This window comes from Prionailurus bengalensis, chromosome A3 (assembly GCF_016509475.1).
Source record: "Prionailurus bengalensis isolate Pbe53 chromosome A3, Fcat_Pben_1.1_paternal_pri, whole genome shotgun sequence".
Lineage (NCBI taxonomy): Eukaryota > Metazoa > Chordata > Mammalia > Carnivora > Felidae > Prionailurus > Prionailurus bengalensis.
The window spans coordinates 109,327,473-109,388,420 of record NC_057354.1 but is presented as its reverse complement, the minus strand read 5'-3'; the positions used below and the strand labels follow the sequence as shown (position 1 = coordinate 109,388,420).

The 60,948-nt window shown below is 47.0% G+C and overlaps 2 long non-coding RNA genes across 2 annotated transcripts; both read left to right on the top strand.

Moving 5' to 3' along the window:
• Positions 1 to 7,311: 7,311 nt before the first annotated feature.
• On the top strand, positions 7,312 to 11,747 carry LOC122467013. Its single transcript, XR_006292816.1, has 2 exons — positions 7,312 to 8,102; positions 11,464 to 11,747. It is a non-coding gene; the product is annotated as an uncharacterized LOC122467013 (long non-coding RNA).
• A 470-nt stretch (positions 11,748 to 12,217) lies between these two features.
• On the top strand, positions 12,218 to 14,699 carry LOC122467012. The gene is made up of 2 exons (XR_006292815.1): positions 12,218 to 14,420; positions 14,520 to 14,699. It is a non-coding gene; the product is annotated as an uncharacterized LOC122467012 (long non-coding RNA).
• Positions 14,700 to 60,948: the final 46,249 nt, after the last annotated feature.

Here is a 60,948-nt window from a genome sequence, read left to right as displayed (position 1 = left end):
TGAGGAAAGCAACCCTAATGGGGGTGCGGGTCATGGATGGGAAGGGAAAGAAGCCAGAGGCGGGGACAGCAGTTGAGAGGGAAGACAGAGCAATGATGAGGGTCTGGGGAGGGGCAACAAGGACTGAGAGCAGAGGACAGACAAGACCTGAGTGCTCATCTCTGCCCCGACTCACTGCATTTAGAGATGGAATGGATAGGACGAGGTAGTTGATTGGCCGAGGGGTGAGAAGTTCCAATTCCAACCCCACTCCTCCCTATGCCTTTTCTTATACTCAGAACCGAATGGCCCACTCCCCACGGCCCTTGATGCTGCTGGCACCTCAGCCTAGGACGCCCATCCCTCCCCCATGTCCAAATGTCCAAAGATCCATCTAAGGATAGATCTCAGACTGGGTCTCAACCCGATGCTGCTCCCTTAAAAAATCTGGCTTCTGAACGAAGGAGTAAAAAGTTCGGCAACTTTCTCTGACGTGTTCCCAGAAATAGGTCTTGGCATGGTGCCTCCTGGGAAGTCTTCCTTCTCGTCTGCGTGGTAAACTACCGTTGCTTCACAAGTCTGCTGAAAGCCGCCTGCTCCGGGAAGATCTTTGGTAAGCTCTGCAGACATGGGTTGGGTCCCACAGCACTTTTGCGCTCCTCTGTCAGAATGCAGAGAACTGTAAAGAGGCTCTTTTGAAAGGCAAGGGCACTGTCTTCTTATTCTGTCTCCTGCCCTAACCCAGCACACGAAGAAACGATACCTGGTGAAAGTTGGCCGAATGAATGCGTGTCAAGGCCGAATTCATGAATCATGGGAATGTTCTGTGATGATGATGATGACGATGCTTACAGGATGCCGGGACCCCTCTCCCCGCTTACCCTAGGGCACCTCAGATTTGACGCCACGGCAACGGGTGACCCCCGAGGGTGGACTGTTGTACTCGGGAAGTACACACGTGCATTTTGAACCAGTCTGCAGACCGCACAGAAGACTTCCCGAACAAAGCTGGGAACCGCACTTTGAGAATGGCTTCTAGGGCGTTCCGTCAGAGGGGCCTGGAGCCATGGCGGGGAGTGAAAGGTAGAGACAAGACTTGCCCTGCCCAGGAAAAGTGAGGCTTATCCTTGTCATCTGGGCAACTCCCCCTGAGGTGAGGCCCTCTCCCCACCTCCTCAGGCAACCAGTATCTTTCAGAAGCACCTCTCCCTCCAGGAATCTCTTAGCTGGGTGTTAGGAAAAAACTTCTGATGAATGGATATGCTTGTGCACCAGTGGGGGGTGGGGGGTTGCTATCCTAATCCTCCTGCAGGGTTACCTTGGAAAGTGCTGGAAGATTCATAGCAGTTTCGGGGGCTGTGGCAACTTGAAGGGAAAACACGTAGGCCTCAGCGGTGTCCTCTGGCCCCCCTACTGTGAGAGAGCTGGTATATCTGAGAGTCACCCCGGCTCCCCTTAAGCCACACGGCCAGGCAAGAAGTCTGGATTTTGAGCCTGAGCTGGCAGCTGAAGGAAGAGAGCTTGACTCAGCACAGCAGTCAGATCTCTGCTTGAGGGCAGCCTTGCTGAAACTAGAAGGAATAATTGTGTCCGGAACAGTCTGTCTGCACGCTTGTTCCCCTGTGGCAGGTATGGTGTTCAAGTTAAGGCTATGTATCCAGGGGCTGAGGGGGACAGAGGAGGGGGTAAGGAGAATCATGGGAAAGAGGGGGAAGGGAAAAGCCCCTCTTGGATGCACATACGTCAGTGGGTCAGTGGGAGATTTACCGAGGTCTCTGCTGATGCCTGGACAGCAAACACCTTCCAAACAAGCTACATTCCTCCCTGGGAACCTGAGAGCGTGTAACCGCATGGCAAAATTCCCCCTGAGGCTTTGGCTCTGCAGGAAGCTCCTGGCTGTTCTCTAGAAGATGCAATTACTGTAGGAGAAGATATACAGGTTGGACAAGGGCAAGCAGGTGGGGCTGGCCCAGCCCGTCATCACTCTCAGGCAGGTTCAGATTTGGAGGGCCTACATTCAGGACTGTCACCCGCTTGAAAATGAGGTCTGGTGGAAAGCCCCAGATAGGAAAGCCTTTCTTCCTCGGAGACCGTCAACTTGAAGTCACCCAGAGGAATTGTGGAGTGGCAGCCCGGCTTGAAACCCTGAAAGCCACGGCAGATATAAGGTGCCGTGAAATCATACTAAGGGCAGGTTAAAAAGAAGTTAGCCAAAATCAAGAACATGATGCCGGCATCCAGAGTGTTTCTATAGCACCCATTGCTCAGATGGGTGGATGTGTTCTTCAGGATGATGCTTGGAAGCCTCCAGAATTCGTTCTCCATCCGGCTGCCTGGCCTGATGCTATTCTTTAAGGCCAGCTTCTTTCTGCCCTAGCCCTTAAGTTCAACCTCCAGCATTGCTGGATTGGGTCCTCAATATATACCATTTTAGTTTTCAGTGAAAAATATCAGCCATCTCTTCAGATTGTACTCCTTCCACTCTGATCTTAGAAGGAGGTTCTTACCTCTGTCCCTCCGGATCTAGCTGTAGAATTTCTCTACCTCAGCCTGAAGTCCTTGCAGACTCCAGCTCCAAAACATTCTGAGCCCACATTGGGCCTCCCCTGAGGCCTGACACCATGGTAGGATTTGGGGTGCATCTAAGGTCCCGTCCAGCAGTTCCTCCCTTCTCTAGGACATGCTCCATCCCACACAAAGCCTCCCCCAATGCCTCCTTCTGGATGGATTTGCCATTAACTAAATTCCTATTATGTGGCAGGCACTTTACCAGGAACTGGGAAAATACAGAGTAAGACCAGAGAGAGGAAATGGCAAGCCAGAAGGTCCTTTTCCCTGCTGAGAGCAGACGACTGACCATAAAGTATGACATTAGCCCTATGAGACAGGATTTACTGGAAGCTCTCAAATTAATTTATATCATCAGATTTTTCTAGGCCTCACTTGCTGCCTTTACTGCAGTTTGTCTTTTATGTGTTGCCACAGTGACAACTAAGCCAAACTATATTGCAATTTTCCTCTTAGCACAGGACACATCTTTGAGCCTGGGAAAGAGGGTGCACAACAGGAGGGCCCAGGAGGCAGGAGGGCAGGGTCACTCCATGCCTTCTGCCCATGACTGGCAGTGCCGCCATCTTGGTTGGTTCATCTGTCCAAAGCCTGCAACCGAGGTCTTCATGACCTGCCCTCTCCCTGCAGAAGGGGGTTAGGAATAACACCCATTCCAAAACCAGACTGAAGGTCTTGGCCCACGTTTGAGGGTTTCCAAACCAATGCAGCTCAAGCTATCCTGCAGCTGTGCCTTTAAGAGAATGATGCAGGTAGCTGAGCTCATAGTTTATGAGTTCATCATGCAGAAGGTGTGGTCTCTTCTCCTTGCTATTTTTCTTGGGCTGCCAGAGTCTGAAGACTTAGAGGAATTACTACAAAACGGTTCACCTTTGCTTTCCCCCAAGAAACACAAAAACACGGCAGTAAATATCAAAGTCTAAAGAGTCATTATATTTCAAGTGAGAGTACTGAATAGACACATTGCTCCCGTCCCTTACAGTTGTTTCTAGTCCTCAGGTCCTCAGCCCCTGGCTTAAGACACCTATTCTGGGCAGTTCCAGAGACCAACAACATTCATCAGTAGTGTTTGAACTACAGATTGTTATCCACTGCTCTTTACTGTGACTATGTTTGCAATGATGAATTAGACCACCAACGGCTAATCCTCAGAACTTGGTCTTGGACCCAGTTGTAAATATCGCTTCTGCCATACACAGTCATGTGATCCTGGGCAAATTACTTAATTTCTCTGAGTCTCGGTTTCCTCATCTGTAAAATGAAGTTAACAATAGTACTCGCTTCCTACAATCGATGTGACAATCGAATGAGAGAGCGTATATAAAGACTGTAGCACATGTGTGGCACATAGCTGGTACCCAACACATGGCCCACTAACGTGCTGTGACTCTGGGATGGGACGGGCATAATATCCCTTTGAGAGCCATTATCTACTGACAAGGAAGATCAAGAAAGGAACATCTTTGCTTATTAAAATTCCTCCGGGATACCTTGGTGGCTCAGTCGGTTGAGCACCTGACTCTTGGTTTTTAGCTCAGATCATGATCTCAGTTTCATGAGTTCAAGTCCCACATCTGGTTCTGTGCTGGCAGCACAGAGCCTGCTTGGGATTCTCTCTCTGCCCTCTCTCTTTGCCCCTTCCCTGCTCATACTGTCTGTCTCTCTCAAAATAAAATAAATTTTAAAAAGAAAAAAGAAAAAAATAATGAAAAGGTTCCCACACTTCTTCCTCCTCTATTTTGCCCTTACTTCATTCTGTTGGTTGTCTGCCTGCTGCTCCCACCAAAATGTCAAGCTCCTTGAGGACACCAATTACGAGCCAGTGGTCAGCACAGTCTTTCTACATTCTTAGATAGTCAGTAAATATTTGTGCGTGGATGCATGGATATTTTTTTCAACTTACTAGCTGAATATGACTTCTACTGCTTATGGGTATCAGTACCCAAGAAATATATGTAGTCTAAGATTGGAGAGACATGGGTTTAATACTTACTCATTTCCCATACCTGCCACCTATTGTTTTTGAGGCATTAAATCCAAATTCTTTAGATCTTGCTGCTTTGCAGGACTGGGTTAGATTGCATATAGGAATTTTGCAAAGCAAAAAAGATGCATCACACCTATTTGCATCTCAATTTTTATTCCTTTCAAAAGGCTCTCAAAAGCCACATAGTCCCCCCAGCAATAACCATGTGCAAGGCAAAGAAATTAAGAACTTTGGCAGGGAAGACATTAAATTAGTCTCTGGAATGTAGTAAAAGACATATCCAGGGGTGTATTCTTTCTTTGCAATCTTTCTGACCCCCATCACAGACTCCGAGGAGAGCGAGCACTCATGGGGAAGGTTCCTCTTGGATAATGAGAGAAAATACATTAAAATCTTGTTACAAATCGCTGCTTGGTACTTTGGATTTGTTATACCATAGGTCAGACCGTGTTTCCATGCACAGTGGTGTGTAAAAAGCATCACTCCTGACAGCAACAAAAGCCTACGATATAGAGTTTCTAAGGCACAGAATCCCTTAGTAATAAAAAGCTGCAAGGCCCCAATAACCCCGCAATTCTCTTTATTCCCTTCCATCGGCGTCCCGGGGAAATCTACTGTGCTTCTCCCTTGTAGTTTCGTGGTCTCTTAGGAATCATAGTGATAATGAGAGCTTGGGGAAGAGGTTGGGGGGCGGGGGGAGCGGTGGATGAATATGAGTGGGCTATTATAGCCCAGGGTTGTTGTATTAAAAAGAGGAGTCTGGTTGGAAAGGAAGTAAAAGGCCCAGCCTGGCTTGTAAAGACTCTGAGGGAATCAGAATTCCAGATAGAGAATCCAGAGTGGGGCTTTGTTTGTTTGTATTTGTATTTAATTTGTTTTGTTTGTTTGTTTGTTTGTTTGTTTGTTGTTTTAAGACTGGGTACATTTTCTCAGGGCCACGTGTAGATTTACTGCTTGGGGCCGAAAGGCTGATGCAAAGATGGGTCTTCCTCTCTCACCAGGAAAGGTATCTGCCTTCAGTAAAGCCCCAGAGCCTATCAACAGGGTTTTGCCTGCCAACTGGACGGGACTGGGTGATTGTCATTCCTATTTTCGGAAGTCATTTCCTTGGGGAAGCCCTGTCCAGCTGACCCCTCTCAGCTTGGTGGCCCAGGGCACCCAAGGAAGCTCTTAACCTCTACCCACCAGAGCATGAGGCACTCACAATGGCCTGGAATTTCCTTCCCGTGTTTCGCCTAAAGTCCCCACAATTAGGTTGTGTCTGACAGGTATTTTCAGTGGGGAGAAGGGGAGGGTTGGAATGCACAGCATCATAAACACCCCCTTAGTAATAACTGATCTCTTACCAAGTCCCTCACTACCTTCATGCCCCCGTCTTAGGGAAGCCTTCTTGGACATGGTAACCAAATGTATGCTTTCCCCAATTGCAGCCCCCCACAGTATTCCCTAGCTCTTGTCCCTGCTTTATTTTTCCCCACAGAACACTCTACCTTTGGACATAACTTACTTTTTATTTATGGGTTTATCGTCTTCTCCCACTAGGTCGTAACCTCCAGGAAGGCAGGATTTTCGTCCACCTTGTTCACTGTATGCCCAGTACCTAGAGCAGTGGGCGGCACATGGCAGGCACTCAATATGTATTTTTTTGAATCAGGACCTACAGATGGCCAAGTGCATTGCATCGATTACAGCCCCAAGCCAACCCTGCAGGTGAATGTTGGTCTCTGAGGGAACATGAGTGTCCTTTTCACGGAGAGGTAGGGTCACTCTCTGCCTTCAGAGGAGTGCTGCTCTCCCAGAGGGTGTTTTATCGGCCACTGTGTTAGTCTGTTAGTGGGAAGAGCCACTCTGCCTGGTTACAAGTCTCAGAATATCAGAATAAGTGGCATTTTCTTCTGTTTCTTAAGTCCAAATTGGGAAAGAAAAAATTTAAAAAAGCCAGATCCAGCTCTCCTCCTTTTCTTACTTTCTCCCAGTTCGACTTGCTTTGGTCAAGAAGTCATTCCTGGGGGCGCCTGGGAGACTCAGTCAGTCGTTTAAACATTCAACTTCAGCTCAGGTCATGATCTTGCAGTCCGTGAGTTCAAGCCGGGCATTGGGCTCTGTGCTGACAGTTCAGAGCCTGGATCCTGCTTCTGATTCTCTCTCCCTCTCTCTCTGTCACTCCCCTGTTCACACACACACACACACACACACTCTCTCTCTCAAAAGTAAATAAACATTAAAAAAAAGAAGAAGAAGTCAGTCTTGGCCTGAAGCTCGATCTCCTTGGAAAATGGCTGGTACCCCACTTTCTTGTTTTCACTGGGAAAGGTGACTGAAGAAGTCATGGTTCTCAGTTGCGTAACAGAAATCCAAACTGGCTAATTTAAGTAGAAAAGATATTTATTGAAGAATGTTAGGTAGTTCACAGACTCTCTGAGAGGGCTAAAGAAACAAGCCTAGAAACAGCTAGAATAACACCCTAAATCACACCACAAAAGTGGTCCCAGGGAGACACCATTTTTGCCACTCCTGTGTTCAGACACTCCAGCTCACCCCCCCCTCCCCCAACATCCCCAGCTAGAGCCACGGACACTGCCCTGGGAATCTCATCCACACCATCTAGGAAATGGACCAATCAGCTGGCACTCTCACTTAAATGGGTTCACACAGCACCTGCTCCTTACATAATCAACTTTAGAGTCTTTGGGGAGTGTGTCCCACTAAATAAACCAGGCTCATATGCTGGCCCCCTGGCAGCAAGGGAGGCTGGGAAAGCAAGTATCTGATCTTCTCCTGTGGCAAGAAGATGGGGTGTGCACTCCACAAAGGATTAAATGATCAAAAAGGTATGACATATGTCTACCTCATTGATATACTTGGTTCTCTTGGCCAAATGCCCTCTCACTGCACCTCACTGCAACATTAATATCTAAGAGTGAAATCTTATAGTCAGTCCCCTTTTCACATGAGAAGATGAACTTAGGTTAACAGACTTGTCCAAGGTCACACAACTCAATAAATATTATTAAACATTTTAATAAATAAAGATTATTCAAACTCCCATGCCACACTGACTCCACTGGACTTCACTGTCTTTGTCCATTGGTTGCCTCTGCTTTCCTAGTCTTTGTTATCTATATCCTCGTGTGTATTTCCTTTTGGTCTCATCTCCCCTGTTACATGGTAAATTCCCGTTCTTCTCCCCTCAACCCACTGAATTAAGCTAGGAGGGACCCCAGAGATCTGCCTCAGATGCAGCTGGTTACCCTTGCAACAGCCATTCACCTGTCTTCCCTCGCTAACAGATGATGGGCTTTGTCCAAGAGACAATGGGCTGGGCTTTGGGAATGAATGGCGATTGGTCTAAGGATAAGCATGTGACCCAGTTCTGGCCAATGGGATGTAAGGAGTAATCGGTCATGGAGCTTCTGGGGCCCCCCGCGACATAGAGAGGTGTGGGAAAGAATAGTGCCTTTCTGCTCCCTTTCTTCTAGCTTGAAACTGAGTCCTGGGAGGACAGGACGGCTGCCACACTAACCACCGCATTGGGAATGCTGGAGTAAGACCATTTAACCTCCGCAAGGTGTGTATGCACATGTTCCTTAATGCTGCAGTGGGCTGCCTGTGCCTTTGGCTCTCAGTTAACCTGGTCCTTCTCCCCACCTATCCACGAGTTCCAGCAGCAATTCGTCCCGGCCCCCACCTCACCAGCCTGCCATGTGCATCTCCTTTGGGCTTCCATCACCCCAGATTCCCTGACTGCCTTATCACCTCCCTGCCTCAAGGTACCATCCCTGCGCTCATCTGCTTCATTCCACTCCTCTGGTGCCCCGCCTCATACTCCACCTTTGGCTGTCCCGAATACTCTCCTCTCAAGGAAACTTGACTTCAAAGTGGACAAAGTTCCCCTCACACCTAGAGGGAGGCGGTGGGATGCATCACACCGTAGCTGCAATAAATGCCACTGAGTTGTATGCTTTAGAATATAGCTCATTGAATATATGTAAATTTCACTTAAAAAAAAAAGTGCCTTTACTCTAAACCTGTTTTGCTCACTCCATTCTTTACTGTTAAACCTGACCCTCCCTTGAAAGAATGCACCATTTCTCCGAATACACCTTATCTCTTGCTTCACTTGCACCTCTCCCTACTCAATAGAAGTCCTCAATATTGGGGCGCCTGGGTGGCTCAGCCAGTTAAGCCGCTGACTTCGGCCCAAGTCATGATCTCTCACTCGGTGAGTTCGAGCCCCACATGGGGCTCTGTGCTGACAGCTCAGAGCCTGGAGCTGCTTCAGATTCTGTGTGTCCTTCTCTCTCTGCCCCCTCTGCCTCTAATGCTCTGTCTCTCTCAAAAATAAATAAACATTTAAAAAAAAAAAAAAGTCCTCAATATCAAGTCCATGAAAGGACTGTGAACTCCCTAAAAGTATTTGCAAAACTTTCAACACTGTATGTGCCATTACAAATATTTTAAAGGGGACTGTGATCTCCAAAAATATTAATGTAAAACACATGTAAAAGGGGGGGGGGGAATTGATGTATATTTGTATATATATGCATAGAGTATATCTAGAGTAGTAGTTCACAAGCTTCAGCGTGACCAGAATCACCAAGAGGGCTTATTAAAAACACAGATTTCTGGACCTCCCCTCACAACTTTCTGAAAGTTTGGAGTGGGGTCTGAGAATTTGCATGTCTAACAAGTTCCCCAGTGATTATTTTGCTACTGGTCCAGGGACTAAGGCTGTTGTGAGCTCCATAAAAACTGTTAATATAATTGCCTCCAGGGAGGGGGAACGTTGTTGGCTGAGGGCGCAGATGGAAGGAATTTTCACTGTGTGTCCGTCTGTATCTTTTGAATTACTATGTGAGTATATTACCTGCTCAGAAACAAACTTGAGATTAAAAACAAAAAGGAAAGAAAAAAAAGAAATGAGAACATCACTAACCTCTTTAAATAACAAGAGACTCTTCTAGAAGGTCATCACCCTCTCCCTCTTTCTCCCTTTGCTTCTCATTCATATGCTGTGCGTCCACTCAATGTTACTTTATTCAAATAACCCCTGCTGCTGGGTAGCAGAGCACATTTCCACCTTCCAAGAGGAGTCCTACTTGCGTTCAAACAGCTGAAAAGCACACTGACAAATTCAGTTGTCTATCTAAGAAAATAAAACAATAATGAAATACTGTTTTCCACCAATGAAATGAAAAGTTATTAAATATCCGAAATACGTTGGCAAGCATTGGGGAACACAGACTTTTTGCACTACTGGTAGGAGCAAAAATTGGATCATCTCTAGAAGGCAATCTGGCCTTTAAAAATGTGCACAGCCTTTGACCTAATTAATTCCACTTATAGAAATAAATCCTAAGGAAGCAGCGAGAGATGCATAAAAGCATTTATAATTAAGGATGTTCATCTCGGCATGAAAGACCAGAAAAAACCTCAATGTTGAACAGTCAGTGTTTATGAAATATACTGTGCCACATTTATCATGGAATCCAATATAACAATAAAAAATCATATTATAAAAAGATGCCTAATGACATGGAAATGTGTTCATGTTGTATTATCAGGTGACAGAATATAAATCCAGTGACAAAACAGCACTGCAGTATGTTTGGAAAATTACGAATACACAAAGTATTTAATAGCGGTTATCTCTGAGTACAATGATTATAGGTGGATTTTTATTTTCATTGTGCTCATCAATATTTTCAAACTTTCCACATGGACTGTATCTTGCTTTTATTTAAAAAAAAAATGGGGGAGGGGTCTTAAGTTGACATTAATTATACTTCCTAGTATGAGAACCATCATAACCGGTCAGATACGAGGCCTCTGAAGGAGAGTCCTCGGGAAATGCGGTCAACTGCCCGTCCTGAGACACCGCTCCCTTGGGCTGCGCAACAGCTTTTCACTCCAGTTTCCATTTCTGCTGCTGCTGGTTATCAGGGCAGCACCCACGGGAGGCACCACAGTGGTGCCCAGCCCATGGCCAAGGCCTCAGCAGAGCCTGCAGTATATGAGTCCACCCAAACCAGCGGCTGAGGGCAAAACATGGGTGCGGGTTCTAAGAGTGTGTCCCAACCTGCATCCTGGAATGCTGGGTGGTTTGTGGTTAACCACACGCCCTGAAGAGCCGGCAGGCTTGAGGCCAAGTGAGAATGGAGTGTGGGAGTGAGTCATGGGAGTGAGAAAAAAAGAAGTGTAGTAATTAAGACGGAGACTTAAGTCGAAACAGTGTAGGAGTCGATACAGGTGGGGATACAGACTGACTTAGGCTAACTTTGAAGAACCAGTTTTTCCACCAGGGAACTGGATTTTTATAGGTTTTGTAGCCTCCCCCCACCATGCTTACACAGAGCCATTGTTTAAAACAACACCAAAAAGGAGCCCCTGGGTGGCTCAGTTGGTTAAGCGACTGACTTCGGCTCAGGTCATGATCTCGAGGTCCATGAGTTCAAGCCCCGCGTCGGGCTCTGTGCTGACTGCTCAGAGCCTGGAGCCTGTTTCAGATTCTGTGTCTGCCTCTGTCTGCCCCTCCCCTGCTCATGCTCTGTCTCTCTCTGTCTCAAAAATAAACATTAAAAAAATTTTAAAACAACACCCACAAAATTGTGGTTCTGAGAAAATGCCCAATCTGAAGAACTTACATATGATTCAGGCCTCAAGGGGACTTCTTAATATTTGCAGAGCCCCTAACGTTTTTCTTCACAGCCATTGTCCAAGGTAGACTGGCCATGGCACGGGCCCTAGACTTTAAAAAAAGAAAACAGCTGAGGAATTAAAGTCAAGTTTCTACAACTGGGCCATGTTGAAAAGTGACACTACAAGATCTCTCGTGTTGGTTAGTTTACGCCTCAGGTAGTTTCCAGTTCCAACCTCTGTGAACTTCCATGTGCTGATTTTTTTTTTTTTTTTTTTTTTTTTTTGCAAAGATTAAAGCTGTGATTCAGTAGAAGGAGCACAGGATTTGGAAGAACTACTAGCCACCCAACTCTGCAACCGTCCAAACACCGTGCAAGTTTGAGTACTAGCCCCGCACTTGAGAGAGTCGATTAACCTGTTTGAGCGGTAGTTTCCTTGTACGTAAAGTATGTACATTTCCTCCAACAGAAATTTATTGAGCACCTACTCTACCTCAGACGCTGTGCTAGACACTGGGGACCCGGCCGTGAGCCAGTTCCCACCGCCGTAGGGATTAAATCGTTTTATGGCCACAGTCTGTCTCTCCACTCGGCAAGCTAAAAATGCTTTTTACATTTTTGGATTAGTGACATAATTAAAAGAAGGCTATTTTGTGACTTGTAAAAAATTATATAAAATTGCAGTTTCAGTGCCCACCGACCAAATTTCATTAGAACAGGATCCCATTCATGAGCTGATGTAGTGTCTGCCGCTGCCTCCATGCCCCAGGGGCAGCGTTGAGCAGTAGTAACGGAGATTATATAACCCACAAATCTGCAAATATTTACTATCTGGCTCTTTACAGAAAAAAAAAAAAAATGTGCTCGGGGCGCCTGGGTGGCTCAGGCGGTTGAGTGTCCAACATCAGCTCGGGTCACGATCTCACAGTCCGCGAGTTCGAGCCCTGCGTTGGGCTCTGTGCTGACAGCCAGAGCCTGGAGCCTGCTTCAGATTCTGTGTCTCCCTCTCTCTCTCTGCCCCTCCCAAGCTCGCACTCTGTCTCCCTCTCTTTCTCCCTCAAAAATAAACATGAAACAAAATTTTAAAAAATTTTTAAAAATGTGCTTACCCTTGGACCAAGGTAACTAACTATAGACTCAGAAAACCTCTATGAAATTAAAAGAGGCGAGGAATTTGTTTAAAAGGTGGATATTGAAATGCTCCATTGCTTTACCTGGCATTTTGTAGCATCAGCTCCCAAAGCTTAGTGTTCCCAGGGCTCAATGGGCTGTGGGTCCCTACCCAGCGAAAGAAGCAGGTGGCTCGGGAACTTCAGTGGCTCCTGCCTCCTCCTACATGATGCAGGCCCTCTAGTCCCTCCCAAGTCCCCCTGGCATTCCAGTCTTGGAGGGAGACTCCTGGGTTCTCAGACTGCCCTCTGGGAATACGTGGGTATTCTTGCCCGGGGCGCTGTTTCCATGACACCAAAGGAGCAGGGACCATCATGGAGCTCCCCTTTCTGCTATCCTCACACCCAAGAGAGATGCTTTGCTGTCCCGGAGCATAAGGACAATGCCCCTCCTCCATTCAGTGTCCCTGCAAGTGAACTTGAAAACCAAATCACACAGCTACTGCTTCCATCTCCCTGAGATCCTGAGAAAATGGCCCCTTCAGCCCCTGCCTGCTGCCTGTCCCCCTGGCCTTGGAGAGGAGGCCAGAGTTCGGCACTGCCCTGCATCTGTGCAAATCTCTCCTCCTTCCCCTCCCCCAGCGCTGACTTTCCCCTCCCCTTCCCTCATGCAAACCACCTGGTGCCCGTATTGACTGCTGAAGGGGTGTGCTTTGGTTTTATAATCGGCTGAATAATCTCTATGGTATGCAGATGGCGTTTCCTAATCCACCTCCCAGTCAGCCACCCACCCCCTGGTCTTTCTCCTGCCACACCTCTGTCACACACGAGTCGGGGAAGTCAGCCCCCGCCTCCTCGGACAGGCCCCAGGCAGGTCTGTTAACGCATCAGCGCCATGCCAGTATCTAGGCCCGGTATGCCACTGGTGCCAACACGGCAGGAGCCTCTGGTTCCCTGTTGGGGCACGCTGGCCTCCCTAACCATCAGGTTGGGGCCCTGACCTCCTGCCTGGTTGTAGTCTGCCCCTGCGGCATGGGCTGACCCCTGTTCCTGAATTCCCGCCCACTTGGGCTCTGCCAGCGACATCCTGCTGTGAAGGCTCCGGTGTCCCAGGGTCTGTGAACCTCCTTTGGCAAAGGCCCTGCTCCACCCATCAGGACTCACGCACCATATCTCAACCTTGCCTGAGCTCCTCGGGCCCACTGCATCTTGCATGCATGACTGGGTCCGCACCCTTAACTGTCCCCTGCCCTCCCGTGCCTGGACTTCCCATCCCCAATTCTTAAGGAGCATCTTCAGCTCCCTTCTTTAGCCCAGAAATTCACCAGCTTGTGTAAGATAGGGGTTCTGGCATGGAACAACCCTTCTGTTCCATTAGTTAATTCCAGCCTTTTCCAGGCTGGCTTCCTTCCCTCACCCTGAAGGACCTGTGCCATCAATGTCCCAGCATGGCTCAGGGCCCAAACCCATTTAACTATGGTGGCAGCCGGGGTCATGGCTTGCTTCCAAGCTCTAGCAGAGCAGAACAAAAGGTGGGGAGACAGGTGGAAAAGGCAACTATCCACACACATCACACCGTCTCTGGGTGGGCTCAGAAACTGGGGTGGGCCCAGCTTAATGGGAAAAGGCAGCCAGCGACTCAGGAGATGAGGGGAGAGGAAGGGAGACAGAGCAGACCTGCGCCCCTCAGCAGGGGCTCTTGGAGGAAAGGCACCATCTACATTTGTTTCTGTACCTTTAAGGAGGCAAGAAAGCAGAGACAAAGGGACAGAGGAGAGTGTGCACACAGGACTCTCAAGCGATTCGCCAAATCCCCCTGGCTTCCCTGCCCTATTTCCAAGTGTGTGGATAGATCCAGTTTCTCTGTTGTTCCACAGTCCCTCCTAATCCAGGATATGATTATATGAAGCAGATTAAAGGTGTCTTTGACCAATGTAGGGCCCGCTGGACCTCTGGAACTGGTTTTGTGAGTCCGCGTTCATTTTAATTCCATTAGCAAACTTGGACTTGCTCGTGCTGACTACTGATTCTTGATGACAAAGTGAAAACGGATGCAAAGTTTTACAGCGAGTTTGTAACCTGTACGGGGACTCTTTGTCCCTCCAGCAAGGCCCTTAAAAAGCAAGCTCTCAGAGGCTGGTGAGCAGAGAATGTTTCAGGAAAATTCTTTCATCGGGTGGGAAGTTGGATGGGGGACTTCCAGGGTCCCTTCTAACTCAAAGTTTCTATGTCTCTAAGGTTACTGGATGCCAACGTGCGGGGCCAGAAAGACCATCTAACAAAAGCGGTTTAAAAGAGACTTGACAACGGTGTTTTACCCAGAGCAAAGTGTGCCCAAACATTTCAAACCAGAGCTGTCGACAAAGAATGTGTTTGCAAACCAGACAGAATTTAAAATAAACTTCAGCCAGCAAATGATAAACCTTCCCTAAAAAGGTAATCAGATAGTGAGTGAACAAACTTTGGAAGTGGTGTTAGAAAAGATTGCTACACCATCCAACATGCTCTCACACTTTCACCTCCCAATGGATCTGTGCCCTTGTTTGGGGGGCAGGGGGTCAAAAAATTGGAAAAGTTAGGATTGTTGAGTCCTACTCAGCGGGCAGCTGTGGGAAAGCAGCAAGCAATGGAATATGCCGTCACAGCTTGGAAAAGAAAAGCCAAACAGGCTAAATCCTGAGGATTGTGGTGCGGGAAGAAAGGCATAGAAGGTGGGCAAGGGGAGGTCCCAGGGCCATGCGAGCAGGCGTGGCAGGACACGTCAGTCCAGCGGCTGGTACCCAGGGCAGGTGGGCAGGGAGTCGCTTACCCTTCTCTTCTCTCACTGACGCCATGCTAGATCTTCAAGGCACCATATTTGGAAAAGTCCTCCTTCCTCTGAGGCTCATACCATTCGCCTGCACTAACTTCAACCTTTTTGGCCTGGAGAGGGGAGGAAAATTTGGCTTTGACTAAATATATTTTTTTAATATTTTCACTGTGAAATAGATGGTCCTTACAAAAAAAAGTGTGCCTGGCATATATGTACAGTTCAAAGAATAAAAATAAAGCCGGGCACCCACACAATACCACCCAAAGCAAGGAATTCGAATATGGCCGATACCTTGACACCCTTTGTGTACTCGCTCCTTCCCAATTGGCTCTCCACCCCCACCCCCTCCGGGCAAGCCACTGACCCCACACATGTGTTGTTCACTCCCTTGCTTTTCTTCCCAGTTTTAATCCATTTATAATGGATCCCTAACCACTATATTACTATATTACCACTATACTACTTAATGGTGCCTTAATGGTGCCTTAATGGTGCCTTTTGAAGTTCATATGATGAATCTATACTGATTTTTAAAAAATTAAAACAATTTTTTTTAATGTTTATATTTATGAGAGAGAGACAGAGAGACAGAGAGTGAGGAGGGGAGGGGCAGAGAGAGAAGGAGACACAGAATCTGAAGCAGGCTCCAGGCTCTAAGCTGTCAGCTCAGGGCCCACCGCAGGGCTCGAACTCACAAACCACGAGATCATGACCTGAGCCGAAGTTGGACACTTAAACTACTGAGCCACCCATGCGCCTCTGAATACTCAGTAATTATAGTCTTTCTGCTCTTTATGTTCCGCGGTATTTTTGAAATTCGTCCATGCTGATATATGTAGCAAGAGTTTATTCATTGTGTCTGCTACATAGGATTCCATTGTCTGATCACAGCACAGTTACTTCTCTATTCTATTGTTCATGGACATCTGGGTTGTTACCTTTTTTGGTTATTATAAACAAAGCTGTTAGGAGCATTCTTGTACATGGCTCCTATGGAACATGTGTAAGAATTCCCGAGGGCACAGCTACTCAGGGCATGATCCGCAGACCCGCTGCTGGTGCCCAGACTGCCATTGCCTTACAGTGAGTGAAGGGACTTGCACCAGAACATGAAGCAACTACATTTCTAAGTGCACTGTGTGGCTGGACTGGCACTTTTTCCGCAGCAGAACTCCGTTGCGAAGGAGCAGTTGAGTTACATTCTGGCACAAGCGCCTCATTTCTTTTTACCTCTGGTGCCTTGCTGAGCACGAGGTGCCCTTTCCCTTATTTCTTCACCTTCATCTACCGACTTCTGGGCCACCTCTCCCCAGCCAGTGAGGACTCTGGCTCCTCATTCAGTCTCCATGTTTTGCTCAACAAAAATCTGTTGAATGGATGGATGAATGGATAGATGGATGGATGAAAGAATGGTTTGCCCTTCCCTGCCCATACCTCTACCTCGGGAGCTTCCATGTTCTTCCACGAACCTCATCTCTCCAGTTGACTTGCCCGGGGTGGAGGAGGGGCAAGCCCTGACATGCAAGATGGGAGAATCAAAGACTTTTCTGGAATTTTTCATCCTGGAACCAGTAAAGGAAGTCGCTCTGTCTCCAGTGGGAAACCTACGATCCATCAGCAACCCTCTTCACCAGCTTGGGAGGAAGCAGGTCTGCCATGACAGAGGATTGAATCAAGGAGCAGAGAAACAGAGTAGAAACAAGAATAGGAGCTAGAACCTGGCAGCTCCTTGGTCCCTGATTTGACCATGCAGAGCCTGGCTGCGTGCCTCCTGACCTTTCCACAAGGTTACTCGGCCTCATTCTTGGCTTCTCCATTTTGCCCGAGCAGATTGGAACTGTGTTTCCATGTCTGGAAAGAAAATAAATACTGCACACTTCAGCCCTCATAAGCCGCAGACAGCTGGAATCAAGATGGACCTTTGGACTGCAAAGCTGGCTTTTATGGATATTTTTGAAGAATGGCTGTCCTCTGGATTTGTGTTGGTACAAACACCAGACCAGAACCGAAACCAAACCAAGCAAAAAATTACAGGCAAATGGGAGATCGGAAGTCACCGTATTGTAGGAAGGGGTCACTCCAGTCTTTCTCAACACCACTCAGTGGTTTGCGTGGGGTACGGTCATGACCTCACGTGTCTCAACATTGATCTCACACCAGGCCTGCCAGGCCCTCTTTACCAGGGGTTTTCCTCTGTGGTACAGCATTCGAATTACCACGTGACACCACCAGGAAGGCTATTTTCCCCCATCCAAATAGAACCCACACGCATGTGGAGGGGAACACAGCTAAATAGCAAACGCCCAGGAAGCAAGTTTGACAGCAGCACGGACAGTCGGGGATGCGTTGATAAAAGGAGACGAGAGGAAGCACTGAGCAAAGGGCTCTAAGAAATAGCAGGAGTCTCCTGAGGAACATTCGATCCAGCAATAATTGCTTTAAAAGCCAGAGGGGCTTCTAAATTATTTTACCGCAGAAATTGAAAGCTCTTTGCAGGCATTTCATCTTCGTTCAACCCGAAGGTGGACATGAAACACAATTAAGTCACGATCGTGGTGTCAGGAGTGGATGGAACAGATCGGGCGGCCCCACCCCTCACTCCTAGATGAGCACCTCGAGTGTTCTTGGGTCACCTGGTCATGGTCGGTTCTGGGATCTGCCCAACCTGGGCATGCCCCTGTGGTAGATGATCTTGGCGCTCCTCCAAGACTCTCTCAGGTCTCTTTTGATGGGTTCTGCACCCTCCCTTCAATGTTTTCTCTCTCTTTACAGGGCTGCTTCCAGGCTATGGAAATCCCTTTTCCCCATGACCGGAAGAGCTGAAAGTGGCTGGCCATTTAACCCCCCGATCCCATGGCCCTTAGCCAATAAATGAGGGTGGGGGAGTGTGAAAGTCCCTTTTCTTGACTCAGACTGGAACAGCTCTATCTCTCCCACTGCTTGTGGGGAGCAGGTATTTGAGAACTTGGAAAAGTAAACAGTAGCAGGTGGACAGGGTGGGGGAAGACAGGGATTCAAAATACCACTGTCCTGGTGGTGAGTTTGCCGTTATTTTTCCCTCTGATAGCTCCCTGCCTGCACTCAAAGCAGCTCAAAATCCAGAAAAGGACAGTGGGTCACAGATGGTGAGTGCTCCGGGGTGGGGACAGGGGGACACTCTAGTTCTGGCTCAAAGCAGAAAAGGGAATCCTAACGGTCAGAGAGTGGGGGCCAAGTGTACTATTTCACTGTTTTCTCTCTCTTCCTTTCTGCTTCTCTATGTCCCAGCCTCCAAGCAGTCCCATGAATAGGGCAAGGTATATAGTAACTGGTATACAGAACCAAGGCCTGGGATATAGTACCAAGGTCAAGGAGTACTAGCGATGAACACTGATGCACGGATGATATTTACTGAATGATATTTTTTGGCTCGGGATTGGCCGTCTCAGGTGTGGATGAATGATGTGGAAGCCAGACGATGGGGTTAGAAAAGAAGGCTGTACTTCTGTGAGTCTTAGTTACCTACTCCCACTTGAGAGCATCACACATCATTCTCATTCCTCCTCCTTCTCTCTCCCTTCTCCTCCTCCCTCAGTCCAAAGAAGAGATGAGTGTGTATCCGGGAGGATGTGTTTTGCAGGAGTTGAAAACGAGTAGGACTCATTACCTCCCTCTCGGCTTCAAGCCCAGACTGAGAACCCTACTAAATAAGTCAAAAAATCTGTAAGTTAACAAACGCTGTGGGTAGAAAGAGCACTGACCTTGGAATCAGAAGGCCTGGATTCAAACCACTGTTATGTCTCTTGTTAGTTCAATGGCAGCGAGCAAACATCTTCTACTCTGTGGCCTTCGGTCTGTTCTTAAATTGCGTCTTAATTAGGGGTAATAATACCTGCTGGAAGATTCATATGCTGACATCTGTGAAGACACCTGGTACATATTAGGTGTAAATATTGTGGGACTTGGTATTAATTTTTATCTCCTAGCGACTCAAGATTTCAGCTAGACGAAGTGAAGGAAACTCAAAACATGTCAAAAGTAGAATTTCAAAGCTGGAGTTGATGTGACCTCTCACCTGTGTGAGGATGAAACCGGGGTCCAGAGGGGTTAAGTAATTTATCTAAAGCCACCTAAGTTAGTTACAAAGCTGGGGCTAGAATCTGGTCTTCACCAGCTGGTTCTCCGTGTTTTCCTGCTACCGCATGTGCCATTATGTTTGGTGAGTGAGTTAGGCCTGGCAGCCTCCTTCATGCCAGTTCTCTGAGACTGGCAGTTCTCACAAAGGTGAATTAGGCTGAGAGCAACTGAGATGACAATATGTCATACAGCCCCAGCCGGCATGCCATACAAGTTAAAGGGATTTCAGGATCCAAGGGGAAAGAGAGGTCCTCTAATGAGCCCTACGGGATATTTGGCGAGGAAGGAAAGATAACAAATACCTGTGTAATGGATTTACTATGCGACCCAGGCTCCTTAGGGTACAAGGAGAAAACAACTTTATTCTTTCTCACCATTACCTTTTAACCCCAATCCGGGGATCCCTCCCCGCAGCCCCGAATGACAGCTCAAGTGGGCCTATGCGCTTCCCAGCCACTTTCACAGTTAAGTAATTGTATCATTTTCAGATCTGGAAAAGGCACCGTCAGATCGAAACCAAGACATCTATCTCACGTCCAGTTTAAAGTACATCCCATCTCCGGGCGCCTGGGTGGCTCAGTCGGTTGAGCGTCCGACTTCGGCTCAAGTCATGATCTCGCGGTTTGTGAGTTCGAGCCCCACGTCGGGCTCTGTGCTGACAGCTCGGAGCCTGGAGTCTGGTTCGGATTCTGTGTCTCCCTCTGGCTCTGCCCCTCCCCTGCTCATGCTCTGTGTGTCTCTCTGTCTTTCAATAATAAATAAACGTTAAAAAAATTTTTTTTAAGTACATCCCATCTCCAGCTCCATCCACCTCCAACTGCAGACAAGAGATAGAAGTAATTCAATGGTCGCTCTGCATTCTTTCTGCACTTGTCTCTCCCTCTGCTTCCCCCTGACCATATATCCAAGGTAAGGATGCCCAGGCTTATCCTGGGTAGTGGTGAGAGAGCTTATGGTGGGAGAAACAGTAAGTGGGCCAAAAGGTCTTATTCAGCTGGTGCCGTTGTAATCTGCCCTTGGTGAGCTCTGTGTGGTCAGTGCCCAAACACTGGGTCTTCCTCAAAGAAAGGGCTTTTGTGGGTTTGCTCTCTAGTTCCTCCTCATTCCTCCAAAGCCACACTGATAGAATCCTCTTCTGCTGGGGCCACCTTCTCCTTATAGGTCATCTTCTTGGGCCAAAACTTTCAGGGCAACTCAAGCCAGATCTCCCCTTCCACTGGTGTCTGCCATATGCAGGAATTGAAAGCTGCCCCCAAGAACTTTCTCAAGGTCTCTCCAGTAGCAGCACGTGGCCACATCTCAAGTGAGCTGCAGGAGAGGGACAATGGGAGATGTCAATTTCCCCTTACGGTTGCACCGTCTTCCATGTTAGTGTTTTTCAAACTCCCATCACTTGGCTTGAGTCACACGGGAGGGGAGGAGAAGCACATAGCACCCTGCCCACTGGGCCAACTGTTTTCATCCATTTCTCTGTCACTTTCTCCTTTTCTTGAATGTGGGCTGAAAAAGGATGATAGGCTAGGGTTTTTGAAGATATCTTTTAGTAAGCCTTAACATGTCTCTTTAGGATACATGATACTGCTCGTTCACCTGGGGACCTCTCTAAGACCTGGAGCATCTCTATGTTCTGTCACACCAGACTTTTACATCATGGAATACGTGTAACTTGTGGGGATATAAAATATATCTGAAATTCTGATTCATCTGCCTCCTCTTTTGTTACTCATTGGAAAGGTAGGAATGAATCACTGTGGACCATTTTAGTTGGTTCAGTTAGCAGAAGCTTTGATGTCCTTCATGAGCCGATCCTCTCTGATCATAAAAGTTCTGGTCATAACAGGACGAAGACCATAAGCAGCATCTATTGGAAATCTGTGCCCTTCTACCTGAGCACAGAAGTAAAGGAGGGCCGTGTGCCCACCAGTGACCCCACAGAAGGGAGGCCCGGAGGGCCCGTGTGCCACCAGTGACCCCACACTCGTGTCCTTACTCCCAGACACATGCCAGCCCGCATGCAGATGCCCTTCTTGATTTGCTTTAGTCAGGAAAGGAGGAATTAACTTTCGAAGACATGAAGACACCTTTCACAATCTGAAGACAAGAAAGAATGGAGGGAGGAGGGGGGAGGGAGAGAGGAAAGGAACCAAAGATGGAACAGGGACACAGAGAAATTGGCATCATGAGGGAAATAAACCTCAGGAAGGGTAATGGGACCCCTTTTTTCTCCTCAAATCTTTCCCCGAAAACTCCAGCTTCACTTAATTTTTCATCTGTTTCAGAAACACTTAAAGTTTTCACTTAAGATCAAAAAGGGTATTATTAATAATGCATCCTATTTATATCATGCTTTCTACTTTTCAAAGTGTTTTGTGGCTTTCAATTCTCATAAGCAGCCTGTGGGGTAGATAGGGCAGGCACTCTCGTGATTGAAGTTAGCTAAGGTTCAGAGAGGTTCAGCGAATTATCCAAGGTCACACAGCCAGGTAGTAACAGAACCCAGGCTAGGAGTCAGAAACTCTTATGCCTCTTCCTGCTCTTTTCTCTCTACTTCCTTGGCTCACCTCTCAGGAAATGCCAAAGACAGTTTCAATGGTGTAAATTAAAATGTAAAGTCAGTCAAGTGGCTATAGAGTTCCCTCAGCATTAGTGTAGAGGACAGCTGTCAAAATGACAGTCCTGGGACATCTTGGACACTTTATTACCTAGACACCCAACTCTTCAAGAGACAGGTAGAAGCCTATAGAACTTTGAGTCTAAACTTTTCATGGGAATAATGAAATCAATTAGTGTATCAACTAACATTTTCTGAATAGAATAGAAAATGCCACACTGCATCACACAGGAAGATGAAGCCTTGTTTTGCAAAATTTTTATTACTCTGTGTGTGTGTGTAATGTGGAAGGTTTATTTTTTTGACCATGGGTCACTGTCAAAAATATTTGGAAATTCTGCTTTACAGAATAAGTTCTAGCCAAACTTCTCGCTGTCACAGTTAAATGCTTTTACATTCCCCACAGATGTAAAATAACGAAAAAAATACTTTGGTGTTTTTTTTTTTAATGCAATAAACAAAATTGGGGGCTATTTTAATAAAAATCTAATTAAGCAGAATGCTCAGGGAATTTACTGTCCTGGTTAATTGAATCTTTGAATCTCTGCATTAATGAGGACAGGTTGAAAACCCTGTCAAGACGCAGAATCACAGAACTTTGTAGGTGGATGAGCCCTTGGAAATCGGTTTTCACCAGCCCCCTCATTCCCCTGCTGGTGGCCCAGAAGGAGGGAACCACTTGCCCTGGGCCCTGCAGACGGGAGAGTGTGAAGACCAGACCCGGGCCCACGAATCGCCAGCTCAAAGCTCCTGTAAGTTTGAGCTGAATCTCAGTGACATCGTCCATAACCCTTAGGGTTCCTTCTTAATATAAAACCCCGGCTCTCAGTTTGCTGTTGCCATTGTCTCTTCTCATAGGTCAGTGCAGTTGATTTACAGAATTTAGAGCAAATACCAAAGATCTGCTGTAGCATCAAAAGGCTGGGGTGGCCGAGCCTCTCTCTTTCTCCAATTTATTAGAGTTCATTTTTCTTTGTTTGCTCTGATCTTGTTTCTTCACAGGCACGATTAGTATTCCAGACACAGGATGAGAACTTTTTTTTATAGTATATTTTTTATATTGCCTGAGCCTGAAAGAGGCTGTGTGCATTCTTGAAACTCTCTAAACCACCCTATGGCCCCAGTTGGCCACCGTCCCTGCGTACGAACACGTGCCGTTCTCTGTGCACATATCTCTCAGTGCATATCTACCAGCACCTACTATGCGGCAGGCACTAGACCAGTCACCAGGGATGCAGTAGGAACAAAATGGAAAAATTCTTGCCCCCACGAAGTTTATATTCCAATGGTGACAAATAGACAAACGACAAACAAATACTCAGGTAAGGGGTGTGTCAGACAGTGATAGGTATGAAGGCAGAAGGGGGGAAGCAAGATGTAGGAAAATAGGGATTGCTGGGGGTGGGTCATTACTATTCCATAGGCACTGGTCCAGGAAGGTCTTGCTAATCAACATACAGAGACCTGAAGGAAGTAAGAGAGTGAGGCAGGTCAGAAGGGAGGTGCTGGCAAAGAAAAAAACAGTAAGGGAACAGCATTTTAAGTATCAGGCTTACAAATACTTTCCATCAAGTACCAGGGTCTGACTTGGATTTTTGTTTTTAATTTTTTTTTAATGTTTATTTTTGAGAGAGAGAGAGAGACAGACAGAGCATGAGCAGGGGAGGGGCAGAGAGAGAGGGCCACACAGAATCCAAAGCAGGCTACAGGCTCCGAGCTATCAGCACGGAGCCCGATGTGGGAGGCTTGAACTGATGGATCACAAGATTATGACCTGAGCCGAAGTCGAACACTTAACTGACTGAGCCACCCAGGTGTCCCCAATATCTGACTTGTTAAATCCTCCTCACCAGTGACACAGTCCTAAAAGTTATTCGTTGTTGATTTAGGGATAAGACAAGTTGCATTGATTCATTCCATTCACAAGCGTAAATGCCAAATGCAGAGATTCTGTAATGAAAGATATAGATGGTCCCTAAGCCCCTCAGGAGTAGTTACCAATCAAAAAATCACTATCCACAATGGTCAGGGCCATGATGGTAGTAAGAGCATTGCAGAGGAAAGAAAGCATGAAAAATCTTCCAGAATAGGAGGAAGGGAGAGTTTCAAGCAGAGGGAGTAACAGGCTTGTGTAAAGGTACAGGGGCAGGAGAGCGGATGCTACATTCCAGGGCTCCCAAATTGGTATGACTGGAAGGTGAGTCTCAGGAAATGAGGACAGAATTGGGAGTAAATGTGGATGCCACTGTGCTCTCTGGAACACCATCAAAAATCTTTCCTGGTTGCAGCCCCCAAAAAGCAGGCTGAGCTGGGGAAAGTAGTGAAGTGAGTGGGAAGGCTCTGGACAGGTAGATGGGGCCACACTATAAAGTCGCAAATTTAAATATTTGAAGCATAAGAATGATTTGATCAGATATGCCTTTTATGAAGATCCTTTGATACACAGAGGATGAAAAGGAAGGAGAGACTGGAAGCAGGAGAATCAGTGAAGAGGCTGAAGGGGCCCACAGGTCCAGAGTAATGCAGGCAAGAAAGACAGATGGTCCCCTAAGAGGCTGACAGAAGACACGGAAAGAGTGGGATGGAATTGCCCCATGTCAAGGACAGGATGGACACAAACTGGTGACAGATGCAATAACGGGGCATGAGAAACAAGTTTAGGGGAAAAGGGAGTGATTCTCTCATAGAAGACAGAGGTGGGAAAGAAAAACTATGTCCTGAAGGATGTTTGGAATTTCTCAAATGACACCATTGTCATAGAAACAAGGACCGTTACTTTCACAGATAATGGCTTTAATGTGTAATTGTAGAACTGGACGGTTAATTCGGGTGAGTCAATTCCAACCACAGAATATCACAAAATGCAAAATAAAATATAAATACATGTGGTTAACCCTTCAAAAGCCATATCAGGATTTACAGATCCAAACGAATATTACCTTCCTTGGAGGCTACACATTATTCCCACAGTGCTGTACCTGCTGAGAACTGCCTTGGACTTCTTTTGAGGACCTCCCTTCGTGACCATATCCCCAGAGCTGGAAAATTCTCAGCCTTTTAGGGAAAATCTAATTTTTAGAAAAGAAGCTTATTTGTGGGGCGCCTGGATGGCTCAGTCGGTTAAGTGTCTGACTTTGGCCCAGGTCATGATCTCATGGTTCTTGAGTTTGAGCCCAGCGTCAGGCTCTGTGCTGACAGCTCGGAGCCTGGAGCCTGCTTCGGATTCTGTGTCTCCCTCTCTCTCTGTCCCTCCCCAGCTCATGCTCGCACTCTGTCTCTGTCAAAAATAAATAAACTTAATAAAAAAATTTTTTTTAAAAAGGAAGCTTATTTGCTACAAAAGACCAGTGGTTGCCTGGGACAGGATAGATAGGGCCATAGGGCAGGAGAGATGAAATACAAAGGGACACAAGGGAACTTTTGGGGGTGATGGATGTATTCACATGTTGACTGTGGTGATGGTTTCATGAATATATACCTCAAAACTCATCACAATGTATACTTAAATATGTGCAGTTTATTGTATGTCAGTTACATCCCAACAAAGCTATTTTAAAAGTTCTTTATTGCAAAGAGTAATGCCTGAGACTCATGATGCTGAGGAATCCCCTCCTTTTTAAATTTTTTTTAATGAAGATTTAAGAGAATACTCTTCTTATGCGTCCCCCGGGGTGACTTGAAGACAATTTCCGTGCAAGTTGGGGTTTTTTTTTAATGTTTATTTACTTATTTTGAGAGAGAGAGGGAAAGAGACCACGAACATGAACACGCATGTGAGCAGGGAGGGGCAGAGAGAGAGAATTCCAAGCAGGGCTCCATGTTGTCAGCACAGAGCCTGACAGGGGGCTTGATCCCACGAACCATGAGATCGTGACCTGAGCGGCAATCAAGAGTTGGACGCTTAACCGACTGAGCCACTCAGGTGCCCCTGGGTTGGTTTTTGTTAAAAAACAAAGCTAAAGAAAGCACAGAAACTAGTGACCTCCTCCCGGTATAGGATAACCTTTGTGTAAGCATGTACATCTTAGAACATATGTTTTAAAATTTTGCAGACATGTCCTGTAATCTAAACTGCAATCCAATGACTTGGTATCTTCTTGTTCTTCCACTCACTCTCATGTGAGGGACAGCTCTCTGCAAATATGTTGTTCCTTTTGCTTAGGTCATCCAGAGAAAGGGTCTGATAAGAACAAATATCATTGCTTCCACTAGATGGGATTTGGATTTCAGATATCCAGGGCCATACTTACAGAGCTTGGATTCCAGAAAAGTTTCCTGACTGTCCCCCACTCGCACCTCATTCCCAACTAACATTGTCTGCTGACCAGTTTGCCGATGTCTGGAAGTCTACCCTTAAAGGATTCTTTCCTTTGGGTTAACCATTCTATTCTCCCAGAATCCTATTTGAAAACAGAATCCTGGAGGACAGGCCTGGATCGTGTGCCAAAGGGGAGAGCCTGGAGTCAGCTGGTGGTGCTGTGAGGACAGTGGCCTCCAAGGGTGGAGGCCACCAATTGATGGATGGGGGGAGGGGTCCAGAAAGGAGACACAAGGTGCCACAGAGGGCTTCATCTATTCCTCCATTTTCTTAGTCATTTATTTATTCCAAAAGCATATATTGAGTACCAATATCCCCACCTTAGTTTTACTTCTGGACTTGGCGTCAAGTACCAAGATATAAACAGGAAGTTTAGCAAAGCTGATAAGCAAGTTAAGCTGGTCTCTAACATAAGGCAGCGAGAGAGCTGGCCCGTCCATCAGGAGGTGGTCCCCCAGTCCCTCAGAGGCCAGGTGCTTACATCACACCTTGAGAGGCAGTTTAGAATTAAATGAAACAGAATATTGACAAATGAAATTTTAAGAGAAGCATAAAAACTATGAATGCAAAGCAGGTGGGGATACTATTAAAATAGTTCATCTAAAAATAGTCTAATTCCATCTAGGGCCCAAACCCTATTGCGTTTCACGCTCATTTGGGTTCACAGTTTGTCTGTAGGCTCTTTGACTTTGTGGGACCAACCCTGGAAGGGAAGACAGTGTCCCCCCGCCATCTTTATAGTCAACCACACTGACCCATCATGCAAAGCTAAGCCCAAGAATGGAGTGGTTTGGGGACCAGGAAGAAAATGTTGAACGCGGAGCTGTCTGGAGCTAGAAAAGGCTGGACGTGATTTAGAAGGAGAGTTAGTAAGCCCTCCTTTTGATTTGTCTCCCTTCAGACAAATGAAGTTAGAACCGCAGTGAGGTCATCCATAAAATTCCCAAACGATTTGGCCTGTCCTGTGAGCCAGGCCCTCACTTAGGTCAGCCCGGGGGACATAACAGAGAATGAAGAAAGGCCGGAGTGGGGAAGCTTGTGTCGCACTCAGCTGTAATGCAGGGCAGTGGTCTGAGAAACAAAATTCATCCTCAAAGCTCATTCTTGAGTCTGGCCAAGGCACAACTGCTCAGGGGATTCCACTGTTGAGGGGATCATTGAAATTAGAGCCCCCAAAGGGGATTATGCTAGACAAGTTTCATGGTTCCTACCCAGCCTCAGCCCTGCCAATAGAAACTGCCCTCTGACAAAGGGCTGGGCCCAGCACCCTGGGTGTTCAGACCATCTGATCCCGCACTCTTTCCATCCCCCCCCCCACCATTGTTCACTGGCATGAGGAGGCTGTGCCTGGCCAGTGACCCAGGACCCAAGGCCCTATGTGAACAGATGGCTGGGCCGCTCCATCGCTCCCGGCAACGCCAGTGGTGGGCGAGGCAGCCTTGCTCAGTTGGGTATTGCCCTAAGAGTTTCATTTTCCACCTAGTGCTGTCTTCACCCCTGCTCTGTTGAATGTCCCCTTCTCCTAGCGGTTTAGAGGAGGCCAAAGAGGTTGTGAGTGGCCAGAGTCAAGAAGGAGTGACCCAGGAGAGAAACAACGAGGAAGCCAATGGCGGGACAGAAAAGCAGACACACAGGGCAACTGAGTCACACGGAGGAAGGGCCTGGAATACATGTCACTGACGCCCACCACAGGGTCCGCTGAGCCAGACAGGATCCAGACCACCCTCCAACCCCTTCTCTGTGAGTTCTGGCCCCGGGTGGCTCTTGTCTTGCATCTCTGTGCAATTTTCCTCATTGCTCTGTGTGGGGCGATACCAAAGTCACCCCCAACTGAGCCTACTTGAGTGAGCTCAAGGTTTCTCTTCCTGGCTAACAAATGAGCCAAACTGCCGACAGTTTTGCAAGAGGTCGTCAGCCCCTACTGAGCACAAAAGGCTGGAAGCATGATGTAGTCCCAGGGAGACCCTTCAGGCCCTTTGCCCTTCGGGAGCAAAGAGGGTGAATCTGCAGGCTGTTTGCCCGCTGGGCACTGAATTTTGTTTGCCCGCAAATCATTCCGCCAAAGTTTAGAGGCAGCAATGTGGTGCGGTAGAAATCAAACTAGAGCAGGGGTCAGGAAATCTATGCCGCCCTTAATCAGCTACGTAGGCTGGCCGGATGATTCGAGTCCCTGCCCCAGTTTTGTCATTAGAAATGCAGGACGAATACTACTTGCCCTGCCGCCTGGACGAATTTTTGTAAAGATCCCATAAAAATAGGCGTAAGAAGGCTCGGGGGAGCAGATACACGCGCTACACTACTTTATAAACCGTCAATGAGAATGGGGAGTGGGCGGAGGACCATGCACGCCAACCAGCCGAGGAGTGGCCGCCACTCCCCTCCGTCAGGCTCGATGGACCTCGCACTAAACAAGCCAAAAGATGAGTGTCTGTCTCTCCCAAAAATGAAAACCGTGGCTTCCTGCCTACACCCAAAGGCACTGTTAATTCTGCAAGGGACATTAGCAGAATTAGAATTTCTCCTCCTCCACTGCCTCTCTGTTCATTTTCTCTCCCTCCCTCCCTCTCTCTCTCTCTCCACTTCCAGCTGCAGATAACCACACAACCCAGCTGAAAGTGGCTTAAACAATAGAAAATTCTCATAGGAGTTCCAACTTCAAGATTTGTTAATTTAGTGGCACATCAGTTGGCTTCTGTCCTCGGGCTGATTGCCACAGGGTGGCAAAAGGGCTGCTTCAACACCTCACAGCACGTTCTCCCCCAACCACATCCAAAAGCAGGAGGGAAGATATTTCTTAAATGTCTCCGAGGGCATTTCTGTCATTAGGGCAGAAAACTTGTCCGGGAATGCTCCCCTCCTCACACTCAACACAGAACAAACTGCAAAGGGGCTGAGAAAGGTTTTCAGCATCATTAGTGGGAGTGAGCACCGCCAGCAAGAAAAAAGTAGGGGGTGGGGTTGCAAGGCAGCAGCAGAGAGGAGACATCTGTAGGGTTGGCGAGAGAGTTTGGGTGCTGAGAGTGGAGTTAATTCTTGCTAAATGAATCAGAAGAATTTGTTCCAGAGTATTAATTGGCCAACAAAATTGTTGTGAAGCCTGAAGAAGCAGATTCTGGGTTGAGTGTTCAGGAAAGAATCCTACAGTCACCCTGCTGCCTCATCTGTGCTCAGAAAGCAGCAGGTTCCAGAACCACACTGCCACGGCCGTGATCAGGAAGCCGCCAGCACTGCTTCCGGCTCCTTGACTATGCCACGTCTGCTGTGGTCCACACCAGTTCCACGGATGGCCCATGCTGCCTCTTGACACCCACAAGACCAGAGACTAGGCGCTGAGATCTCTGCTCTGGCTGTTACAGAAAAACCAACCAAATTTGCCTGCAGGATCTTGGCTCCATCTCATTTCAGAGGTTCAAGATTCATAGATGAGCATTCACTAGGCAGAAATCAACTCACAGCGGAAATTCTAGCTGCAAGAGAGTCTGGGAAGTGTCATTGTTAGCTCTTACTCACCTGTGATGTAGGGAGGCACACCAGAGGAAGGAAGGAAGACACGGAGTTCCAACCCCACCTGAGCAGCCACAGCCACCCACTGTGTCTGCCACACTCTTCTTCAGGCTATAGCTTTAACTTTAATTGGCTCAGTCCATATGTTCAAGGTGGGAGCCAGGGGGGTGTCGATCCCTGAGTCCATAGGAACAGCACATGACAATCAGCATACCTCATTCTCCTGGCCACAGTAATTGACTCAAGCAGACACATGCGTTAGGGCTGTTCAAGCTAATCAAACCTTGGGACTTTGGCCCAAGCTCCTAGAAAGGAGGCTTATTCTTTCCAGCTGAGCATGAACCTAAAAAATCTGAAGCTGCTACCCCCAGAAAAGCCTGTCTGAGAATATGGAGCCAACAGAGATAAGGCAAAGCCAAGAGACAGAGAGAGACTGGGATCTGATGACATTTTGAACCCCTGGATTCAGCCACTCCTGAAACCTTCTGGGCTTTTCAGGTACATGAGCCAATATCTTCTCTTTTTATTTTAATTGTCATTGGGGGGTGGGGGGTGGGAGGGGGAACACACAGGAATGTTTCCAAGACCATTCTGATCATTCCCCTGAACATGCAGGAGGCAGCCACTGGTTCATTGAGATTAGTACCCCAGCTCCTTAAGAGTTAACCACTCACACTGAAGCGATAAAGTCCAGAGACAACGGAGAGATGTGAGCAGCTGGAGGAGCTAGGGCTACAGCATGGACAGCTGCCGCCTTCTCTTTTCTTCACTGACATAAAAACCACTCCTGTCTCTGAATCCCCGGTGGGCTGGGGATGTATTAGTTTTGCTCTGAAAGGTTACAGGGGTCTTAACATTTTCCTGGGGAATCCCATTTAGAAGTAATAATATCAGGGGCACCTGGCTGGCTCAGTCAGAAAAGCATGTGACTCTTGATCTCAGGGTAGTGAGTTTGAGCCCCACGTTGGGTGTAGAGATTACTTAAAAAAAAAAAAGTCTTAAAAAATATTAGAAATGCATTATTATATTTTCAAATATATATTTAAATTTTTGCATTTTGGATGAATTAACATATTCTTTTTAATCAAACAAATTAATAAGAACGTATACCTTCATTTTCCTGTCTAATATCAAAGATGTTGCACAAATGAGCTGATCAACACACTCGAGTTGATTTATTTTTTAAACCGTTGCGTAAATGAGAAGAGACAAGGGGCCCCAGGAATCTAATGGTCCTCAGCCTTGAGTGCACAACAGGGCAAGGAGACCCTCAGGGAATCAGTGCACGGGGACCCTGTGATGTGTCATCGGATCCCCCTTTGGGAATGGAAAGCTGACTCCGCCAGATGCTACAAAAGTTGTCAGCTGATAGGCCTCAGCTGTCCACCTCCTTTGAGGATTATATTGGTTGAAGATTACTGCCTCACTCAAGGTCACGCGCTCCTTGCAAGGGCAGCCCTATTCAATGACTGACCACTGCAGGAGAGAAAGGCCACGCCCCCCTCCCCCCCCCCCCCCCATCCTGGGACAGGTCAGGGACTGCCTTCATCCAAGTCCCACCTCCCGTTCTGCCACTCCGCTCCCTCCCCCTGGTGTTGACCCTAGTGGCATTCCCCGGTAAACTCCCTGCTCTCTATCTACCCCTCCATCTCAGATTCTGCCTCCCAGGAGACCCCTGGCAGCACCAGAGTCTAGGACAGCAGTTGCTGGACTTGTGGATTCAACCAGGTGTAACAGAAAAGGATTCCAAACCAACATCCATACTTTTCCACAGCATCCATTCCTGCTGCCCCCACCCCCACCCCATCTTCTTGTGCAAATAAAATTATCCTTCATGGTCCAGCTTCATGGCCCATGGCCCACCTTCTCCGTGAACCCCCCCTCCCAGCCCCCCACACAGTGGTGGCCTGTCCCTGTCCTGAGCTCCCACAGCATTTTGTGTGTGCCTCTTTCAGGATGCATCCTCTGCCTGGGTTTTCAAAGTTTTGCATTTCTGGTTTCTGCCACTGGGTCTTTGAGTCAGTGAGGTACCTCCTCTGAGCCAACTTTCTGATCTATAAAATGGAATAATACTCCAGAGGATAAAATAAAGCCACCTGCCCCTACCCTGGTATCTGCCGTTTGGAAAAAATTCAATATGCCCATTTCTTCTCTCCTTCGTCCTAAATGGGCCACTCTTCTCAGGGACAATGGAGTGTTTTCTCTTTTTCTGCTCTTTCAGGGAGAAGGGGGAGAAAGTAAGCAGCAGGAGCCCCCTGGAGAGTATCTGACCTCCCCACACACTGCCATCCACAGAGGCTTGGCTATTTGCAAACAGAGGCAGCGGCAGCATTTGTGGCTTTGAAGAGACAAAGGATTCACACAGGTACTCCTATGTGGTCACACTGCAGTCAGCTTGCCCTAGAACATCTAAATCTCTGTCTATTTTTAGGATCAGAGTTAATTTTCTGGCTTGGTGTAAGCACCCAGGATGGGGGAGGAAGTTAAAAGTGGATGGTATTTCACTCCTAGGTATATATCCAAAGGAATTGAAAGCAGGGACTCAGAGACTTGCACACCAACTGCCCATTGCAGGATTATTCACAATAGCCAAAAAGTGGAAACAACCCAGGTGTCCACCAACAGATGACTGGATAAACAAAACATGGTGTATGTGTACAATGGAACGTTATACAGTCTTAAAAGGGAATGAAGTTCTGATACATGCTATGCCATTGATGAACCCGGAAAGCATTAAGCGAAGTGAAATGAGCCAGATACAAATAGACAACTATTGTATGATTCCACTTATTATGAAATATCTAGAACAGGCAAATTCATAGAGACAGAGAGTATGTTAGAGGCTACCGGGGCTGGGAGGAGGGGAAGGTGGGGAGCTGCTGTTTAATGATTACAGAGTTTCTGTTTGGGGTGAAGAAAAGGTTTTGGAAATAGGGATTTCCTATTGCACAGTGTTGTGAATGTAATCACTGCCCCTAAATTTACACTTAAAATTTGCACTTCATTGGGGTGCCTGGGTGGCTCAGTCGGTTAAGTGTCCAGCTCTTGATTTTGGCTCAGGTCATGATCTTACCGTTAGTGAGGTCAAGACCCACATCGGGCTCTACGCTGACAGCATGGAGCCTGCTTGGGATTCTCTGTCTCCCTCTCTCTTGGCTCCTCTCTCTCTCTCTCTCTAAAAAATAAATAAACTTTTTTAAAATTGCCCTTTCTTTATTATTTAAAACAAATTTTTTTTAATGTTTATTAATTTTGAGAGAGAGAGACAGAGTGCAAGCAGGGGAAGGGCAGAGAGGGAGACACAGAATCTGAAGCAGGCTCCAGGCTCTGACCTGTCAGCACAGAGCCCGGACGCAGGGCTCGAACTCATGAGCCGTGAGATCATGACCTGAGCGGAAATTGGACACTCAACCGACTGAGCCATGAAGGCACCCCTTTTCTTTCTTTAAGTAGATTCCATGCCCAATGTGGTGCTCAAACTCATGATCCCAAGATCAAGAGTTGGATGCTCTGCCGACTGAGCCACCCCCAAAATTGCACATTTTATGCTATATTTTACAATTTTTAAAATTAATGTTGTAATATATCCAAAACCGTTGAATTATACTTTAAATGAATGTATTATATAATATGTGAATTATATTTCAATAAAACATCAAAAAATAAATGATGTTTACTATAATTGTTCATTCTGGGGCAAATTCAAATAGCTGTAGAAAACTCAAGGACGAAAACAAAACACAAAAAACCCAATCCATAACTGACTAAGAGATGCGACATTTTCAAAATCCCTCTGGATTTTATTTTCCCCGGCACCCAGGCCAGCCTGAAGGGCTGCAGTCACCGGCAGTTTCTGGGGAAACTTCTGGATTTGTTGCAGACAGTGCTCTCCCAGGATTTTGGTCATTCCATCAGGCAGCTGAAGTCCAACCCCCCACTACCCCGCCCCACCACCAACATAGAACAGGTCTTGAACAGGTGCTCTTGGTGTTAATGTTTCTCATGCCTTTGCAGCAAAGAGGACTAATCCTTGGAAAGGCAGCCTGTGTTCTGGTATGGGTGGGGGTGGGACAGAGACCTCAAGAAGCTAGCACCTGCTGGGCCGGCTCTAGAGCACTTGCAGTGAGATGTGAGAACCCGCAGGTTTTATGCTTCCATATCCCTTCTCTCATTTTCACACCAGCATCTACACCCCTATGACTACACACATAACCATATACTTCAGGTCCCGGGTCAGGAACTTCTGCCAGAGTGTTGGTAGAGTGAACTCGATTTATTATTTTATTTTATTTTGTTTTTACTTTTTAGAAATTTTTTTAAATGTTTGTTTTTGAGAGAGACAGAGACAGAGCACAAGTGGGGGAGAGACAGAGAGGGAGACACGGAATCTGAAGCTGGCTCCAGGCTCTGAGCTGTCCCCACAGAAGCTGATGTGGGGCTTAAAGTCATGAACCACGAGATCATGATCTGAGCCAACTGACTGAGCCACGCAGGTGCCCCATAAGAGTGAACAATTTAATGTAAGTATTTAGTTAGGGAAGCCGATTTGCATCATACAGGAGTCATGAGCCCACTTGCCTATAAAGGGAAGTTAGGAAAGATAGGTGAACCAAGCAAGCTTTATCCAATAAGGTGAAATCTCTTAATATTCATTTCACTGCTGGCAACTACCTCAATATTTAGATTTCCTGAATATGCAAGCCCAGGCACAACTTCATGCCTTTATTCAGGCTGTTGCCTCTGGACCTGGCTTGTGAGTGAATTTCTACCACAGTCCTTTAAGGTTAATATACTAACCCCATTTCTGCAAACGATGTATCATGCAAGATGGGTCCTTGTTACCAGGGTCCAAGGCAAATTCCATGACGTCACAGGCATGAGCTAAGAAATATGCTATATCAGGGAAAGGGCGGATGAATCAAGCAAGGATCTACAAAATACGTGAAGACAGCCATCCCTTGGATCCACCCATTCTCCCAAATAGCACAAGCCTAAAAACACACTTGACAGTGGTGCCAGGCGGTCTGGATTTGCCAGCTGTTTCTAGGAGTTGTCCGAGAATGCCAACTGCCCAGATCTTGGGATCCCTCGGATATTAGAGACCCTCCTGTCAGGGAAAGTATGACTGAACCCACGGGCTAAGTTGAGATGCCGTGCCTCCCTGGGGAGGTAGTGGGAACCTCCCCGCCTGGTCCCCGCAGGCTCACTGTCCAAGCAGTCTAGAATAAGAACCCACTTTAGACAATTCTGATCATCATGCCACATGAGGAAACTGAGGCCCAGACAGTTTAAGGCACACGGGCAAGATCACACAGCTGGTAGATGGTGGAGCCCAGATTCTAAATCGGGCTTTTTTGCAGCACACCATGTCTCATGAACATCCTTGTTATCCAATCCATGGTCCTCACTGGCGATGTGTAGGAGCTCACTTCCTCCTGGAGCAGCCCATGGGGTCAGCCCACCCATCGGTATCACTATTTCAGGATTATGGTGGAGATGGGGTAGAATCCTGCTCTTCCGGGTTCTCTGGGATGACTGGAGCCAAGAGGAAGCCTTGGACAGAGCAATAGCACCAGTTCACTCTGTGCTGCCTGTCTCTGAGATTTCTAGATGGCAGGGTCACTTATCTTCTTCCTTTTAAGTTTGATTTCCCAGTTTCCACTGCCAGAGGCACACCCTGAAAAAAATCTATACCAACTCAGGTAAATACAGATACGATTAACACCCCATCCCCTTCTTTCTCCTGGGACAACAGAAATATTGGCTCAACCTAGAAAATAGTAAAGTCCTGCAAAGTGTGTGTGTGTGTGTGTGTGTGTGTGTGTGTGTGTGTGTGTGTGTATCCCTACATGGGGTTCTGGGAGGGTTTAAATAAAAATGTCCTTACCTTTCATGCAATTCTATGCAGTTTGGTAATAGCCAACCTATATAAGCCAAAGACTATCATAAACTGTATGATTCTAATAGAAGGCAAATATAACACAGAGCAATTTACACCCTGTAGTTGCTGTAACTTCAAAGTCTCAGACAACTTAACATAGGGGAATTCCAAAGGTAATTGGATCTGTCTTGTGTACAACCTGTCTTTAGTTGGCCCAGCTTGGGACCTCAGGATGTATTTGTGTCCATTACCTTTCCTTCTCCCTGTCTGAGCCCAAGTCTTTTACTGTCCCATTTGGCCATAGTACTGGCCTTGACCCTATTCAGAAGTCTTTGAGCCTTGCCCCTAAGGATTCATGTGTCTCACTGACCGGCCCCCACAAGGGAGACATTCTTTGGGTTCTCCTGTTTGCTGGAATTGTTTTGCCATGTCTGAGAAGTAGCTGAAGTGACAGTGTCCCCTGTCCGCTGACTCTGTCTGCTCTCACAGCTGTGGCAATGTGAGCACCTGATGTAAATGCAGTAATTGCCGTGGGAGAAATCCCTGGTTGGAGAGAACAGGTTGTGAGATGAGAATGACATTCCAAATCGTGCAGAAGGCATTTGGAGATCCAGCCTGAGAAATTCTGGAGGACATGCAAATCTCTACCAGCTACAGAAGATGCGAGAACACATGGCCTAAGAGCGGCCAGATGACTTCGGAGTCATTTCGAGCATGTACTCTGACCCACCCAGAAAGCAGCTGGCCAGAGAAGGACCCAATGGGGGACCAACTAGTGACCTTGTCCTCAACCTTACTGCCTTAATAATGGGTGAATAACTATCAAAATATTTATAAAGGCAATTATTTTTCTCCAGTGTGCTTGCTTGCTTGATTTACAAGTCCAGGGACAAGGCTTGGCTGTCTGGGATGACAGAGAGCTAAGATTCCATTCTTTAATCATCCTTATTTTTAGTCATGGGGACAAGGGAGTTGAATTACTATGCTATCATCCCCTTGAGCTGAAATCCATCTGTTCCTAAGAATCTGAATGGAAAGGTTAGGCCTGTTGTTTTTTGGTTTTTGTTTATAACCTCTATTCTTGGAGTATTGGTATTCTCCAAAAAGTACTTTAAAAAAAAATCCGGATTTGCTAACCTGTATATAACCTTATTGTTTTTCTCTCTTTATCTTTCTCTTCTCCGTCATCATCACCGCTCCCCAAGTCCCCTAAGATCCGCCCCCGTCAAACACCTACTGCACAGGGAATGTTGTTCTGAAAGTCACCGTTCCTTTTGTAGATAACTGCACAGAACAGCAAGGAGGCACTTGGGCGAGGCGGCGTATTTTGCTCGTCATGGAATTTGGAGAGCAAGCTCATGCTGGGAATTCAGCAGTCAGCAAAGGTGCCCGTCCTTTTTATGGAGACCTGTCAGTCTTCGGGTGAATGTCAGAGTACTCTCCCCAGCCGCCCTGCAGTTTGCATTTGATGGTTCTGACCTTTCCAATAGGGTGTGTTACTGTGGCAAGTTTCCCATTGGTTCAATGAGCCTCGTTCGGAATCGAATGAGTAATTACGTCTTTTCTGGCTTCCCACTCCATCTAATTAGTGTACTTTACCTAACCAGAGCCAGCGGGAGCTGCCTCAAACTCTCCGCATCTCTCCCTCCCTCCCTCCCTCCTGGATCTACGAAGCTTGTTTGACTAGATAGGAAATTTTATTTGCTAAAAGTAGCCCTGACAGTGTTTACAAGCTCAGGATTCTTCATCCCTCTTCCTGCCTTTTCCCTCACTCCACCCCCAGTCTTTCTTCTTCCTTGTCAGTTTACGCGAGAATAGCACCTTGACCTTTGATCATCCTTTTTATCTTTTCAGTTAGTGTCACCGCTTTGGGCTCATCCCAGAAAGGCTTTAGGGATAGGATGGTGGGCGAGTGGAAGACCCTAGAGGGCAGTGAGCGAGCACAGGTAGAAGCCTGAGGACATTTCTGAGGGAGGATATCCTGTCTGAGCTGCTACAGCCCAGGTGAGCCTTCCTTGAGGTGGAAGTGACCAAGGTCTGGCTCTTGGGCTGAGCAGGCTTGATGCAGGTTACTCCGAAGCTGGGGGAAGCGTGAGCCTAAAACCTTGCTGTCTGCCAACCTATGCCTTCCCACTAGATCAGTGCTTCTTAAAAAGTTTCAGCAACAGAATCTTCACCTGAAAACAAATTTAGGCAGAATCCACTGTTATTAAAGCTAACAGAAGCTGAGCAGCCGGCCGCAGGGGCTAAGCTTCCTCTTTGGTGTCCCTTTTCCCCACCCTCTGTTCTTGCAACACCCCCAGCAGACATCCTGGGAACAGTGTTTGGGAACCTCCGCACCTCTCTAGACCCTGCAGGCTCCTTTCGGCAGGACACTGTAATCTAAGCCTTCCCCACCTCCACTCTCCCTTCCCCCACAACCAGACAGGACAGATGCTCCCAAGTAAGTAAGTTGAAATTCAAGTAAGAGAAATTCCTAGGGGCTGTTTACTTGGTGTTCCATGCCTAACAGGTTTTAGTGTGCCCTCTGGCTGAATCATCGCTCTTGTGTGTGAGGGGGTGGGGGGTAGGGGGGGGGCAGACGGTGCCAGGAAGCTTGGGCAGCATTGGGTGGCAGTGCCACCATGTCCCAGACACGTGGTGTCTGATACCTGCCCACCTGCTTGATTCTTCCCACATCTCTCCCTCTGGCAGACAGATTCCTGGCTCTGTCGCGTGGGGTTTCCTCATGCCTGCTCACCCCTTCTATATCGAGTCTGCATCAAAGTAGACAGCAGGGATTTGGGGTGGGGAGAGAAGATATGGAAATGTTCGTACCCGAGAAAGTCCTGGGTTTTGGTTTTTTTTTGTTGTTGTTTTTTTTTTTTAACTACCGTGCAGCACTTAGCAAGCGTCCAGCAGAGCAGATGGTAGACTCCTCCTTGACATCTCCTGGGAGCAGTGGGAAGTGTGCTGGACCTGGAGTAGGAGCCGGGCTCTGCTTCCAGCTCTGCCAGGAACCGTTCCAGTGACCCTAAGCAAATGTCTTGACTTGCTAAACTTGGCCTTGGATAAAATTTAAAGGCAGTCTCTACGGTCTCTTCTAGCCCTACCCTTGTGCTTAACAGGCCACTGGTAGTTACTGCCTGGCAAGACCTTAGGCTCCCCCCTAAGGAAGGGGGCCCACAAGGCTCTTTTGGTGACATTACTCTGGGAAGTGTCCTGCATGTTGAATGAAATCGGTCTTGCAACTGTGTCTACCAGGAACCAGCTAGAACAGAACAGATGCCAAAAGCAATCCACACACTGGACCAGGCTAGCTGGCAGGGAGGGGGCAGGCGGCCCTCCTGACTGATGATGACCAGAGCATCAGACTTTCTTGCGTCAGGAGGACCAGTGTGAGGTTCGTACGGACAACATGCTAGAGCAACCGCAGTAAGACAGAGCGCCCCTAAACAAGGCCCGGCCATTGTTCTCCTTCAGAGGAACCCCACAGGCCAGCTCCAGGAGCCCCGGGACAAAGCACAGCTCTACACTATCGACATGACTTTCCAGGACTCCTCACTTCCTCTCACAGGCTTACGGTTCACATTCATCACTTGCGGAGAGCCAGGCCCATCTTGTCCTTGGAACACAAAAGCACCTAGAGGCGATTATTCCATTCTATTCTGTAAGTGCATCACGGTCACGATGGGGAAGTCCTGGGGAGTAAATCACCCGACACCTTGAATTCGGATTGGGCATGACTGCTCCTTCCTAATTCAATATGTAGGTTAACTCCTTGTGGGTCGATGGAGCAAACATTTCTTCAAAATCCGGACCCTGAGTAGTTCATTTATTACTAACTAGTAAGGTGACCTTGGGAAAGGTGCTTGACCTCTGCCTTGGTCTCCCCAGCATCTGAGGATATTATTCAGTCTACCTGCCTCTGAGGGCTGTCGTAGAAAGAAATCAAATGTGATCGTGTACGTGAACCTACTTAAGTATACACAGTGTGCTGTATAAACAGTTGTCCTTAATACCCAGACAGTGAAGGACGTGAGACAGCAGAATGTGGAAATTAAGAGCATTGGCTCTGGAGTTAGTCTTGACTGGGTTCAGATCACGGCTCTGGAACTTCCTACAAGGCCTACTTAGCCTCTGTGTGCCTCAGTTTTCGCATCCGTGAAATGGGAATGATGATAATAGCACCTGCTTCACAGGGCTAACTAAGTTAATGCATGTCAAGTACTTAGAACAGTGCATAACCTATAGTAAATGCTCAATTAATGTCTTTTGTTATTACAAACAACACATTGCTCTGGCCAGAAGCACATTTGGTGGGCACTGGGGAAAGCCTGCCTAGGCCTTGGGAAGGAAAGCCTGCCGGGTCCAGTACAACTCCTCCCTCAGAACAAGCACATGGCCTTCTATTCTGCACTGCTACTGTGGGACCTCATGCAACTCCTTCTGGCCCAAGAGCTTCAGTTTCCCCCCACCCCCACCCCCCCGCCCAGAAAAGCAAGACAACCATAATGACCTGTCCCACAATCATCTGGATTGCTCCATTTGTGGTATCCGGGAAGAACCCTTGCTCTGTGATTTCCCAGGCACGCACCCTACCGCAGCGGAGAGCATTAACACACACACATCACAGCCTCGCGAAGAGGAACAACTCAGGGCCTGGAGAACTCCACTGGGAAGGAGCAGAGAATTATTGTTGCTGTCAAGACCTTTAAAGAAGTACTTCCTCAACCTTTCCTTTGCCTGTACTTTTCCTGGTTCTAGAAAACTGAACTCCCTCCTTGAGTTCAGAATGAGGTAGAAAAGTTAAAAGGAGTTTTATTCCAGAACGTAGTCTATTCTTCTCAGCAAAGCCCTTTATCGGGAGCAGCAGTCACTGACCCCATTGGTGGGCCTGGGACTCGGGAGGGCGGGCACCCAGCTGCTGTGACTTCATGCTGCCATTTCCCAGGAAGCCACTTGGGCGAGCAAGCCCCAAATTCTGGGGACCTGGCCCAGGCTGACGACTCTGCATGGCAAAGGGCCGGGTCTTTGCCACGGATTACTCTGCTGTTTCTGTGGTGGTGATAATTCAGGCTGCCAGAAAGGATCATCCAGGGAAACCCAGAAGGTCCCCTCCAGAGCAGGAGGACTGACCCGGGAGAAGGTGACCATGGCACATTGAGAGACTCTTTTGTGTTTGGTTAGCTGCTGCTTGGGTTTCCACACTCAGCTGCGGTGTCGGTCAGTGACATGTCATGTCCAGCCAGAATGACAGCTCTCTGGCGCTGGCTTTGGATTTCTTAACCCCCAGATGTGAGCCAAGAATGGCATGCAACAGTGACCAGGTCTTGGTATTTGCTCAGATGGCACAAGACCTTTGTCCTGGAGTCAGATCTCTAGCCAAACCTTGAACTCTGCTGTCCCGGCTTCAACAGTCCCTTCGTAACTTGAGTCCTCACAATTGTTCCATGGGATCAGAGGTAAGAAATGCACAGTCCATCCTCAAGCTTCACCAAGGACGCCAGCGTGCAGTCCCAGAGAGACTGTGGGTTAGAAGAGAAGACGCCCGAGAGTCTTGCGTTGACTTGTCAGGCCGTCATATGACTGATGTCATTTTCCCCTCGGAGAGAATTACTCTCTTGATACGCAAGTAAGGAGAACAGGCATTGAGGTTTTCTCTATGGGGACCAAAAAAGTGTTGCACATGTTATCTTTTCAACCTCAAAAACACTTTTTTTTGAAATGTAAGAGGTTTTCTGAAGTGAAGTCTACATGAGGTATGATACTACTATTAAGAATCCTGTTATACTGCTAAGACCCCTGGAATCACAAGAGCATAATTCATTCTGTGCTTCAACCAGAATAAAACCAAAACAACCTGCTAAGCAGTGTATAAGTTCCTCACTAAAACACACATCTGGTCACAGATAAGATGGTTCAACAGTGGTGGTCAGAGCCCAATACAGACCTTTAGAGACCACAAGTACAGAACCAATGAAGGAAACTCACCCCAAATAAAAATAACATCGAATTGCATTTTCTTAAGTATAAGGGAAGGAGAACAAAGATCTGACTTTCCCCATGATAAATATTTCATCAGCAAACGATCTCCACCTCTCCCGCCTTTCTACCCCCTACTTCACGCCTCCAATCCCTTTCCTCCACCAAATTTGCAACCCAGCCTAGGGGAGTGGGGGTGGGTAGGGGTTGCATTTGAGTGATGTCATTGCCTCAGGGGAGAGAGAGAGCCTTCCCAACACTGCAAAGGGGTCTGAAGCAGACCACAGCAGTTGGGGGTTTGCTGGGGGAGGGATGAGAATTCTCTGGGGGAGCCAGGCAAGATGCTGTAATCTCAAGAGGAAGAGGCGACAAAGTCCAGCTCAGGAAGGCCCGTGGAAGGACGATGAGGCTGTTGGAGCCTATGAGAGAATGATATCAGAGTCACAACAGGGCGGACATAGAGTCAAGCAGAAAATGATCTTGACTCACCTGGGGAAACTAAGGACAAAACCAATAACTCAGTTTCTACAGAGAAGTACACATGTTCTTGGGAAAGAAGACTGTTCACAGAGAACAAGGCTGTGGTAGAAGACACAAGACTTAAAGCCGGGGCTGGGAGAGTAGAGAGGAGCAGGAAACTAGAAAGATTTGGAGATAACTCAGCAGTATTTTTGGTTAACACAACCTGAGCCTTCTAACCACCAAATCCCAGGTTCTTAGAGGTACTGCACCCTGACATTCGTCTTCACTTAGCTGTGCATCAAGAGCTTGGATGTGTAGACGGCTACAGCCGTCCCTTGTGGGACAGGTGTCGCAAGAGCCAAAGAGGGGACAGGCTATGAATCCCAAGCACCCCCTTTAGAAAAGCCATTTCTCCTCAACCTTGGATGATTCTAGAAAGGATGATCTACCACACAGAGGGGACAATGAAGTGTTATTGTTAATTTCTCTCTAAATAAGTTTCTTTAGCTCTTAAAAAAACCCAAAAAGTGGTTCTCAAAGCAGGGGTCCCTGGACCAGAAGCATCAACATCACCTGGAACTTGTTAGAAATGCAAATGCTCTGACCCCAGACCCAAGGCAGCAGAAACTTTGGGGTGGCAACCTGTGTTGTAACAAACCCTTCCAATGACAGTCAGGCCGACGCAGGCTCATTTGAGAACCATCACTTTAGCAAAATGGCAGGTCCACTGAACTATGAAAACATCGAATATTTCACCCTTTTGCTGTTTATTGATTGATGTTTGGCTTTTGTATTTAAAAGTTCTTTGCAGGGCACGTGGGGGACTCCATCAATGAAGCAGCTGACTCTTGATTTCAGCTCAGGTCATGATCTCACAGTTTGTGGGATCCAGCCCCGCGTCAGGCTCTGTGCTGACAGCATGAAGCCTCCTTGGGATTCAGTCTCTCCCTCCCTCTCTCTCTCTTTCTGCCTCTCCCCCTGCTCTCTCTTTTTCTCTAAATAAATAAACATTTTAAAAAGTTCTTTGCAAAAATGTACAGGGTTTCTATGACACGTGGCTCAATGTTTCTGGGGATATCATGCACATTCATGAGTCTCCTACTTTAACTTTGGGGGTGAGGAGGCCGAAAGGCAGGGCCAGGATGTAATTTGATCAACCTTTCCTCTTAGGCTGGGGTAAGTGCAGCACAGTGAACAAAGAGATGCAGGGGACAGGTCTCCAGCCGCATTCGGCTCCCTCTCTCCAAACAGAGCCGCCTGAAGGAGTGAGGCAACTGAGAAGTGTCCTTCGGACCTGCACCAGCTCATCCTTCCCTTTGGGAATAACGGCCCTGAGGGCAGCATGTAACGGCCCGAGGTTGCTCATACGCTTCCCCATTTCCTTGTCATTTTCAAGGTCAATTGTTCTAGCAGTTCTCAACACTGATTCCCTGTCGCACTCCAGGGAAAATGGCATTTTATAGCCCCGGAGACTCAGCTACAGTCAGTCACTGTTAGGCGCTGCCCCCTCGGTCCCCCAAGCCACACATCCCCTACGATCCTCTCCTCTGGGTTCCAGACCTGCCAAGACAGCGGTGATTCCCACCTGGCTCACATCCTCAAACAAGATAAGGGAGGCCAAAGACAGGTATCTGTCGGGGGGAGGAGGGGGGCAAGATCTACGTGATCCCTGCAGCCTCTGGCAAGTGGAGAGGAGAAGGCAACTGGGGTTTTTGCATAATGCCTGCAGACAGTTAACCAAGGAGAAGGGGCTATTATGTAAGTGGAGCACGTGGATTGGAGCACTGCTATTCACCTGTTGCTAATTAGTGCACTCTGTCAGGAAAAAAAAAATCCACTCGCTGGTGCAAACTCACCTAGCTATCAGAATGGAGACATAACGATGCAATCCAGAAGGGTTTAGTTCAGCTCAACAAAAACATTTTTTGAACCACATACTCTGTTAGGCGCTGGGGATCCTGAAATAAATAAATCAGGGTCCCTGTGCACAAGTAGCTTGAGGTCCTGAAGAGCGATACAGTCCTTTACAGTCCATATGATACATAAAATGAAACTATCATCTGTGTACAAAATTCCTGCAGAAGTGCTTTGAAAGCTGAGGCAGGCAGACCCAGTAGTTTCTTCCAGAAGGGCATTCCGGGCAGAGAGTACAGTGTGTGCAAAAGCTGGGGATTGAGGCTTGGGTCCTCTAATCCTGAAACAGTAGCATTTATTTATTATTGAGAGACAGAGAGAGCGCCCAGAAGCATGGGAGGGGCCGAGAGAGGAGGAGACAAGGAATCCGAAAGAGGCTCCAGGCTCTGAGCTGTCAGCACAGAGCCCCAAGCAGGGCTCGAACTCATGACCCGTGAGATCATGACCTGAGCCGAAGTCGGATGCTTAACTGACTGAGCCACCCAGGCACCCCCTGAAACAGTAACATTAAGCTAAGGCCCAAATGCCACGAGTAGAGTCAAGAAGGCTGCCTCCTTCTTGCCGGGCCAACATCCGAGCAGGAAAACCAGAGTGACGATAAGAACGGGTCAGGACTGAATGGACAGGGAAGGGCCGGGGGGAAGGGTAGACAGGGAGGTGGCTCTGACAATCAGCTAGCATTGCCACCTTTCTGGGCCGGTGGGGAGGCTGCTCAGGAGAGCCAGCCTCACTGAGATGGCCCCGGGGAAACTGCTGCCATGCAAATACGGCTGTGTGCAGACCCTAACGCCCCCGACCATAGGAAGGGACTGCTCTACTTGAAGAAGGAGTAGAAGCTGGAGCCCAGGAACATTTTTAAGACATGGCCTGCTGTGTCTGGGAGTGCATAACCGGGGATCAAAGGGAGAATCCAGGAAGGTGGAACAGAAATCTGCCCATTTGCACCCAAGAGGAAGACAACTACTTACTGGACATCTTTACCTTGAACCCCCATGGACTTTGAGTAAACCTAATGTGTCCAAAAGTGATCTGGGATGACCACTCCTCCTCTCCAATTCACACCCAGAAACCCCTTGAGACCTCTCCCTCACCTCCTCTCTCTAAGCAAATTAGTTACTAAATCACTCTAGAATCTGTTTAGTTCATACTCATTTCCTGTAGCTGCTGTCACAAATTACTACAAACTTAGTAGCTTGAGACAACACACATTTGTTATCTTACAGTTCCCGGAGGTCACAAGTCTAAAGTGAGTGTCACGGGGCTAACATTGAGGTGTCAGCCCAGCTGCGTTCCTTCCGGAGGCTGTAAGGGGAATCCATCCCCGTGATGTGTTCCAGCTTCTAGAGGCCGCGGCATTCCTTGGCCCTCGGCTCCTTCCTCCATCGTGAAGGCCAGTGGTGCAGTTTCTTCCCGTCTCCGTCTGACATTGACCTTCTTCCATCTTTTAAGGATTCTTTTGATTGTGTTGGGCCCGCCCAGATAATCCAGGTTAATCTCCCCATCTCAAGATCCTTAATTTAATCACATCTGCAAAGTCCCTTTTGCCTTTAAGGTGACACAGTCACAGCTTCCAGGATGAGGGAATGAACTCTTTTTTCTGCCAGTTGGACAGTTATTCCACCGACTACACACCTCTTCCTCAACACCCCTGTCACCAGCCCCTCTCATCTGGAGCCGCCAAAAGCTGTCAATGCATAGACGAATCATGAAGTATTCAATGAGGGGGAGAGGAAAAGAGGGAGAGAAGGAGGAGGAAAGAAAGAGAAACAGAAGGAAGGGAAGGGCACCTCTTCCCATGGCCCCCTGGCGGGAAAGGACACCTTCATTCCGTCTCTCATCAAACCTGCCTGACACCAATGGTCCCCTCTCGAAACCATTCTTGGCCATATGATTCCATTTTGCCCTTGCTCTTTGCCACCAAGCTTTTCCTGGATATCTACTTTGTCTGGAAGGTTCTCTCTGTACCGTCCTAACAGTCATCCTCACTGCACCCCAACCCCCACACACAGCACCTGGCTGGGTGGTGGCACTTCGGTCCCAGTGGCTCTGCCTTCTCCCCAGAAGCCTTTTCAGACTTCCAGGTTTAGGTCAGAGAGGGATCCAGTGGACACGTGGAGCCCTGCTCTCATCTGCCCCAGCCTTACTTCATGGCTTGTAACTGCCTGTCCGCTCGTCTGCCTTCTCCTCTGAGCTTTGTATGCCTTGAGAGCATCTTGTTCTGTGTTGTCCCCACATACGTTGTAAGACTCAATAAATATTTCTGAATCAGATTTTTAAAAATAAAAAAGTAACACACCCTTTGATTAAAAAGTCTTTGGGTACCAGGAGCTCACGTACAGCCCTAGCAGCTCCCTTTGTTTGTGGGGACACATTCCCAGGCCCCCAGTGGATGCCCCAAACTGCAGATAATACTGAAACCTATGTATGCTGTGCTTTTCCCTACACACTCATATCTATGATAAAGTTTAATTTATAAATTAGGCACGGTAAGAGATTAGCAACAGCTAACAATAAAATGGAACAATGATAACAATATACTAGAATAAAAGTTATGTAAATGTGGCCTCTCAAAATATCTTACACTGTACTCACTCTTCTCTTCCTGTGATGATGTGAGATGAGAAAATGCCTGCGTAACGAGATGAAGCAAGGTGAATGATGTAGGCGTTGTGACGCATACTGTGAGGCAACTACTGCTTCTGTCCCTACGTCCAGAAAGAGGATCATCTGCTCTCAGATGGAGGCTGACCTCCGGTAACTGAAACCACAGACAAAGGGGGGCTACTGTACCTGTTGTCGACCCAGATGGAAGGTGTGGTGGACAAGTGAGTGGAGGGACACTTTCCTGTGGACACGGAGGGGCCAGTAAACAGTTCAGTGCTTGTCGGTCAGTCTCAGATCAGGAAGGCAACTAGGGACAAGGCCCTGGCAAAGAGGCCCGGGAGGTTTTCCAAAGCCAGGATCCAGAAAAGAGGTTTCCCCTCCTGGGTCACATAGGCAGGGCTGGACCTTGCCGTCTGTAATTTCATCACTAGCCAGAGCTGGATTCCTGTGACGTAGTCAGAATTCCAGGACGGCACCCGTGAGGACTGTCAGCTGGACTGTCGGCCTGATGCTAGACCAGGGGTGCACTCCTGGGGGCCCACCGCCCTCCCACGCCTAACTCACCTCTCCCCATACCGGAGGCCCCTCTGCATACCTCTCACCTTCAATTTGTACTCCTGCATGCCAGGCCCACTCAAGGGGGGCAGATATTTGGGGTGCTTGGGAGTCTCAGTTGGTTAAGTGTCTGACTCTTGATTTCGCCTCAGGTCATGATCTCACGGAGCTCGAGCTCAAGCTCGGGCCCTGCATCGGGCTCCCCGCTGACAGTGTAGAACCTGCTTGGGATTCTCTCTCTCCCTCTCTGTCTGCCCCTCCCTGCTCACCCCCTCTCTCTCAAAATAAATAAACATTTTTTTTTTTTAATGTGGGTAGGGGTGCCTGGGTGGCTTAGTCAGTTAAGCATCTGACTTCGGCTCAGGTCATGATCTCCCGGTTTGAGTTCGAGCCCCGCATCAGGCTCAGAACCTGGAGCCTGCTTCAGATTTTGTGTCTCCCCCTCTCTCTGTCCCTCCCCGGCTCACATTCTGTCTCTTGCTCCCTCTCAAAAATAAATAAACATTAAAAAAATTTAAAAAAAAAAAGGTGGGCAGACATTTAAGAGAGTACCACCAAACTTCTAGCAACTTCAACAGCTGATGAGGAAAAATCATTAACAATGACCCTTTTCCATCTGCTTTTAATAAATGAAAGACTTACAAAATCATAGTCTCCTTCACAAGTTAGTGTGGCCAAGACAAATTATGTCAAGAGTACTTGTCAACTCAGTTATGGACCAGAGGATAAACAAGTACCTCTTTCTCTCTTTCTGCTTTTTTTTTTTAACTTTCTTAAAATAAATATTATTAGAACTTTTTACAGCCCAAACTCAGCTTTTCATTTCCATTACATATGGAAATTTTTGCTTTGGTGTACTTAGTATCAGAATTGTGTGATATACCATCGCATGTCTAGCCCACCAGGCATTCATCCATTTTTCTCTTGGTGGACATTTAGATTGGCTGGGGTCTTTTCCTCTTTCAAGTAAGTCTACAATATATTCTTCTACAAGACTCCTCATGCCCACACAGGAGAGTCTTTTGTGTGGACTTGATGGGTGAGCACGTCCTCATCTTTACTAAGTAAGTACTGTAATTACTAAACTATTACCAAAATGGCCACATCTATTCACCCTTCCACCAACCGCACGTATTCCTGTCGCTCCATATCTTCCCCAGTACTTCGCAAATGTTCTGGAGTTTCACTGATGTCACAGCATAAGATGGAATGTGGTTTGCTGTAATTTACATTTCCCTGACTACTGCTAAGGTCGAGTATGTTTTCATGCATTTATTGGCCTTTTAGATTTCTTCTGTGAACTACCTGTTCATATCTTTCACCTGATTTTCTATTGACTTGTATCAGTCTATAGTTTGGTTTTCATACCCATTCTGGATACCATTCTTTTGTCATTTACAGTCTGTTCAAGTCCTCCAAGAAGCAGATACCAAGAGGGAATTAGAAGTGCAAGATGGGGCACCTGGGTGGCTCAGTCAGTTAAGCATCCAAGTCTTGACTTCAGCTCAGGTCATGATCTCAAGGTTTGTGAGATGGATCCCCACACTGGGGTCTGCAGGGACAGCACAGAACCTCCTTGGGATTCCTTCTCTCTCTCTCTCTCTCTCTCTCTCTCTCTCTCTGTCTTTGCCCTTCCCCCACGTGGGCTCTCTAAATAAATCAAAAAACATAAAAAAATAAAAGTGAAAGACAATTATTGGGGCTAATGTTTCTGAAGGGCAATGGGGTGTGGGATGGGAGTGGTTGGGGAGAGGCTTCAGATACCAACGCAGATCTTGATATCTGGAAAGGGGGAGAGAGAAGAAGGGAGGAATGGGTAGGAAGAGACTCCCGTGTAGGGCAGCTCTGAGAAAGTCACTGCCTGGATAATGAGCCCTAGAAGAGAGTTTGCCTTTTAGATGAGCCCAACGGGCAGGAATGGCTCAGCTCTGGTTCTCCAGCCATGCTCAGTCTTTAGTGGGGATCAAGCCAGGGAGAGCACAGGCCCAACTTGAACATCCGTGGTGAATCTCAAGGGTACAGTAGCTACAGGCTGTCCTCCAGACACACACCTGGCAGGTGCCTCTCCCATGAAGGGAGGCTGAGCAGCACACTCCTACGGCTGCCACACCGCCAAGACCTTCTAGTTTGTGCTCGTCTATTTTTCATTTTTCCCTTACGGCATCTTTTGATGAGAAACTTTCCATTTTAATGCCATCAAACTTACTACTACTTTTCTTCGTGGCTTATTCTTTTTGTGTTTTCAGATATTATTGCCTGCTCTGTGATCTTGAAAGTTCTCTGTATTTGCTCCTAGAAGTCCTAAAGTTCTGCTTTTCAAACTTTTCCAGAACCTGGAATTTGATGGGTTCTTGTTGGTTTTGTTTTCCTGTATGGATTACCAGATTCCCAGTGCCATTGACTGAATGGTTCGTTCTTTCTCCATGGATCTGTGTGTCACCTCTGTCACATATCAGCCTTCACAGGTGTGGGACCTGTCTGGGGTTGTCTCTTCTGTTCCATTGGTCTGTTCGTCTCTTTCTGGGCCAGCACCACTCTGCCTTAACTTAGCGAGTCTTAGGATAAGGCAAATCACTCATCTTGTTTTCTTCAAAATGTATAACTATTTTGGCCCTTTGCTTTTTCACAGCAAGGTTAGAATCATCTTGTCTAGTCACACACACACACACACACACACACACACCTGCCTGGATTTGGTTTGGTGTCACATAGTGTTTATTAGGTATTTATTAGTTTATTTGGTGTCACATAGAGATTAATTTAGGAAGAACTGAAATGGGGGCATCCGGGTGGCTCAGTCAGTTAAGTGTCTGACTCTTAGTTTCAGCTCAGGTCATGATCTCACAACTAGAGTTCAAGCCCTGCATTGGGCTCTGCGCTGGCAGTGCAGAGCCTGCTTGGGATTCTCTCCCTCTCTCTCTCTACCCCTCCCCTGCTCATGCTCTCTCTCTCAAAAATAAACATTAAAAAAAAAAAAGGAATTGAAATGACGGTGAATCCTTGTATCGTGAACACCTTATCTATTAAAGAATACCTGAATAAGTGAAGTTTTATCATTTTCCCCATAAAGATCATGCATATATCTAATTAGATTTCTGCTCCCTTATGGTTTTTGTTTCTTTTTTAGATGTTAGCTTTATTTTTTTTAGTGTTTATTTATTTATTTTTGAGAAAGAGACAGCATAAGCTGGGGCGGGGGGTGGGGGGTGGGGAGGAGACACAGAATCCAAAGCAGGCTCAAGTTCTAAGCTGTCAGCACAGAGCCCGACATGGGGCTCAAACTCACAAACTGTGAGATCATGACCGGAGCCGAAGTCGGACACTTAACCGAATGAGTCACCCAGGTGCCCCTCAATGTTAGCTTTAAACACTTGTGTTTTCTAACGGTGATTGGTCATAAAAATGCACACTGGTTTTTGTATAATGATCTTCTATTGTGCAAACTTGATGCATCTCTTTTAAGTTGTATGAGGCTCTTTTTTACACTTCTCTAGAAAATCTGGATCCTCTGGACCCAAGGAAAGTCCATCAGCAGGCTCTTAACCCTTGGTTCACCTAAGCAGTCCAAGAAGGGGGGCGATGCCCCTCTGCTGACTTCCCTGGTGAAACAGCAACGCCCCCTTCTGGAGACCTGCCAGCAAGACAGCACTCTCCCGCCAGACTGCTGTTGTGCTTGTTTAGATCAAACAAGGATCTAGACAGAGTGGCCTAGCTGGAAGTCAGCTTTCCTATTACAAAACTGATCCCCAGGCTAAAGGCTCCGAGCCAGCTGGGTTAGACAAGGGACTGCCTGCATGACCTGATTACGGGATGTCGTTTCCTGATTGGCCACATCCACTCTGTCCTTCTACTCTCCCTACTTGACAGGGCCTTGGGGACATCAGAAAGCAGGCCAGAAGGAGGAGGCAGCACTGCATGGAGAAAGGGAATTAGAGTGAAGCCTGCCCCTCGCCCAGCCCACCCCTGCTCAGCTCTCAAGCGGTTCCCAAACCGGGTTCCACCTCCAGTGTCCATCTGGCCTGACTGCTGGAGGGCAGTTGAGTGGTTTCCAGAGACCTAGGTGAGGCCAGGAAGATGAGCTCTGTGGACCATTGGCTTCAAGGTCATCCAAAGTAGATACTGGAGACAGACAGGACAAAAAGGTGATGCCCATTTAGTGGACACAGGCCTCTCATCAGCCCTCAGCTATCTCCACAAAACAGTCCTGAGGTGAGGTAACTTTTCCAGAGATCCCATCATCTCCTCTCTCATTTCTCCATGGCCTACTTGAGTATATAGGGTCTTAATGGGAAGGACTAGGTTTTATTCCCATATGCATCAAAGCTATGAGTCCGTGGGATGCAGTGAAAAATGACTGTGCTTTGAGTCAGACATACCTGAGTTGGAATCCTTGGGTTGTCTCAAGTATGGTATAGTCAACTTTTCTGAGCTTTGATTTCTCCCTCTGCCTAAGGAAGAAGAAAATACTTCCTTTGTGGGGTGGTTGAGATGATTAAATTAAACCATTTACGTCACACCAGAGTTGATGCCTGATAAAAGTGTTTGAGTCCTTGGATGATTTGGGAGGAAATCACTAGATTACTTCTCTAGTTTAATGGAATGTTGGGTACTTGCCAATCTCACCTCTTTTCCAGTGAACCAGGAAGTGTGAGTCCCATTGAAATGAGCAGCCACAACATCCAATGTTGTATGCTCAGGATGGAGTTCAGGTATGTAGGTTAACCCATTTCATCCTCGGGGTAACTCTGTGAGGTGGACAGACAGATATTATGGCCATGATGCAAATGAAGAAACCAAGGTTCCAAGAATCAACACGACTTCCTGAAGTCAGAGGCAAGCTACAGAAGAGCTGTGATAAGAAGCTGCATCCTTTGGGATGCCTGGGTGGCTCAGTAGGTTGAGCATCCAACTTTGGGTCAGGTCATGTCTCAAGGTCCGTGAGTTTGAGCCCCACGTCAGGCTCTGTGCTGACAGCTCAGGGCCTGGAGGCTGTTTCAGATTCTCTGTCTCCCCTTCTCTCTGTACCTCCCCTGCTCAGGCTCGCTCATTCTCTCTCTCTCTCTCTCTCTCTCTCTCTCTCTCTCTCACACACACACACATACACACACACACACACACATTAAAAAAAAAAGATATTTTTTAAAAAGCTGCATCCTTTTGTGGAAGCTTGTGCTGACCTTGGCCCCACTGGGTCATTTCCCTTCTCCTTTCCTGGCAACCTAGTTCCAGACCTCAGGTAACCCCATGGTTTTTAGCTAAGCTCCAGGGCAGTCCTGACTTCTCTTTTTCAGATGACAAATTAAGTATTTCAATTGCCAGGAGCAATAGTTCACAGACTTACAGGACTCTTCCAGGAACTGCTATTCTGAATAAAGTCACCTAGCTAGAAAGTGCAATCAGATAAAGGTAGAGAGGAAAGAAAGGTTAATGGGAAGAAAAGAGGGGCAAAAGAGGCTATGTACAGGAATCAACAAATCATTAAAAAAAAATGATTGTTTTTATATACTGACTATTATAATTTCTGTGCATTTGTATAATTTCTGTGTATGCATTTGTATGGTTTCTTCCACTCATTTTTAAGATTCTGGAGGTGAAAAGTGTGTGTGTGTGTGTGTGTGTGTGTGTGTGTGTGTGTGTATGTGTGTCCATCTGTGTCTGTATTTAATCTTCTACAGCACCTGGCCTGGTATCTAACACATAAATAACTACCCTATAGAAGGAAGGAATTGGTGGCCCATCTTTCCAGAAACGCCTTCTCCTCTGGCTTTCAGTTATGTCTGACATTCACACCATGACAGTCCCCACCTCTTGGAGGGCTATTCCCTTTGACTAGGTTAGCTGGGTCCTCCCCACTGTCCACAGAGCAGAGCAGAATGCCACGGGAAAGAACCTGCGATGACTTACATCAAGGGAACAGCTGATACATGGGACACTGTCAGTCCTGTGAGACCCAAACAGGATGTGCTCCTGGGACATGTGGTATGGACAGCTGTCCTTGGAGGGGCCCTTGGAGGGGTCCTGAGAAGGCAAACATGGCTCGACTTGGGTCTGATCCCACGCTGCAGCCTGCACCGCAAGGCACAGCACCAAGTGGCTCCCGTATGAATCAAACTGACTATCCCAGTCTCATCCATTAAAATTGGGCTGGACAACTACAGACCTCTGCAGAGCGCGAAAGGCTCTAGAGCAAGGGATGCCCAGAGCCTCCGTCCATCAGGACACGTCAAGAGGCTTGTTTCTTGTTTCTTGTTTGCCTGTTCTGTTCACTGTTTTCATCACTGGTTTATTCACTCATTTATTCACTCCTTCATTAGACATAGTATCCCTGCTTTGTTGCAAAATGGATTTAAGGTGAAACAGAGTAATCCCAAAGATGCCATTTTTCAGTTAATTCGATTGCATCAGTAATTAAATAATATGAATATCTGCAATAATAATTTGTAATCGCATCAACTGCATTCAGTAATTTAATTTAGCAAATAATTAGTAAATGCCAGCCCTAATAAAGGTGAGATAACATCAGTAAAAAGACAAAGATGGGCCCCACCCAATTGTACCTTCTAGTCTGGGTACAGACGAGTGGGTGTGGGCAAGTAAACAGACAATTACAATACAATTGCACGCCAGTTGTCTTTCTAGTGATCGTGGCTGGATATTCTCCCTTACTATCAGTCAGTCCCTAAACACTGCAAAAATTAGTTTCCATAGCTGTTTATACTTTATGTACTCTAATGACATCTCCCGAATTGTCATATCATTCCTCAACAACCAAAAATTGCTCCCCAGATTAAGGCCAATGAGGCAGCAGGCCCCTGTCCCCCACCCCCAGGCTTCGTTGTCTAAAAGCCTGCTGCTCCCACCTAGAGAGTGGCCTTGGGACATTGCTCCCTCCCTCACAAATGGAAGAACTTAACAAACAGGCCTGAGAATGAATGTTAAAGCAATCAGTAGACCATTTAAATGCAACTTGCAAGCTACCAGCAAACAGCAAACTTTGCAGAGATTCCGTTCCAGACCTAGGTCTTTGTTTCACTTCCCTCCACCCTGAGTGCAAGCCAGGGCTTCTCGGGTCACTGAGGACCTGCTGGCCATCCAAGTACATCCCTCATTCTCTTCACCTTCCTCGTTTCATGAAAGAGCTGATCCCACACTGAGTCCTGTCCAGAGGACCATGGGAAATTCAGATAACCTCTCAGAGCCAGGGTTTCCTTCTGGGGAAATAGGGATTCTGCTGTCTGCCTTGCCTTCCTCCTCCGGCCGGCCGTGAGACTCAGAGCCTTGTGACATGGACAGCCCATGGAAAGAGAGGGAGAAGGCCTGCTCACTCACCCGCCTGCTGCCAGTCATCTGGTTCCCTTTGTTCTGTGTTCACCCGCATCCCTGAGGCTTTGCTGGGCTCGAGATAAGTCGGATCACTCTACAGAGAGAGGTCCACGGCCGAGTTTTACTTATTGTTTTCACTTGCTTTTGTTCTGTGTTAACTGGCCCTGGTACTTTTTCCTCCCGCTTGCTTCAAGCATTCCAGATACTTTAAAGGGAATATTTGGTACCTCAAACCTACGTTACAACCTGAAGAAACAAAGCTCTGTGTGAGGAACATAGGAATGAAACTAATCTCAGGTGCTGGGCTTGGGACTGACATCCCACAATTCTCCAGCTACAGGTGACCTTTGAGACGACCCAGGCCAATCCCTGCATTTGACTGATAAGAAATGGAAGCCTGGCCACTGGGTCCACGTCACCCCACAAGTTAGTGAAAAACCAAGACCCGGGAGCAACTATCTTCCACCTCCCCAGAGTCTGAAGGTAATAGCCAGTATTTGTACCCTGAGCTTCGAATTTTTGATTAATGTGTTTGAATTTATGCTCTCATTTCATCTCTTCCAGATGGCACATTTGGCCCGGGAAAGATAAATGACTTCCTTGTGGTCATTTACAAAGTTAGTGTCTGGGTTGTGAGTAGTGTCTGGGTCCTGGAATCCTCGGGCCTGAGGTTCCCAACACCTGGTTTTAATAGCAAATAGAACATTCGGGGGACCTTAGCAAGAGCAGAGCTCTGGACTACAGAAGCCTGGTGATTTACGAGGCAGCCCGGCCATGTCAGATGGTACTACTGTTATACATCTTAGCTTGAAGTAAGGAAGGGTCTCTCTGGTCTGGGCTGAGGGCCAACCGTCTCCAGGCAAGCAGCATCAGTGACACCTAGGGAATTATGCAAATTCCTTAACATCATCCCTGACCAACTAGATCAGAAACCCCGAGAGGGGGACCCACAGTCTGTGTGGGGCCTTGGGAGGATTCTGTACATTCTCAAGTTTGAGGGCATCCACTCTAAAAGCAGTGTTCTCAAGGTTTGGTCCTAGGAATCTAGCCTCAGGATCCCCAGAGGAAGCTTCTGAAACAGGTGATTTGGAGAAGCAATAAAAGAAACAGAGTTTACTCCTTCCAGCCAGCATTTCCCAAACTGGCCTAACCTTATTTATCTATCTATCTATTTATTTATTTATTTATTTATTTAGAGAGAGTGCGCGCACGTACGAGAGCCAGGGAGGGGCAGAGAGAGAGGAGGAGAGAGAGAATCCCAAGAAGGATCAGCACTCTCAGCTCGGATTCTGAGACACCCAGGCACCCCCCACCCCAAATTGGCCTAATCTTAAGTATTTCTGTGGACCTCTTGAGAAGACCGCTGTCCCGGCCCCTGCCCTGGGGGATTAAGTAAGGATCAGTGTGGGAGAGAGGACTTGACACAGCCAGGCTCAGATTCAAATGCAACCCCTTGGCAGGGTGTGGCCCACTCGTCCAAACTCACTTGAGAATCACTGCTCTGGGGATCCAACAACCGCTGGTTTACTTACAATATCCACCCACCCCAACGCTATCAGCATCTACGGGGGATACACTTGCTGGTCCTACATTCAGCAAATAAGTATTATTCAAAAATTATTATTTTTTTAAGCCCTAGAGAGTACAAAAAATTTTTTTTTTCACTTTTATTAAAAAAATTTTTTTTAATCTTTGTTTATTTTTGAGAGAGAGACAGAGTGTGAGCAGGGGAGGAGGAGAGAGAGAGGAAGACACAGAATCCGATGCGGGCTCCAGGCTCTGAGCTGTCAGCAGACAGCCGGACACGGGGCTTGAACTCATGAATCACGGGATCATGACCTGAGCCGAAGTCGGACGCTCAACCAACTAAGCCACCCAGGCGCTCCCCACCCGCCAACTTTTTAAATACAAATTTCTGCCTCTGATCATTTTTTAGGGTTAACTATGGATGGATCAGACATAGAACAGCCCACGGAGACCTCCAAAACGCAAAGCATTCAGTCAGAGTGGAGAAAAGAGTGTCAGCAAACTAATGAAGAAGAGGGAGACTAAATGGGAGAGAGAGACAAGAAAATGGAGTTGAGCAGAGAAGCTGAGATTTCATAGAGAACTAACGAAGGAAGATTCTGGCCCATGAAATTCATGGTAGTTAAACGTGTGGGCTTTTGAGGCTGCTTAGTCAAGGCACCAATTCTGTCGCTTTCTCCCAGGCAATTGACTCAATAATTTGAGCCTTGGTCTCCCCATCTATAAATAGGCTAACAGTACCTCTCTTGAAGGGTCATGAGTAGCTAGTGCAGTGAGGTAGTTGATATTTTACCAGGCTTCATCAGCGGCTGTAGTCATACTGACAAGAAACACTACATCTGTGGGAACTATTTGGATTCTAAGCATCTCCTCTGGTCAGAAATCACTCCAATATAATACCTAATTAATCACCTCTCAATCAAGAGAAATGCTGTACCCTTGTAGACCATCTCTGTGATTGCAAAGCCTGTTCAAGACTTACTTTAAAACCAGACACCACACACCAATAAACAATGTGTATGCAGCTCTTCTTATCACCACTGATGAACAGAGACGGGCAGATCAGTAAGGAACCTGCTCCCGGGATGGTGGGGCCCAGCAGCCCTCATGGGCATGAAGGGTGCCTGTGTCTCTGTCTTGGCTCAGTTTAAACTCAGCGGGACTTAATCCCAGGTGCACCCTCTGCTCGCAGCCCTCAGCTGAGCTGAGCTGAGCAAGTTCCTTGCCATTCTAAGGCTGTTTCTCTTTTCCCCACCTCACCTCACTACTCCAGGCAAAACAAGTTAAATTGATTAGGGAAGAGACAGGATTGACAAGAATTCTATTTTCTCTGGGAAGCCTCCCGGAAAGGGACAGACCAGCGCTCTGAGCTAGAGCAGGTGTAACAGACTATTAATTGGTTAATGAGTTACTCTCCACTGGTGGTTCTCAGACTTGAGTAAGCATCAGGATTCCCTGGTGGGCTTGTTCTCACACACCCTGCTGGGACCACCTCAGAATTTCGAATTCCATATGTCTGTGGGGCCTGAACCTGTGCCTTTCTAATGAGTTTCCAGGTGATGCTGATGCTGTTTCCCAACCATACTTTGAAGACCACTACTCTACAGTTTGGAGAAACTATGACTTATCAGAAGCTATACTCTATCACAGAAAAATCAAATTGAAGGATACTTTTCCTCAATGGCTAGTTGTAATGAAGGCTGAAAGAAAGCATAAAATAATATCACCAAGCAGGCATCAGATCATCTTGATTATAGTACTGGTCCCAATCACCAGTGTGCAAGATTCAGTTTATTGCTAATGAACATGATGATTTCATAATTTTGTGGCGTTTTTTAAAGTTTATTTATTTTGAGAGAGGGACCATGCATATGAGCAGGGGGGGTCAGGGGCAGAGAGAGAGGGGGAGAGGATCCCAAGCAGGCTCCACACCATCAGCATTGAGTCCCATGCAGGGCTCGAACCCACAGACTGTGAGATCATGACCTGAACTGAAACCATGACTGAGTCACCCAGGTGCCCATCATAATTTTGTTTTTACTTAATGGAGAACTTGGTATCCAGTGTAATATGAGGGTACTTGAATGATCCATTGGCCCAAAAGCATCTCCTGCTTTCTGAGAAATTTCCAACATCAGAATCACAAAGTCAGGGATGAGATGACTAGAACTACACAGGGAACTCAACAGAGAACCGAGAGGACCCTTGGTCTTCTCTCAGAATGAATGTTCTCTCAACATTCATTGAGTTTGTTTGTTAACACTTTGGAGCTGAGATAGACACAAAGAAGTTCTGTAGGTAGACCCATGGCTAAAACCAGCTCCAAGGAAAATGAGATGGGGGCAGAGGGCAGACTGAAGACAGGTGTGAGAGTGGCTGCCCCAGGAAAGAGACACTGAAATGTAGTTACAGAGAGGTATTGGGGTACCTGCTTTGTGTACCGCCATCTTGATCATCTAGGCAGATGCCAGACACAAAAGAGAGGAGGGAAGATGTGAGCAAAACAGCTCCTGATCGCTCCAAAAGGGAAATCAGCAGGCACATTAATGACTTGGCTCCTGACCAGCTATGCGGGTCCCATTTAAGTCACAAGAGCCTCGTCTCTCCCTCGTGTATTGTCCCAGTTCTCGTCCTGCACTCAGGAAGGCAGGCTTCCTGTAAAGGTCATTCCACAAGAAGGTGGGTCACTTATTTCTGGGAGGATGTGGTACAGGTCCATGGAGGGAGAAGACAGACAGCTCAACCTCGGATAGAAATATGTACCCTGAAATTGGAGCTGCCTTTTGCTAATTCCCGTGGAGACTGGTGTCAGGTAACTGAGGACAAGGTTGTAAACAGAGGGTGCAGGTTCAGAGGTCCTCACGTCATGGGTGCCAGCCAAGAATGAAATGATCAAGAACAAAATCAAATCCAAACCTTGACGGTCTCCTTCAGCATCTGCAAGCAGTCTGCCACCAGAAAGGGGCCCCCTGGGGAAGAGTTCTGCGTGGAACTGGATCCTCTGAAAGGCTCCCAGTCTCAGTGACTGAAGACAGCCTCACCCCATTTCAGGAGCAGAGAGCTTTGCTCCCCGGTCACAGTGAACTGCGTCAAATGCTCAAGGAGCACCCTCTTTGATCAGCCTTGCCTACCTGGTCCCCTGAACACCCTCAGGGGCTCTCCTTTGTTTGTACTCACAATACTGTCCTTGTCTGGATGTGTCTCTCTTCTCTTCCTACTCATTTTTCTAAAATCCTATTCATTTTTCAAGGATTAACTGGAAGACACTTCCTCCCTGAAGCTTCCCAGGTCATCCCTGCCCGTGGAGATCTCTCCTTCCTGTGAATTATTCATCTTGCCTGTCTCTGCCATTCATTTGGCTTTTTAAATGACCTCTACTCCCTTCCAGGTTAGTGGACTTGACTCTTAGACATGTCTACTCAGATGATTTTACTTTTTCTGACATTTCCCCGAGCAAATAGCACAGTTTTGTGTGCACGGTAGACACTCAAATACTTATTGTTTGACTGCTCTTATGGATTATGGACAAACTTCTTTAAAAAAAAATTTATTGGACCTGGATTATATCTTCTCAGAAGTACATATTCCAGCCTTCTGAAACTTATAACATAGAAAAAAGGTCTTCCTAAGTACAGGAGAATGAACAGGGCATATCTGTTCATACAGGGAAAAAACAGAAAATAGAAACCATTGATAATCCCACCATCCAGAGTCAACCAGGGTTTAAGTGTTAAGATATGGCCTTCCAAACATTTATATAGGTAGATAATTTTTTTAATATATTAAAAAAATTTTTTTTAATCTTTATTTACTTTTGAGAGAGAGAGAGAGAGAGAGAAGGGGAGGAACAGAGAGAGGGAGACACAGAATCCAAAGCAGGCTCCAGGCTCTGAGCTGTCAGCATAGAGCCCAACGTGGGGCTCGAATTCATGGACTGCAAGATCATGACCTGAGCTGAAGTCGGATGCTTAACCGACTGAGCCACCCAAGTGCCCCAATAATTTTTTTAATAACAGCTTTATTGAGATATAATTCACATATCATACAATTGGATAGCCATATGGAGAGAAAATTTAATCCATTTTTCACACTAAACACCAGAATATTTCTAAATGAGTCAAAGATCTAAATGTAAAAATGAAATATAAATCAAAGGAAAAAATGGGTGAAGTATTTTATAAACTAGGAGAGGCAAAATCCAGAAAGATGAATACATTTGGCTCCATGGTAACATAAAACATCTTAAGTAAAATCAAAAGGCAAGTGAAAAATTGGAAGAAATAATTGGTAAAATAAATCACAGAATAAGGGCTAATATCCTTAACAGAGAACTTCAGAGAAGAAAAAGCCAGATGGCCTGATAGAAAAATGGGCAAAAGATATGAATAGGCATGTCACAGAAAGTGGAAAGCAAATGAAAATATGTTCACCATTGCACATAACAAAAGAACTGTAAATTTAACCTATTCATTATCTTTCATTACCTTTCAGACCAGCAAAAGTCCAAACATTTGACAGTATATTCTATTGGTGAGTATCTGGGGAAACAGTCACTCTCCAACATTGTTGATGGGAGTTCAAAATTATACAATCTCTGTGGAGAAGAGTTTTGTAATGTCCAGCAAACATGCATGAGCCTTTTCCCTTCAACCCAGAAATCACAGTTCTAGGAGCCTACCCCAAATATAACTACCAAAATTGTGAAATGACGTATGTTCACGGTTATTCACTGCAGCACTATCTGTAATAGCAAAGACAGAACAATTTGAACGCCCATCAGTAGGGGACCCGTTGACTACATCCCGAAATATGCACACAAGAAGTGCTCCTCCACTGTAAAAAGGAATAAGGATGGCCTCCAGAAATACACGGTCAGAAGGGTAAGAAAAGTGTGCTGTCTGTTTGGTTAGAAAAGAAGGAGGATTGCAAGTATGTGTTCACAGAAACAACAACAGAGGGATAAAGCCAAAACTCATGAAAAACCGTGATCTCTAAGGAAGCAAAATGATGGCAATTTGAACGAGGGGGAAGGCAGACATGGAAGCTAAACTTCTCTGCTTGTATATTTTTTTATAA